Genomic DNA, 57,300 nt, shown 5'->3' with positions numbered 1-57,300 from the left:
TTTTTTTTTTTTTATCTCCTTGAGCACTGGACTTAACTCTGTTACACTTCCTGGTGTTCTTTTTCTCCTCAAATTTTAATATTTTGTATATTTTACATTTTATATTTTCCCTTGCCCCACTTGACCTTTTCCTCGTAGGTCTGCATAAGACTGGTCACTAAAAACCATGAAACAAAGTCAGTACTAGCTTGTCTTGACATCTCTGCCAATCATATTAAACCAAAATCTTCCAACTGAGACTCTAGCAGGTTTTTTTTTTTTTTTTTTTTTTTTTTGGATGAGGCAAAAAGCAGCCACATTTTGACAAAATAATCCCAAGAACAGTTATCTCCAGGCCACGTAACACTACTCTTTCCTCTGAAACCTAGTGTGGCCACCATGTTACTCGTTGCTCTCAGCACCGCTGTCTTCCGCGCTCTTGCTAGGCTGGCCCATTGAACCCCACTGCAAGTCCTAAGTCCCAAAGTCCACACTCTGCAAACAAGAAGAATAGTCGGGCTGTTACAGCAGCGCCCTGTTCCCTGTACCACTGTCCGTCTTAGCGTTCTTCTACTGCTACGAACAACTCTCATAAGGGAACGTCAGCGGCTTTCCTCAGACACAGAGGGAGAGTCGACAACCCTTTTCTTGTATCCTTAACTCCGAAGTCAGAACCACATGGCCACAGCAACTCTTATAAGGGAAAGCATTGACTGGAGCTTGCGGTTTCAGAGGGTTAGTTCGTTACTGTCTCAGTGGGAAGCGTGGCAGCACGCAGGCTGACATGGTGCTGGACAAGTAGCTGAGAGTTCCAGATCTGAAGGAAGCAGGAAGAGAAAGCCATGGGGTCTGGCTGGGGTTTTGGAAAACCTCAAAGCCAACTTCCAGTGACATACTTCCTCCAATAAGGCTACACCTCCTGATCCTTTCAAATGGTAGTACTCCCTAAGCCCTCAAAATCTATGAGCCTATGGGGGCCATTCTTATTCAACCTCCTCCCCCCACACAGGGCTCCTTTTCCAAAAGCTTTCAGCTTTCAGCTCTTCACAGCCTGTGGCTTCTCACCTCCACACCCTGCACAGAATCCCTAGAGACCCCTACCAGGAAGGAACAATCTCTTGTCTCTACTGTGGATACTTTATTCTGTACTAAGATGGGTAAACCTGGGAACTTAACAAAAGGGTAAGGGGTGTAGCTGAAAACCAAGGAAATTGGCTACTGAAGGGACTGTCACTTCTAACTTGAAGCTAGAGATCTTAATTGTGCATGACGTGTCAGAAAGCCAGGGTTGGCCTGGTTAGGATGTGCCTCTTGGTTTTGAAAGGCAGCCAAGCTGCGCTCCGGCCACAATGTCCTTTCCTAACTCACATCCTAGTTAGTCTTGTTTCTATCTTTGATTCCCACTGTTGGATGACAGAGACAGTCCAGTGCCTTGTCACATTAGTAAATTGTGACACCTGGTGGATAGACACCTGATGTACACTCTGGAAGACTTCTGACAAGCCCAGGTATGAATCTTGGAAGACTGGGAATGATAGGACTGCCCTCTTTCTTTTATTATCGAAACCGATCACGTTGTTACTATAATAAAACATAATAAATGAGACTTGAATGCCTATGTAGTAGATTTCCTGGCCAGATGCCAAGGATCTTCCTAAAGGCTGTGGGACCTGAATGGTCATCTTTTCTTACCACTAAGTGAAGCCTTAGTAATTTCAAGCAGAAGCCTACTATTAGAGAGGTAGTCTAGGGAAACAATGATTTTTTTTCTTAATATGCATAGACGTGTGCAATTATTCATGCAGACAATGTGAGGGCTAGTGGTTGATGTCAGGGTGTCCTCTGACTCCCCATTTTATTTTTTTTAAGGCAGGGTCTGTCATTAGATCTGGACTTTGTCATTTTGGTCATACTGGCTGGCAGTGTCTGAGAGCTGCCTGTTTCAATTTTCCAGTGTTGGGGTTACAGGCACACACCACTATGCCTGGCTTTTTCTGTGGGTGCTGGGGACTCAAACCCAGGTCATATTTGTGTAGCAAACACTTTGGTTACTAAGTAAGCCATTTCCCCAGCTCCCTGTTGTTGGCTTTGAATGACAGAGAGTGAGAGACAAAAGGGCTCAGCTGAGATATTTAGAAACCCTTGACACATCAATCAAAAAGACAGCCTTCTCCAAAACCGCTCTTCTGGTGGTAATTCAGGACCAGCAGCAGAGAAACCAAGAGAACAAGTTTAAATTACTCATTAAATAGAGAACAGGTCCCTGTTTGGGGCAGAGACTGGAGAAGACTTCAAAAGATAATCACCAACCACAAGTGTCTTTCATGGTCACTTTCCAGAGCAGTGGGGCTTACAGATTAGGAGGTTTAAGGCTAATGGGAAAAATTCTAGGGCCAGGAGAGGCAGCCTAGAAAGCTGGCTAAGAGCTCATCCTTTGGGCTTCAACAACCTTGGGTTTAAGTTCTGGGACCCCTGGTGTCTATGAAGCCTTGGAGTAGTCCCCTAATTTCCCCGAGTATTTGGTTAGAATAAACCTTTCTCCCAGAGCTAGCTGTAGGGAAGACTGAGGTGAGAACTGTAAATGACCTACTATGGTGAGGGTGTTCTGCTACTGTAGGAAAAGGGAAACTTGGGCAGGAGATGACTTGTTTGAGGTCACCCAGAAGGTCTGGCAGTAACTGGTATCAGGGCTTTTATACACTGATGCTCAGGGTGAAAGGAATCCAGTGGAAGGAAACTATAGTCAGAAAATGATTCATTCGTTTGCTGTCGTCAGACACACCAGAAGAGGGCATCAGATCACACCACAGATGGTTGTGAGCCACCATGTAGTCGCTGGAAACTGAACTCAGGACCTCTGGAAGAGCAGCCAGTGCTCCCAACCACTGAGCCACCCCTGCAGCTCTGAGCCTGCTGGTTTTAAAAACCTCATGCCACCTACTTCTCAGAGGGTGTGTGTGTAGTTACAGGCAAACATTCTGTGTCCCCCAGGAGCTATTCATTTTGGTACTTGGCTAAGCTGGCTGGACAGTCAGCCCCAGAGGTACTTTGAGTCCCTAGACCCTGGAGTCTTAAGCATGCACAGCCACAGCCAGCTATTTATTTACATGGGTGCTGAGAATCGAACTCGGGTCCTCATGCTTGCACAGAAAGCAGTCCACTGGCTGGTTCTCTCCCCAGCTCCCCACGGGGGTTCTGAGAAACAGATGACATCATGTAGCAAAGTGTCCTGTGTTAGCTCCAAGCATCTCTCTGTTTAGTTTCCACAAATATCCAACAGTTAATATTCATGGGGCCTCAAGTCTAGTAAATCCATGACACTAATTATAGGCAGTTCTGGTGATTGGTTTATTCCTATAAACACTTGTTTCTACAGTACAGTTCAGACGATAAATAGAGGCACACAGCTATAATTTCCATCACAGTCTGCTGTTGAGAGTGGTTTGAAGATGGGGCCAGGGACTGGGCTAGGGCTGGGACCTAGGCTAATTGGAGACCTTGTGATGATTTGGCAGGAAGATCTGTCCCAGGCCTGAAGGCCAAGAGCTGCTTCAAGAGTCAAGCGTCAAATAGAGGGGCCAATGCTAGACATTCCACACTAGGATGGATCCAAGTCTTTAAACAGGCAAGGGACAGTGAGTCTGATCCAATGGTACTCTGGGAGGAACTCTCAGTGCAAGCCTTCCCTGGGATTCCAGGCCAGAGAGGTCTGCCCTATGCCCTGGAGTGAGTAATGAAGCAGGTCATAAGTTCCTCTTACACTAGTTTCTTACTTGGCTATTCTATAAAGGGATCCTGTCTGATATCTAAGGGAACAGAGAGGCACAGATAGGGATTGGGCTGTCTTCCGTAACTCAGGTAAGGAAGACTCAGGTCGAGCTGAGGGAGAAGAAAACCACACTCTTTACACTGAGGAGGGATAAGAAGACACAGAGACCAGTCTGGAGCCAGGCCTCCAAGTGCAGGGAGTGAGAGGGTAACACCCAGAAGAGCGCTGGCCTAGACTTCACAGAGCTGCTGTGGTCTCAGTCACCCCCGTCTTTTGCCTGATTTCTCCAATGGTAGCACACAGGACTGGTCCTAAGTCAAAGGCCAGGTTATCTGATGGAGAGAAAGTCACAGCACTGGGTAAGGGTAGGACATAACTGCCACAGGGTCTTGGGGCCAAAATCCTCCACACTTTTCTGTGACTGAACTCCTGATTGGCAGGGGAGCACCTCCCGGGCTGTGGTGTCACGGATATTCTCATCTCATAACCGGTTCATTTGTTCACCTCGCACGCGTACAAGGGAGGCCGCCGCTTTACAGATCCTTTCCAGCTGCGCCCATAGCTCCGTCAGGCAGTGAGGTTCCTGGCTGACTTGGAGGCGCTCTGAGCCCGCTGAACCACAGCGGGACATTTCTCACACCGCAGAAGCCTGTTGTTCTCAAACAGGCCTTCATTGCGGGGTATTCCATGAGAGCCGTCGGGGAAAGTCAGCAAGCCTGTGAGGAGGGCAGAGAGAAGGGGAAGGCATGAATTTCGGGTCAGCTTGATGTGTAGAGGATGAGGAAGAGGAAAAAGCTATGGGTATGGGCACTGCAGACTGCTGGAGAGAGCCACAGAAGAATTAGGATAAAGGAGGAGTATTCCGTCCACGTTACATTTACCTAAATTACCATTCTATTGCTGGGAAACTCACCAAAACCATCTACTCTGCCATTTTTAAATTCTCCCTCAAAGGTCATGTTGTCATAGCGAATGAAGACTCCGACGCCATTGAACTTGCCCTGGGAAAACTCCCCCTCATACCTGCAGAGACACCAAGATGTTGGTTAGCCTTTCGTGGGTAGGTTAGCTGTGTGTGGTAACAGAGGCGAGAAGTTGCCAGTGGGTCTGTTAGTCAAGGCCCAGAGCGAAGCTCACCCAAAACTCTACCAGTGCCATCTGGACCAGCATGTAGCTCAGGTTGGCCTCAAATTCAGGATACTCTTGCCTTTGCCTCCCCAGTGCTGAGATTACAGACATGTGCCATCATGCCTGGCTTTTACATCTATTTTAAAATAATAAAGGCAGGCAAGACAAAATGAAACTGGTCTCCATGCTTGATGGCTGAGTTAAATCCTGGGGGCCCTCGTGGTGGAAGGGGAGAACCGACTCCTCCAACCTTCACAAGCGCTGTGGCGCACCCTTCACAAATAAAGAACACATAGAGATAAATAAAACTTAGTTTAAGAAGCAAAGTAATCAATAAAAGAATTGTTCGTCCCTTTTCGGTTTTCTGGCCAAGCTCGGGGTTGAACAGACAACCACCAGTGGTCATATTTGTATCAGACTCTTGTTCATTTAAAGATGGAGAAAGGAATGCCTTTATACTTACCTTGAGCCATCTGAGAAGGTCAGTACTCCAAAGCCATTAAAAAGCCCATTCTCAAAGTGACCCAGGTAGGTGCCACCATCTGCAAACATCAGTTGACCAAAACCATGTCTCCGGCCTGAGCAAAGAGAAGGGCAGGTACCAGGTTGGAATGGGGAAGCTTCAGGGTCCCTTTCCCACTGGCTTAACAGCCCACTCTTTTCCATAGCCTTGTCCACAAAAACCTGCCCGTCACCCCTGTGGGTGCGGAAAGGCCTGTTTGCTCGGGGCAGCTTCATGGCTTGCTAGGACTGGACACCGAGAGACTTTAAGGTGCCCAGCTTGACTTTCCAAACGGAACCATTAAAGTGCTTACGGTGAGGTAGCATAGCTCACAGCCCTGAAGCATTCTGCTATTCCTAAGAATAGATTACTTCCAGCTGTAAAAAGCTGTTGTAGGGAAGTCAGGGCAAGGAATGTTACTTGTTTTTGAGGGTCTTTACTAATTTCCAGATCATCCTTAACTTCTGAATCCTGAATCCTCTAAACTGCACCCAAAAGAATTTATTTGGCTCTTCTGGGCACATTTCCATTTAGGACAGCAGATGGTGTGAAAGCACTGTACACCCGGAAGTGAAAAGATTGGACTCGTTTCTAGTCGCTAAGCCCTGACATAAAGGAAAGGCTCTTTGTGGAGCTGAGTCCTGCAGTGGGGAATGAATGATGCTCGATGAATGAATGATGCTCAATGAAGCTGGCTGCCCCAGGGCTTCTTCTCACCCTCTTTCCACTCTCCGTGGTATTCCTCCCCACTGGAGTAGGTAAAGGAGCCTTTTGTCAGGGTCATGGCGGCAGCTTACAGAAGAGGATGGCGACTAAAAGAAACAGAGACAGCAGTGTCATTGGGCGCACATTTCCCTCCAGTGCTATCCTACCTTGGGTCACTTAAGATGCCCTCCTCGACACCCACCTCCATCTCCGATAAAGCACTCTCATCCCTACTTCTCTTAAAAGTTTTCAGCCAGTCCCTGTATCCTGTGATGCGCTCAGTGGACATACAAACAGGGTCCCCTCAATGAAGATATAATGTGGTCGGTAGGTTCAGCAGGTGAAACAGTAAGCTAGACCAGAGACAAGGTAATCCTGTGTCAAGTACAGAGGTGAGCAGCCCTCAAGCCCTCAGCACACAACCATGGTGCACGTCTGTAATCTCTCTCGGCAGAGGCAGGTGGATCATGCATTCAAAGTCATCCTCAGCTACATGGAACTGTTGTGAAATAGGTAAATATAAAAGAGGGTTAAAAATAAAAGCAAGCAGCAAAGAGAGTAAAAGAACAACCAAAACACAAGTTATACAGGGGAAAAACAAAGAGCTGGTCCTCCTAGATAAGATGGCTTATGTAGAGGGTGATACTATACACCGAGACCTTGAGTTGTTAAAGAACTGCACAGATGTAATGCAAGCTCCTTCATATTACAGACAAAAAAGCACAAGCTCAGGGTGCTTAAGAAGTTTTTTGGTGGTGCTGGCAAGATGGCTCAGTGGTTAAGCGCACTTGTTGCTCTTGCAGAAGACCCAGGTTTCATTCTTAGCCTCACATCGTGTTCCACAACCATCTAAACTTCAGTTCCTGGGGACCCAAAACCTCCTTCTGATTTTCGTTGGTACTACAGTTCACATACATACCCCCGGGGAAATAGTCATACACATAAAGTTAAAAAAAAAAACAAAACAAAACCCTAGGGCTGGAGAGATGGCTCAGTGGTTAAGAGCACTGACTGCTCTTCCAGAGGTCCTGAGTTCAATTCTCAGCAACCACATGGTGGCTCACAACCATCTGTCATGGGATCTGATGCCCTCTTCTGGTGTGTCTGAAGACAGCTACACTGTACTCATGTACACGAAATAAATAAATAATTTTTAAAAAGAACCCTAAGGATTATTCCTAACAAAAATTTTGTTGGTGGCTGAGCAAGGGACACGCACACAACTCTCTCTGACTATGCTGACCCTCCTTCCTTCAGGCCGAGCCTCTGATTTAGGTCAGACCTGTTCATGGTGCTCTCTGAAAACTATGAAGACTATAGCAGCTAAGTTAGGGGTTGGGGGTGGGGCATGTGAAAGCAGTGATCAAAAATGTCACAGGAAATGACTGTGACAATAGGAGGGGTTGGAGCAGTGGAGTCCCGTCAGAGATGGTTGTGAGGAAGAGATATTCTCCTATTAAGAGGCAGAGTTGCCTTAGTTCAGTGTGGGTTTGAAGAGTCAAAGTTAGAAATGTGAGAGATTGAGTTCAGTTGAAGCTCCAAAGACAGGTAACTGTCAACTGGCAGGTGCTTTCTCAACTCCCGATTGCAAATCCACTTTGCCTGGATGCACCACAATGGGGCAGATGTACAAGGCTCTAGCCCCAAACCCCACCTCCACAGGAGAGAGTGATGTAGACTCTAGCCAAATCGGCCACTCCCTAACTCCCTCCCCTGCTCGCGCTCGAGTACACACACACACACACACACACACACACACACACACACACACACACACACAGCATTAGGAAAACAACTATGGCCAATCTTAAAGGCACACGTATGGGAATCCGGTGGTTGGATCTTGGGCTGTTTAAAAAGAACAGAACAAAGGAGAGAGGCATGCAAAAATAAAGACACACGTTGAAACCTTCTCCTCGGTCCTGGCTCCTTTGTGGTCCTGACTCCTTTGTCCCCCGTGAACGCTTTATTCCAGAGCCTTATCGCAGACTCTGCACTTTTCTAAGAGTCAGGCAGGGGTTTATGGCCCTGGCCAGCAGGACTGAGCACTGGCCTCCCATTGTTCACAGGCCTGGCAGCACCCAGCTGGGATTGTTCCCATGCCTCCCAGCCTGAACTCCTCCTGGTCAGGCAAAGTGCACCAGAAGCAGCCTTCCCTGGGACCTACAGTGTGAGGAGCTACCTTCCCCCAGAGGAGCAGAGTGGGGACTCCCCCCCCCCCAGACGAATAAATAGAATAGTTCAGTTTGGGTGTGTGCATTACTTAGTTGGTGGAGACAGACTCGGCTTAGTCTGCATTGGCTATGTGAGTTACTTAGTCAATGCAGTGTTACCAAAGGTGATGATACAGATATTTAAATGCAGAGATTTGAGAAGCACCAGGCTTGTCTCTATGCTGCATTTGGAATTGTTCTGTTTCCAGCGCAGGAGTCTAGACTAATATTTTAGATGAGAAGAGATCACATGGAGTAATTATTCCAGCTGACCACAGAAACCTGAACTCAGAAAGATGTTGAGGGTGCTGAGCCGGGGCCCCACACTAATGATTCATGGTTTCACCGGGCAAAGAAATAATAGTTGTTTCAGGCCACTATAACTTAGAGGTGTGTGTCATCCCCCAGTAAGAACTCACATCTTCATGTGGGTGGGGGTGGTGGGGTAACGTACAATAAAAACAGAAGGTATGCTAAGTGTGTATAATAGCAAAAGAAGTGTACCGATAGCACTAGGCACTAGTGGGTGGTAAAAGAATTTTGTATTCAAGGATATCCCATAAGAAGAGAGACAGATTTTAGATACCATTAAGTATAAACAGAGGCAAACAGAATCAATAAACAATAGAAGTTATTTTTTCTACTTTCTAGATCTTTTTATTCACCCCTTGTCTTCTCTATATTTAAGTTTTACAATGTTCTCTCAAATGATAAAATGAAGATTCATAGGCCCGACCTCAATCCTACTGTACTGGCTGGTTTTGTGTCAACTTGACACAAGCGGGAGTTATCACAGAGAAAGGACCTCCGTTGAGGAAATGCTTCCATGAGATCCAGCTGTAAGGCATTTTCTCAACTACTGATCAAGGGAGAAAGGCGCGGCCCATTGTGGGTGGTGCTATTCCTGGGCTGGTAGACCTGGGTTCTATAAAAAAGAAGGCTGAGGAAGCCAGGGGAACAAGCCAGTAAGTGACATCCCTCCATGGCCTCTGCATCAGTCCTGCTTCCTGACCTGCTTGAGTTCCAGTCCTGACTTCCTCTGGTGATGAACAGCAATGTGGAAGTGTGAGCTGAATAAACCCTTTCCTCCCCAACTTGCTTCTTGGTCATGATATTTTGTGCAAGAATAGAAACCCTGACTAAGACACCCACTGAGTCCAATTCTGTGTAGCTAGAGCTTAGGAACCTATAGTTTGAAGAAACACATCATTAGATTACCATTTGAAAGCCTGCGGACCAGGATTGAAGCATAGGTAGACACCGCAAGTTTCAACTAAAGATCACCGTGACGAATAATTAACTGGGAGTCTCACTCACTCGCAAGCACCTGCCCGATGCCAACAGAACAAGGCAGCTTTTCTTCAGAGTATGGGGGCTGTACTGTCAGTCCCCGGAACTAGAGGATCCTTAAATACTTGTGGGACTGGTGCCAGTCACAGCTTCCTTTCTTTCAAGCCACAGAGAAACTGAAACTCTTATCATCAGCCCAGCATCAGAGCAGGCTTGGGCCAAGGTCAATGAGGCTTCACAGCAAATACAACATTAATGAGAGGAAGGTAAGAAGTTTTCCATAAGAATTTCAAGAGAGGACTCTTTACAGTGGAGTTAAGTAAGGTATTCTTCGAGCTACAGGCCATCTTTAGCTTTTCAAAGTCACATGATGAGACAAACTGCAAACATGCTGGCCATGGAGTTACATGTCTTTAATCCCAGCACTCTGGAGGCACAGGCAGGCAGATGCCTTTGAATTCCAGGCCAGTCAGGGTTACATATGAGACCTTATTTCAAGAAACATAATAAAAAAATTCCAAATTGCTATAACTCTTCAAAACACACCCACCTGAATCTGAAGAGCTGTGTGTATGTATATGAGCGTGTGCGTGTGTGTGTGTGTATGTGTGTGTATATATATATGTGTGTGTGTGTATGTGTGTGTATATGAGTGTATGCAAATGAGTATGTTTATAAATATATATATATATGAATGTGTGTATATGAGCGTGTGTGTGTGTGTGTGTGTGTGTATGTGTGTGTATGTGTGTGTATATATATATGTGTGTGTATGTGTGTGTATATGAGTGTATGCAAATGAGTATGTTTATAAGTATATATATATATATATATGAATGTGTGTATATGTTTGTGTGTGTTTATATGATTGTATATATGTCTATGAGTGTATGTCTGTGAGTGTATATGTATACGAGTATGTGTGTATGTAATGAGTATGCGTGTGTGTAAGTGTGTGTATGAGCATGTATGTAAGTATATTTGATGTTCTGAGACAGGGTCTCTCTATGAAGTCTTGGCTAGTCTTGAGCTTGCTGTGTAGACCAGGCTGGCTTTGCATTCACAAAGATCCTCCTGCCTCTGCTTCCTGAGTGCTGGGTTATGACATGCACTACCATTCTTGGCTGAAAAACTGTTTATCTTTGACTAAATTTTATAACTGTACTGTCATGAAGAAGACAGTCAGTAGACTTAGAAGATAGTACAAAAAGGGAATTTTCTTTAGATGTTTGCCAGTGGCTAACCAATTTCTCTTTCCTCAAACGTTGGTGGGTCACTGCAGTGAGACCTAAGAGGTGGGCCCACAAGGCTTCAGGGGACGATGCTTTTATACCTGTTTACTCTTCATGGAAGCTACATGGAACCTCCATAGGATTCTGGGAGTATTGTGGGGTAGTCTGAAACTAAGTGTTGGGTTAATTCGTTGTTTTGTGATAATAAAGCTGAATACCATCTGCCAACCTATCCGAGTCCATTCCAGGCCGGTTTTCAAGTTTCCATTCCTTTTTGATCTAGAGAGACACAGTAAATTCAGAAGTGGTTTGTCAAAACCATGTCCAGTTTCAAGACTCAAATCAGAAGTACTAATTAAAAGAAACATATGTCGAACTTATGGGTCCCAGGCTATGGCTGAATACATTTTCTTAGGAACTACAACATGTGTTCAAACAGCTAATATTGTCACTACCTGGGACAGTGTATTAATTTTAACCAATGAATCATGTAACTAATGGTAATAATTAATAGTTCTACAGCTATGAGGCCAACAGGGAATTTCACCAATAACCAAGATTATCCATCGTTACTGAGACAGATATAGTTTAATAAAGTGTATCCAGTCCTAATGAAAATGGAAAAGCTCAATACTTTAATAATAAGCGACACAGATCAATGTTCATAATTCTTGCTTACATAATCCTGTTGATAAAAGTTGATGCCCTAGCCTTTAGATCTATACAAGGAATCCAGTCACAAACCAAGACGATTCACATTCCCAGAGAGGTCCTTTCTCTACTCTTGATAGACAAGCTGCAAACGATCAGTCCAAACCATAACATAAAATCATTACTTTTTCTCTGTAGTCCACTATTCTAGAGCAGTGAAAATATTTTTTTTTTTTTTTTTTTTTTTTTTTTTTTTTGCTATCTTACCCTTTTCTTTTCCTTCAATGGATGGCTCAAACAGAACTCAAAAACAGAAATAAGAAATTGTTTTCATTTTTTAAAGTGCTTTAGATTTATGTGTCTGTGTGTGAAGCTGCATGAATGTATGTGTGCTATGTATGTACAAGAACCCATGGAGGCCAAAGAGGCCTTTAGATCCCCTGGAACTGGAGTTATGCGTGGGTGCTAAGAACTGAATCCTGGCCCTCTGCAAAAGCAGTAAATAAAGACTATTGCTGAGCCATCTCTCAAGTCTCTCATTCTCTCATTGTTTCTCACATTCTCTCTCTCTAATAAAACCAAGCTTACTGAAGAACATTTATGTATTTGCAGCAACTTTTGTCTAAACTAAGAAGCTTTTGTTGTTGTTTGAAAGAGGATCTATGTCGTCCTTAGCTATCCTGGAACTCACTATGTAGACCAGGCTGGCCTTGAACTCAAAAAGATCCACCTGCCTCTGCCTCTTGAGGCTCCACCAAGTCCAGCTTAAATTAAGACGTTTTAGAACAAAATAACAATTCCTCCATCCCCAACCTAAAAACAACCATATCTCAATTAGAGACCCTTTGTTTGGAAGCCACCACCCTAACTACCCACACAATCTCCAAACGGTCCTCAAAGCCACTCTCTTGGGTAGGCAATCTAACAAAAGTTCTTTTAGTTATAAAGGAAGCAACCATAAGTTTTTTGAGCCCTAAGAGGAGAAAAAGAAAGCTCTGATGAACAAAGATTAGGAAACTGGAAATACTGTTTTATAATATGTTTTTAAATGAATAGGAAATAGTTGGGTTTTAATTTTATAATTCTAATCCCTTTCCTACCTGGAAAGTAAACAGTGGCATTGTTATGATAAACAGGTTTTATTTAGGAAGAATATGGGATAGTTAGATTCAAGAAGATGAAAAGAGAACGCCGGTACAGGGAAGAGTTTTTTTAAAAGTAACACAGAGTGATAGGCTCCCCGAAATAATACTGTCAGAACACTATTCTATCTATGCCAAGGGCAAGGAGAATGCCTGGGCTGGGCCCTAATACTGTGAAGTTATTCTGGTTGGTACCCTACGTGGATGCTGAATTACAGAGATGACAACCCATCCCCAAGGCTCAGTATGTGGGACGTCGTCTCCCTACCTGTGGCACAGACGCGCCCAAGATTAAACAAAGCCCCAGACCTTCACCAGGCACCCCAGTCTTCCACTGCATTTTTCATTCCAGCCCCGCTCCGTCCCGTTTTGGGGGGTCGGTTCCCACTCACAGGCTTTTCAAGCTTCCACAGGTCTGGCATTCCCTGCAGACACAACCCGGCACACCCCTCTTGATAACCAATGTCCTGTGTTCTCCGGGGCTACGACCTCTGGTTGAGACCCCAAACCCAATTTTGGGGTCCCACTCGTAGCCACCTTCTGGTCAGTACAGCCAGGACAGAGGCTCGTTCCCCAGCCCAGTCACCTGCTTGCCGCCTCAGTCCCTACCTGATGGACAGCACTCCCAGGTCCTCCTCCTACCCGCGCTGCGCACCAACCTGAGCCCGGCGTCTTGGAGACGACTGTCACGCCCCGACTCGACGCGGGGCTCCAGCTGCTAGGAATTTTGCTGCCCTGGGCTCCCTACTGCTACTTCCCCCTCCGCCACCTCCACCCGCCTCAGCCCCACTGGACGCCGCCATCCCTGACGGCCGCACTGGGCACAATTCCCTCTGTTCATTGGCTGTTACCTAGGCAACTGCGAGCAACGCCACTCCCCATTGGTCCAGACCTTTTTTCGTGCCATCTTTGTGAGGGGCCCAGTGTTTTGGGAGTCCGGTCTGAAGATCTGAAAGGGGGGTGGGGCTGAGCCTGCTGTCCAATTTCATTAACCCCAACAGAAAAGAAGGACCCAGGTTTCACCAGTACAGACACCTCCAGGCAGAAACTTTAATCCTGAATAAGGCCGAAAGTGTGTTCAAAACGGCTAACATCTCAAAAGATTGTGGTTTTTAGATTCATAAACAACCCCGCCGCTAAGCATGAAGAGAACACCTAAACCTAGTTTTAGAAGCTCAGATTTATAAATGATGCGCTCCATATTTGCATTCAGAGGGACTCACTGTGTTCCACATCTTTTGTATATAAAATGTATTGCCATTATTGGAGCAAATCTTCCCATAACTGTTCCCAAAATGTCCGTGTAGCCATAAGTTTGTTTATTGAAGTGCGTGAGGGCAGCAAGTTCTTCAGGGATTGGAAAGCCATGGTTGTTGTTTCTTCTCTCGTGGGGCTCATGACATGCGTGAGGCAACAAAGCAAACTGCTTCAAACTGCTTTTTGGATTGGGATGTCTGCAGCCGCAGGTTAGAACAGGGTAATGATGAAAACAACAGCGGCTTTTCAGGACTTGTACGAGAACACAACGCTAGGAATGGTAGTCGGAAGTTATTTTTAAAAGACTTGATTTCTGTGTTCAAATGCTATCTTTGCTGCTTACAAATTGTGTTTTTTGCATAACTTAGTAAGATCTATTAGCCTGTAAAATGAGATCGGACAATAAAATTCAATATCGTGCTAATGCTCACTTGGTGATACAAGCTAGACTGTGGAATTGACTGTAGATTAAAGCGCAGTCATTGAGAAATGGGATCTTCTTAGAACTTGTCTTAGGAAATACAAAGAAATGAAATTAAATCACAGATTGTGTGAGACCAAATTATGGAAAACCTTATAAATTAGCAAAAAAGTTTGCAAAATGTAGTTTCATTGGTCAACAAGATGGCTTGTTAGGTAAGAGCAAATTATTTCGTCTCATTGGGAATGGCAGTTAATGAAACTAATCCATGTAAGAAAGTTAAAACAATGCCCAGTGCAACTTAGCACTGGCTAAGTGCTCTCCATGTGTGTTAGGATACATGCTTACCTAAAAGGGAAACCTAGATCAAAGTGGTAGAAACAGAAATAAAGTTTGAGGGGAAAACTCAGAATTCCGGGGAGAACTTAGAATCTTGGATCTTTCCTTGCCCATAATTTAAAATCCATTAGCTAAATGAGATGAATGATATCAAACACCATTTCCATGGTTCTGAGAACCCACAAAGTAGACATCACTACATCAGTTATGTAGGGTCTGAAGCGATGGCTCATCGGTTAAGAACACTGACTGCTCTTCCAGAGGTCCTGAGTTCAATTCCCAGCAACCACATGGTGGCTCACAACCATCTGTAATGGGATCTGATGCCCTCTTCTGGTGTGTCTGAAGACAGTTACAGTGTACTTACATACATGAAATAAATACTTCTTTTAAAAAACAAAAACAAAAAACCACTAGTTATGTAAACATCACTATGTAGCTACTTTACTATGACTGAAAGGCCAGCAGAACTCTTTATAGATCTTTAGCCAGGATAGTTTATTTATTTTTTGCTGTATTGGAGGTGAACACAGGGTCTTCTATATGGTAAGCAAACACTCTCACTAAGATAGCCTCTCAGCCCTGAAAGGGTTCACTGGAAAAAAGGAAGTTGAAGACATTCTCATACATACAACCAAACAATAGCTCTTTTGATTAAATACTTCTATGAAGTTGAACAATAATTTGACTCAAGAAAATAGGCTATCGGGGACTAGTGAGATGGGTCACCAGGTTGGCACTTGTCACCAAGCCTGACAACCCTGAGTTTGATCCCTAGAACTCACCTAATAGAAAGTGTGACCTCCACACATGGACACACATGTGACACATGTGTACATGCATACATTCAAAAACTAAATGTAAAACATTAAGGTGATTATGTGATTGGTCATCTCCTGTGAAAACTCTTCTACCTGCTGGTGGTTCTGAGAAGAAAAACAAAAATATCATTAGCCATGATCTCAGTGGTTATGAAAGGGCTGTCGATGTCTGTGGAGGGCTTTTGGTGCCTGAGTTTAGGTAATGGTGATTACGGTCATTTTATAGATGAGGAACTTTCAAAATTTTTAGAAGTCAACCTCTTTTAAAAATGCTAATCATTTATAGACCAGAGCTTAACCTCAAATGTCTCTGATCTTCAAGCCCATGTATTACATTTTACACTTTAATTTTATTAAAATTAATTATTTTTTAAGGTTTAAAAAATATGTCTTATATGCATTGGTGTTTTGCCCGTAAGTATGCCTGTGTGAGGGCGTCAAATTCCCTGGAGCCTGAGCTACCTGCACAACTGTCATGTGAATGCTATACTTTTACCACTGAGCCATCGCTCCAGCTCCTATGATTAATTATTATCTCTCTGTCCTTCTGAATATGTCTGTCTCCCTGTCTCTCTGTGTCTCTGTGTGTGAAGATATCTGAAGAGGCTAAAAGGAGAGTGTCAGATTCCCTAGAACAAGAGTTATAGGTTTTTTTGATCCACCTGATATGAGCGCTGGGAACTGATTCCTCCAAAGCTCCCAGATGTCACATCCCCTCTGCTGGCTCACTAGGCCTTTGGTGTTTAGCTCTGCTTCTTCTCAGCCAAGCATGTTGTCCTAAACAGCCTTCTTCCTCTTTCTCTTTGATAATGTCTAAAGTGCATGGTAGGTATGTCGTTTCTTTCCCTCTTCGTGATTCAGCTACTTCCTTTAGCACCTGGCTCTTAGTACAGACTCTGTAGACAGCCTTTTCTCCCTTTCCTACCCATTCTAAAAGTCTATGAACTAATGTGAACTTTCAGCTAATATTGTTAGCTTTATATCTCTGACTGTCTCCAGGTGGTGTTTATACAGAGCGAGGACAAAGCCATATTTTTCTTCTTTCCATCATTAATGAAAATGAGGACCAACTGTGTCTAAACACTGAGATGAATAAAGTCATGGAGTAATTTATTTTCAAGGGACCAAAGCTTTGCTCAATGATCAGATCAGCATAAAGCATCGAGTCATTTGCTCACACACCATGTAAACTGCACGAAGACTGACATTTTTATTATTTGTTTATTGATTTATTTTTATTTTTGGTTTTTCGAGACAGGGTTTCTCTATGTAGCCTTGGCCGTCCTGAAACTCGCTCTGTAGACCACTCTGTCCTCAAACTCAAAGAGATCCACCTGCCTCTGACTCCCAAGTGCAAGGTTTAAAGACATCCGCCCAGCTGAGTACTGGGATTTTTTTAACTTACTGAGATTGCACAGGTGACGTATCTCATTGTTGTCGTTTCAATTCTGTCCATAGCTGGTGCTTAGTGACACAAAAATGACATTTTGCAGTTTTATGGCCAGCTCAGGGGTAGCCAGACAATTAATAAGTTAGTAAGGAAGCGGCTATTAGGAAAACCAATTGGAAGCTGGAGCGGGTTAATGGTTGAGGGCGTACCTGACCCGGGTTTATCTCATAGAGCATGCGCAGTCTTCACAGAAGGTGACGCGAAAGCCAAGGAGGCCGTGATTGCGTAGGCGCAGGTTCTGATTGGCCACTATCCGAGCGTGATGGGCCGTGCCTACGCGTCGCCAAGTAAACAGGACAGGCTAGGGGCGGAGCCACGGAGGCACCGCGCTCTGGTTGGCCAAGAGGGAGGTGGGGGAGTGCCGCGGATTGGTCACGGCCGCGAGCTCGCTGGTGTGGAGCGCGCCGGGTCCCCAAGCCGGCGGCCTGAGGGATGGACGAGACGAGCCCGCTAGTGTCCCCTGAGCGGGCCCAACCCCCGGAGTACACCTTCCCGTCGGTCTCGGGAGCTCACTTTCCGCAGGTACCGGGGGGCGCGGTCCGCGTGGCGGCGGCCGGCTCCGGCCCGTCCCCGCCGTGCTCGCCCGGCCACGACCGGGAGCGGCAGCCCCTGCTGGACCGGGCCCGGGGCGCGGCGGCGCAGGGCCAGACCCACACGGTGGCGGCGCAGGCCCAGGCCCTGGCCGCCCAGGCAGCTGTGGCGGTGCACGCGGTTCAGACCCAGCGCGAGCGGAACGACTTCCCGGAGGACCCCGAGTTCGAGGTGGTGGTGCGGCAGGCCGAGGTTGCCATCGAGTGCAGCATCTATCCCGAGCGCATCTATCAGGGCTCCAGTGGAAGCTACTTCGTCAAGGACTCTCAGGGGGTGAGCGCGGGGGTGCGGGCGCAGTGGGGGTGGCGCCCCGGTAAAAAAAAAAAAAAAAAAAAAGAAACTTCAGCGCCAGCCCCCCAGGGAGATTGGGGATGCTTCTGGGGACTAGAGATGGAGAAACCTCGCGGGATGAAGAAATCAATCAGAACTCTTTTGCAGGGGGAGGCGTGAGCGGAAAGTGAAAAGAGGAAATTGACCAGATATGGGGCAGAAAAGTCCTGACCCATGCTGCTTTTCTTTTCTTTCTTTTTAACTTTTTTTTTCATGGCATATAATTAATTATTGGGTATTCTCTGCATTTACATTTCAGATGTTACCCCTCCCCCCCGCGCGCTGCTTTTTCATCGGTCCCTTAGCTTCCAACTACTGGCACAAGTATCCAGTCATTGCCTCCAGATTCGGGGCTTTAGGCCTATTCACTTTCACCTTTTATTTATTTATCTTAGTTTGGCCTAAAGCCGTGTGCCGACCCATCATGGGATCTGAGGATTTAATTTCAGCTTCTGTGTTGTGGGGTTCTTTGTAGGGATCCCAGGTTTCTTATTAAGTCATTGGTGACAGCGTGGGTGGACTCGTCAGTGTCATCTGTCCTGATTACTGCTCACTTCTGGGAAAAGGTTCACCTCGTTGCTTATGGTTCCTCAGTTCAGAACGTGGAGCTTTAAAAACATGAAACTGGCTCCTGCCCTTTAATTTTTTTCCCCTCAGTTCTATATTAGCAGTTTACTTAGCTAAGGCAGTTTTGCTGATCTTAATTTTGTCCCCTGCTTTTGAACTGGGGGTATGGAAGCAGGATAATGTGGGGCATGAGGTGACCAGGGCGGCTAAGAAGTGATCTTTATCCTTTTTAGACCTTCATAAAAATGTAAAACTTTGGACACAGATTAAACCAGAGCTAATAGAGGATTAGTAGGTCAAGATATGTGAGCTCTTGTTGATGTTTTCAGATGTGCCAGAATGGTTCATTTAAAAAAATGTACTTTTATTATATGTATTAAAATTACGGGTTTAGTTAAAATTGTATCAAAATTCCCTTGCAAATATATATTAACCCCACCCACCCACCCACCCACCCACCCACATTCACACTTTGTAGCTCTGGTTGTCTCTGGAATTCACTCTGTAGACCAGGCAGGCCTTGATCAGCCTGCCCGTGCCTTCCCAGTGTTGAGATTATAACCATGTGCCACCACTGGGAGCAGGTTTTTCCGATTTGTGTGTGAGTGTGTGTGAATTAAAGAAAAAAAAAAAAACCTTAAAAATTAGCCAAGTGTGGTCCGAGCCTTTAATCCCAGCACTCAGGAGACAAAGAAGCTGGAGGATCTTTGTGAACTGGAGGCCAGCCTAATCTACAGAATGAGACCTAGGACAGCCTGGGCTACCTAGAGGTACCATCTCATTTCACTATGTAGCCCAGGCTGATCTCCAACTTACATTCCTCCTGCCTGAACCTCCAAAGTGCTGTGTGGACTCTTTGCTTATCTTATTTTTTATTTTAAAAATCTTATGTGTCTTGATATTTTGTCTTTATGTGTCTGTGCACAGAGGATGGTTGGATCCTCTGGAATTGGAGTTACAGATGGTTGTGAGCCTGTCATGTAGGTGCTGAGAATTGAGCCCTGGGTCTTCTAGAAAAGCAGCAGCCTCTGAGTCATTTCCCCAGCCCCATGCGTGCTTTTTAGATGGGTTGCATGCAGTTGAGCTTAAGTGGCCAGGATGGATTGTGACTTATAGCTCTTGATAGAGTTCATTGAATTATTCACCCAGAGTTGCCCTTGAGATTACCAGGACCAAACAATCCTGTCAGCTGTGTTTGTATAAACTGGATTGGGGAAAAAACTTAGGGAATATACACAAGATTCCCGATTCAGCTCTGGCACAACAAACCAAATCAGCAAGACTTTTCTTTTTTATTCCAGAACAGAAGGGGATTTAAGTAAGAATGGGGGGGGGGGTGGGAGGTGAGTGGGTAAAGTGTAGCATGTTGGCTGGATCTTTTGATAGCCACAGGAAGAAGAGTTTTGTTTTTGTTTTTTTTGTTTTTTTTTTTTCTCATTTAGAAGTATGTCAGGTCATCTGGGAAATGATGTGGTGCTCTGATAAATGGGGTAATGTGATCTGTCACTTCTGTTACCTCTGTCCATCCTGGAGGACAGACCGTAGGTCCTGGGTTTTGAGACTGTTGCTTTTATTTTGGTGGTGTTTAAGATCTTAGGCTCTAATTTTCTGGCCACTGTTCTCTGTTAGAGGTAAAATCTACACACAAATTTAAAAAAATCGTATTAATATGACTGACTTCCCCTGCTCCCACTGAAAGTGTGGTTTAGGACAGAGCACCACTTCCTGAATGCTGCTTGTGGAGGGCTAGACTGGCCTATAGAAACAGTTTGGTATGTGTCACCTTAGAATCTGCACCAAATGTATTTATATTTAATTAATGTTTAAATTGTGCTTACTTTATGCCAGAACTGTTTGCTTTATGAGTATTAACACGTGTTTCTCATAACCACCTTGGAGGTTGCTACATCTTCACAGGTGACACTGGGTGCAGGGTAACTGATTTGAGCAAGGTCGGTCCCCTAGGAAGGCATCCTGGCTCCAAGGTCCTGTTCCTCACCTCAGTACTTTGTTTCAGAAGCAGTCAGCCTTGTGAACTCAGTTTCTCTTTTCAGCTCTAGTGTCGGTTAGCATTGGACTTGCCTCTGTGTGACAGGTATTTTTAAATCATAATCACCAAAGGTGGAACGGGTTTATTTATCTCAAATGTAAAGAAAGTGTGTAGGCTTCTCAGAACCAGCCTGGCTTTTCACTTTAATTGCAGATGCACCTGTCCTTTTAGTGTGGCTTATTCTTCCTCTGCTAATGGCTACTCAAGCTTACTTGTTTGTCCATCAGAAGGAGGGAGGGAGAGAATGTGTCCCCACCCTTTCTGGCCCTTCCTAGAAGTTGCAACAGATTTTTCTGCCTCCATCTTATTGTTTAGAACATAGTTGTAGTGGTTAGTGTTTGGGAACTGCAGCTTTTATCTTCTCTACAGAATAAATTAGACATCTTGTCAGGCAAGGAGGAACCAGTAATGTGTACAATAACTACTTTTGGAACAGTCTGAACTTTTTCTTAAGATTAATTTTTTTGTATTTTGAAACACGGTCTCTATGTAGCCCTGGCTGGTTTCGAGCTCACTATGTAGACAAGGCTGGCTTTAAACTCACAGTTCGCCTACCTAGTTATGGCTAGGATTAAAGGTATGCAGTACCATCCCCAGCCTATATTAGTTTTAATTTTTTTTATTTATGAGTGTGTCTGCAGGTTCTTATGCCACTTGTATGTGGGTGCCCTTGGAGATCAGAAGTTAGTGTTGGATCCCCTGGCTCCGGGTAGTTGAGAGCCACCTGATGTTAGTGCTGGAAATTGCTTAGGCCCTCTACAAGAGCAGCAAGTGCTCCAGCTCATCCTGGAAGACTCAACTATGACAGCCTTGACTCTGCTCCCCAGTTTATGGTAATTTCTGCCACAGGATGATTAAGTAAGGACTTGGAACAGTAAAATGGAAAATGCTAGATTAGCGGTTGTCATGGTGATGTGTCTCATATTACCTCTCCTCAACTACACGTTTCTGGCTTCAGATCACTTGGTGACTGGACTACAGTCGTATTTTCTTAGCATTTACTCTTTGATGATGTTCCTATTCTCAGGAATTGCAGAACATGGGATATAAGTAGCTTTAAGAAGATAATGCCAGGCAGGGTGGTGCAAGCCTATAACCGCAGCCCTCAAGAGGCAGAGGCAGGTGGGGCTCTGTGAATTTAAGGTCAGCATGATTTACAGAGTGCATTCCAGGTCAGCCAGGGCTACATAGTAAAGTGTGTTGGGGGGGGTAGGTATGTGGTTAAATACCACACTGGAAAGCCCCTGGTAGGTAATTCCTGACTTAGCAAATACCTATTCAATGGTTTTTCATTTTGCCCTTTATTTTTGTTTCCCTTTTAAAACAGGGTCGCTTAGGTCTAGCTGTTTAGCCAAAAAAAAAAAAAAAAAAAAAAAAAAAAGAGTTTGTACTCTTGATCCTCCTGCCTGTATCTCCTGAGTCCTTTATTATAGGCATGCTTCTTTATGACTGCTTATCTTGTTCTTTGGTACAGTTGTGTGCCTACTGACCTCTGCATTAGGCTCTTTTGGGTACATGGTGTTGTGTAAGGCAGTAGTAGTATAATTTCAAGAGGATATTCTTGTAACCACTGAGAATAACAATTCACTAAGGACTTCAACTTGTTCTTTGCATAAAATTACCAAGTACAGTGTCTGCAGAGATATCTGTCTACATATACTAGTAACTTTATATCATATCAATGATTTTCAACCTTAAATAATTGACCATTTTATTGTTTATTTAATTTGGGGGGGGGGGAGCGGTAAATAGAAGTTCTTACCTGCATAGCCTCCAGACTTGGAAATTTGTAGACCAGGCTGGCCTTTACTCAGATCCATCTGCCTCTGCCTTGTGAGTGCTATGAGTGCTGAGATTAAAGGTCTTTGTTTTTTTGTTTTTAAAAGATAGGGATTCACTATGTAGACCTGGCTGGCTTGGAATTCACAGTGGTTGACACCCTCTGCCTTCCAAGTGCTGGAATTAAAGGTGTGCACCACCATGTCCAGCCTATGCTGTTCTTAAAATCTGTTTATTTATTTGTTTCATATGGGCCTCTAAACGTTTAAAAAGGTTTTCTTGTTTGCATGTACAGATAGAAGAAACATATTCACTATTTGAAAAGCAGCAAAGGATGACTTCCTCGACTTCTCACACTCTTCCAGAAGAATTCCCTCATCCTTTCACTTGGTTAAGAACCATCACCAGATCTTAAGGAGCAAGCACTTTAATGATACAATGAATGCTGTATGGATGTAGGTTGTGAGATTTTTAAGCTTTGTCTGCCATCTGGTACAGGGAGCTAACCCACGCCCAAGTTATGAGTAAAGTAGTTTGTAGATCATGGTAGTTCTTAGACTATGGCCCAGGGATCACTGAAAATGTCTTTTGAGGGCTCAGGGATGAGTGGTTTCATATGTGTAAGGGTTTATTTGCCTGCTCTCAGTCATTTCCCTTTGTGTGTAGGACAGAGACTGGAGATCATGATGTGAGATACCGAAACCTTGACTACCCAGGAAGATATGAGGACGCAGTTCTCTTCTGTTAACTCAGATACTATTTTGAAATGGTTATTTTCATAAACTGTTGGTTATGTTAATATGTAGTGTTTATTTTTATTAAATGAATAGTTTTTTTTTTCATTTCAGCTTTAATTTCAAATACAGCAGGTATAGTTTTTACCCACAAATGAAGGCTTTGGGGATTCTTGTTTTTATTGATTTTATGCATATGAATGTTTTGCCTGAATATATGTGTGGTATATTCTGCAGTGGTCTGAGGATGTCAGAGGTGTCAGAGCCTCTGGAACTGCTGTTACAGATGATTATAAATTACCTTGTGGGTGCTGGAAAGTGAACCTGGGTCCTTTGCAAGAATAACAAGTGTTCTTAACTACTGAGCCATCTCTCTAGCCCCAGAATTTAAAAAAAAATTCTTAGAGAATTTCATATATTTGGATCATACCCACACACCCCTATTCCTCCTAGGTTCACCCTCAGTACCTTGACCTCCCTTGGAGTTTTCTTTTAAATTATTTTAGTCTAATCTGGCCTAACGTGGAGTGTGGTTGATCTTCCAGGGATCACACCATTAAAAAGAGTGATTCCCCTCTGGGGGGGGGGGGGGATCTTATTAATTTTTAACAATTTTAAGAGAATGCTAGTTCTGTTCTACCATGCCTATGTTAAGATTTCTTGAGGAAATCTTGGAAGAAGTTTGAGAATCTTCCACATTTGTGTATACCAACCAATTTATTTTGAATTTTTGTACACATATGCACAGAATGAGGTTGGAGGTCAGAAGGCAACTTGTGATGTCAGTTTTCTGCTTCAAACTATATAGGTTCTGAGGATTGAATTCAGGTCATCAGACTTGATGGCAAGTACTTTTTAACCCGCTGAGCACTCTGGCTAGCTCCTAAACTTAAAAACAAAAAACAAAACAAAAAAAGCCAAATTTTAAGCCACAACTCACTCTGGATATATCACTATGTGTGAGTGATTTATTTAAACTCAAGTTTTGAGTTCTTGGGAAAAAATTAATTTATTCTTTTTTTTTTTTTTTTTGAGACCAGAGTCTTGCTGTGTTGCCTAGGCTGGCCTTGTTTGTGAACTTCCTGTTGCATTACAGGCTTTGCATTGTTTTGTTTATTAAGATGGGAGTCTCAGAATTGTTTCCTCCGAGACTGGCCTTGTCCCCGGACTCCAGCAGATCTTCAGTCTTTGCAGTGGGCAGCTGGGCTGCAAACGTATGACACTTGACCATTTCAGGATCTCTTTGTCATACCCTTAGGTTGGTCACTGTTTGTAGTGATAGGAAACTTGGATCCCAGTAATTGATTGTGGGTTCTGACACTAGCTAGTGAGAAGTCTCCTAGTTCCTGGTACAGTTCTGTTTTTATTTATGGACTGCTACTTCTAAGATATCTGTTTATTATTCTACATTAAATAGGGAGCTAGAAAGTGGAGCTTAAGAAAAAATGCTTTTAAAATCACATCCATACAGATTCTCCTGTGTGTAACAAGATCTAGGAAGAGAGAATGAAGTGTTGAAGTCATTTTCTTTCCTAACTGAGTACTGGTAGGTTTTTTTTTTTTTTAATTTGCATGGTGTAGTGGTTTGAATGATTAGGCCCCATAGATTCTTGTGTTTAAATGTTTGGCCTTTGGGAGTGGCACTATTAGGAGGTGTGGCCTTGTTGGAAGAAAGTGTAGGTGGGTTTTGAAGGCTCAGGCTCTGCCCAGTATAGAATTACTCTCCTGGCTGCCTCTTGGTTCCTCCAGCACCATGTCTGCCTGCATTCGGCCAAGCTTCCCACCATGATGATAATGGATTAAACCTGGAAACTGTCAGCCAGCCCCAGTGAAATAGTTGCCTTTATAAGAGTTGCCTTGGTCATGGTGTTCCTTTCCAGCGATGTTTTAGAGTTCGTCTTCTATGGAGGGGAGAGTATTTTGGTTAGTCAGCAACACAGTTCACTGTGTGCAGTCACCATGACTTTGACAATTAGGGCAGAAGCTGCTTGTGTTAAGGAAAGCTACCACATGCTTCCACAGGCTAGGTCCTCATCAAGTTTTAGCAGAGCTGAGTCTTGCTGAGGTTTGTTCTTAGTCCTAAGAGGTGTGTGTGTGTCTCTCCACAGAATGCCCTTCTAGTTCTCCCTCCTCCCTCCCCTTTAATCCCCTCAATTATTTATCTAGACGGTATTCTCCAATGATGCCTCTGTTACTGAGATTAGCCATATTATTTTATTCCTTTGAAGAGCCAATTAGTGCTTTCCTCATGGTGAGAGGAAGTTGAGAAGCCTGGGAGGTCAGTACACAAATGACACTTGTCTGCAGTTGGCCTTCAAGTTCTGAGAATTTAATTTATTCCCCAGTACTTTCCAGCCCTCACTGGAATCTGGAATGTCTTCGTTCCCCTTTCATTGGAGGCCACATGCTGCACTGTTGAACCTGTTTCCGTGGCCTGTGGCAGCTTCTCTGGTTTTCGAGACTGGGTTCCAGATGAACACAGAAGCTGCTTCGTGTCAAGGCTTCTTACTAGCCACTTTGGATAGGAAAACAATTCTGTGGCAGGGTGTGGTGGCATACACCTTTAATCCCAGCACTGGGGAGGCAGAGGCAGGCCAGTTTGTGTGAATTCAGCTAGCTTGGTCTATCTAACAAGTTAAACAGGGCTACATAGTGAGACCATGTATTTAAATAAAAAAGTAATTACAAAGATTTAAATAATATCATTTATATTTTACCTTAACCAATAAATTTGACCTTAAATAAATGTATTCTCTTTTTTTAGAAAGAGAGAGAAAGATTTATGGGGTTTTATTGTTTTTCCAAATCCTTACAAGAAGTTTTTGAAGGCTCTGACCTCAAGATTTAATTCATTATTAGTAATGGGATAAGTCAGTTCACTAGTACTCACTTAATGGAGGCATATGGGTATAAGTTGTCTACTGTGACCTACCCTAACCCAGGAAGTGATACAAAACAAAAAACAAACCCCAAAAACATGCTTTATGACCCAGGCATCCTTGGCTTGGCCGTGCATTAGGTAAGGGAAGAAAGAGTCATGAGATGACTCACCTGGTTAGCAAGTCTGCTTTTCTTCCTTTGAATTAGCAGTTTGGGGAGGGGAGGAAGGAGCTAAATGCAAGTCCGGAGGGCCTAAGGTTCTGCAGAAGAAAACCTTCAGAGTTTAGGTGTTGTGGAACACACCTTTAATCCCAGTACTCAGGAGGTAGAGGAGGTGGGTCTGAGTTTGAGGTCAGAGTATACACTGTTGAGTTCTAAACCAGCCAGGGATAAACAGTAAGATTCGTTTCTGGACAAACAAAACCAGGAAGACAGATTAAGTTGAAGGTTAGAGAAAATGACTTGTGTGTTCCCTTTTGCTGAACTTTGCCTATCAGACTGTTTTAGGAGAGCCCCAGTTGTAACCATGTAACACATTGTTTTTCCTGCTGGGATTTTTGTTTCTTCTTTGGTTGCTTTGTTATTAAATTGTCTTTCTTAGACAATCCCCCACCCTCTTAGTGTCTCTCAACTCTTGGGAGGCAGAGGCAGGTGGATGGATCTTAGTTTGAGGTCAGCCTGGTCTACAGGGCAAGTTCTAGGACTGCTAAAGCTACACAGAAAAAACCTGTTGAGCACTTCTCATCGCCCAAGGTTTCTTCTGGTCTTTCTCCTAGAAACATACATTTGTTTCCTACAACCCATTTACATTGAAGCACATCAGAGAAGAAAGATGGGGAAAGCAAAGGCCTGAAGCAAGGCGGGGGAGTCTTGGTATCATTGGCTGTAGTTGTCAACTTTCTTCATTGAATCAAGAGCCTCATGTGATCTACTACTGAGCAACTCCCAGACTTGTAAATCGTCTTCCCTTCCCTCTCTCTGTTTTGTCTATGTAGAGGATCGTTGCTGTCTTCAAACCCAAGAATGAAGAGCCATACGGGCACCTTAACCCTAAGTGGACCAAGTGGCTGCAGAAGCTGTGCTGCCCCTGCTGCTTTGGCCGAGATTGCCTTGTTCTCAACCAGGGCTATCTCTCAGAGGCAGGGGCTAGCCTGGTGGACCAAAAACTGGAACTCAACATTGTACCCCGTACAAAGGTCAGTGACCCAATTCTGGGGAGCCTTAGTTCTTTGCTATAGGTTTGCCTGGTCCCTGAGTTCTGTTGTTAGTGGAACAGAAGGTCCAGGGAGGACCTGTTTGAATCTGAGATACTCAGCTTTTTGGGGTTGGATGGTAGGAACAGGCTTACAGTTCATCTGATAAAAGCTATTCTCAGGACACAGATGGGTTTTATATACAATCCCAGGAATCTCACAGGTGCCTCGTGTATTCAGACAAGCTGGTTATAAACCTAGGTGCTTTTACTGCTCATTCTCAGTGACTTCTGGACCAAGATTTAGTTACACAGTTTCTTTTCTTCCTTTCCCCTCCCCTTTTCTTCTTTTTGGGAGGGATTTTGAGACAGGGTTTCTCTGTGTAACCCTGGCTGTCCTGGAGCTCACTGTATAGACTAGGCTGGCCTAGAATTCACGGACATCTGACTGCCTCCCGAGTGCTGGGATTAAAGGCATGCACCACCATGCCCAGCATGCTTGTTCTCTGTCTGTCTCTCAATTTAAAAATTGATGTGTGTTTGTGTCTACATGTGTGTATGAGCTCATGTATGCAGGTGCCAATGAAGGATGGATCCTCTGGAGCTGAAGTTATAGATGATCGTGAGTCTTCTCATGCGGGTACTAGGTACTGAATTCCATTTCTACAAGAGCAGCAAGTGCTCTTAACCACTGAGTCATGTCTTTATTCCCTCTTTTCTTTTTAAGTGACCAGGAAGGCCTTGTCATGTTGCCCAAATGAATTCTAAACACAGTATCTTCCAGTGATCCATCTGTTTCAACCTCCCAAGTACCTGAGTCTATAGTGTGCCACCATGTCTGCCTTTAGATACAAATTAGCTCATGTCAGCTAAACCTTATGCAAGGTTTGGTAAAGAGAATTTGGTTGGGCTGAGGGTGAGAGTAAAATGTGTGTTCTAACTCCCTGCAGGACTGGCATGGAATTGCCCTCACCTAGCTTCATGCTGTAGCATCTTGGGACTTGTCTGAGCATATCACAATAGAGGTCCTATCCTGGGGATGTTGCTCACTGTTAGAATACTTACTTAGCAGATGCAAGGCCAGGGATTCAATTCACAACACCACAGGGAAGGAAGGAAAAGAAAAGGACCCATCCTGGGCAAATTTAAATAGAGTCGATTCACACATCCCTTGTTTGTATTATGATTTAGTTGAGACTCTGATGAGTTTGGACCATACACCCTTTCCCCCTTTGAAGCAGCTGTGAGTACATACTTGATTTTATATGACTTCAGGGAACTTAATGATACTGTAGTGTTTAAGAACATCTTCTATGATAATTATTGCTTTACAGTCTATTTCCTAACCTGAAATCCTAGGTCAAACCCCTTCTTGACTCTAGGAGCCTCTTTACATATTCCCTGCTCAGTGCTCTGTAATGTCCTTTCTTTCCTAGTATAAGTAGCACAGAGCCACAGCTGTCTCCTGGCTTCCTCTGCTGGTGTTTCTGGGGTACAGAGCCTAAGGGTCCAAGGCTTGAGTCTGAATTCTATCTACTCAGTGGCTCTTGTTATGGTACAGTTGTGATATGTAGCCCAAGCTGGCCTTAAACTTGTGATCTTCTGGTCTTAGGCTCCTAAGTGCTGGGGTCACAGTACTGGCCTCATGGCTTTTTATTTGTGTGACCCATAGATAAATCAGTGACTCACCTAGTGTATGTTCAATATCCTCTCTGTAAAAGTAGAGATAGAAATAGTTATTATTTAGTAGAGTGATTTTTAAGATAATACAGGATTCATACAAAACACAGCCTAGTGCCTGACATAATGTTATTAACACTCCATACATTTAGTGATTTTTTTTTTTAATATTTAGTTTTTTGAAAATTTTCATTTCTTCCTTTTCTCCCTCCAAACAAACCCTCCCATGTATACCACCCCTCTTTGATCTCTTTGAAATTCACAACCTCTTTGTCTTTAATTATTTGTGTGTGTGTTTCTAAGTACATAAATAAATAATACTCAGTTTGGATGATGTTATTTTTAATATGTTTTCAGAGCTGTCCATTTGGTATTGGATAACTGGTTGGTGTGCTCTTCTCTAGGAAAGGCTATTTCTCCTACTTTCAGCATTCCTAGTTACCTGTAGTTCTTTGTCTAGGATTGAGGTCTCATGTTTCCCCCTCTCACGTCAGTCTAAACAAGTGGTCTTGTTTAGCTCATATTTAGGTAGTCATGTTGGTGAGATTTCATGGGTGTAGCTTCTGACAGTTTTAGAAGACAATCTCACAGCACGTTCCTTGTTCCTCTGGGTCTTTACATCTTTTGCTCTCCCTTCCACAATGATCTCTGAGCCTTGGGTGTAAGCATTTTGTGTAGCAGATTGATCAGTTGGGACTGTGCTTCACTATGCATTTTGATCAGTTACGGTTTTCTGTAATGGTCTCTTGGTAAAGAGACATTTGCTTGGTGAGGGATCTTGTGTTTTATAAGCAGTTTTAATCATTAATGACTCCCTTGATAGAGAATAATGAGTTCTGGGGCTTTCTTACATCAGAATCAACAATCAAAACCACTTAATATGCCCACAGTGGTGGTGGTATGCACTTTAATCCCAGAGGCAGAAGCAGGAGGATCTTTGTGAGTTCAAGACTAGGTGTAGATTGAGTTCCAGGACATAAAGAAACCTTGTTTCAAACAAACAAACCCCTATCTTCTTTGAGGCTGAGTTGAAATAGAACTTTGCAAGTTTAAAGAGGAATCTCTTCCCTTTACTGCCTGTCTTACTCTTGTGACAGGATTCTATCCAGTTGATCAGAGCATCTGTCACTATGGAAATGGGACTCACATTGTGAAGGACTTCAGATAGTAAAGTTCTAGTCACTCACTGGCTGTTTTGTTTCCTTGTTTCCTGTGAGGTGGTAACAGTTTCATCAGTCACACAGAGAAGAGAGGTGTGCTTAGGAAGAAAGGAGCCAGTGGACTGGATAGCAGGGAAAGGGTGCTTTGTGGCTCCTACAGGCTAGGGCTTTCAAGTGGAAACCGGAAAGATGGCCTTAAAACACTTTTCTTCCCACATGTATTTATCATGTATAGTAGGCAGTAGAGATCATGTATGCCAACATTCCCATGTGGGAGTTGATGCTCTCTCTCTCCACAGTTGTGTGTTTGAGGGCCACATTCGGGTGGTCATGCTTGGTGGTAAGTACCCTGGGCCATTCTGCCAGTACTTTTTCTTTCTTTGTTGTTCCTTTCTCCCCTCTTCTGTTTCTCTCTTTCTCCCTCCTTTTTCCTTCTCTTCCCTTTTGTAAAATAATTTTTAATATAAGTGTAATTAATAAATTAATTCAGCAGTTGTATTTCTTTATCTTAGCTAGTTCCAATAAGCACACAGAGAGACCAAGATTTTTATTTTATAGTTTTACCTCAATTATCTAGGGTGTTGGTTGAGTTACATTAATCCCTAAGCTAATCTGGCTACCTCCCAGTCATGCTCCCAACTAAACTTGCAATTAGGGCTTTTGTTGTTCAGTTGAACTCTTTTTTTTTTCTTCTAAAGATTTATTTATTCTTTTATGTTACGAGTACACTTGGTGTCTTCAGACACACCAGAAGAGGGCATCAGATCCCATTACAGATGGTTGTGAGCCACTATGTGGTTGCTGGGAATTGAACTCATGACCTCTGGAAGAGTAGTCAGTGCTCTTAACCACTGAGCCATTGCTCTAGCCCTCAGTTGAACTCTTAAAAACTCTTTTTTCCTTCCTATGGTCAAGCTGCTCTACAGACCCCTTCATCACGGCTCCCACTCAAACTCTCCAAAAACACACCCACACCACACCACCTCTCCCCCCTCTAGCAGAAGTCCCACCCTATTCTCTCCTGCCCAGCTATTGGGGGAATCAGCATTTATTGACAAGGCAGAGAATAAATGGTAAGAATTGTTTATGCAAAATTGAGGCAGGAGCTTCTTGCCTAGCATTACAGTGCCATGTCCAGATTGAAACAAGGGGGGCAGAACAATCAGGTTTTGAATAGCAAGGGTAACCTTTACAAAATGCACAAAAAACATCATGACTAGACCCCTTTCTTTACCTTTCCTTTCCTCCTGTTCTCCATTTGAGACCACTCTATAGCCCATTCTGGCCAGGAACTAACTGCATAGACCAGGCTGGCTTCAACCTTGCAGATTCAGCTGCCTTTGTTAAATGCTGAGATCACAGACATGTCTTCCTATGCCAGAGTCATTCACATCACAAGGGATATGAGACTGTTAGATGGTGTGGCTCTGCCATCTCAGAGCCCTTTCTGTACAATGTCATACATTAGGAAATATGAACTAAGAGTTGTGGGAAATATACATCATTTTATCAACATCCTATTACTCAAATTAGCCATATTGATTACCCTGGACCAGAAGACCAAGAAATGCTCTTTCCTTGGAAGAGAAACAGTTCTGTTCTCTGCCATGCTAGTCTCCTTTCTTAAACTTAATTCCAACCTAAATATATTTTCTCTTTCCTTTGTAGGTAGTATACCTGGCCAGTGAAACCTTCAACTATAGTGCCATTGACCGAGTAAAGTCCAGGGGCAAGCGGCTTGCACTAGAGAAAGTGCCAAAAGTTGGGCAGCGGTTTAACCGCATCGGTCTACCACCAAAGGTATAGATTGCACCTATGTGACTTAGCAAAGTTGATGGTTTATGGAGGTGTAATCACTCAAGATGAGAAGCAGGGTGCTTACAGACTTTGTGCATGTGAAAGGCCTAGCTGAGGTTCTTGTCTTTCTCATTTCTGCCGGGGACCTAACAGTCCTTACTTTATTCCTCTAGAGTCTAGACCATTTGAATAGGACTCTACAGCTTGTGTGGATGACTCTCCCCACACCCGTTCTCCTGACCTTACAAGGAGATAAAGGCATGATACCCTGGAAACGCTCCTTTCTCTGGTGTGAACTCCACAGGGCTTTTGTGGGTCTGTGGCTTACTTCTGAGGTCTTTAACTTGACCTCTACAGAGATGCTTTTATTCCTTTCTCTCGGTTGTAGGTCGGATCTTTCCAGCTCTTTGTTGAAGGCTACAAAGATGCAGACTATTGGCTGCGGCGTTTTGAAGCAGAACCTCTTCCTGAGAACACGAACCGACAGCTACTATTGCAGTTTGAGCGGTTGGTGGTACTGGATTACATCATCCGCAACACTGGTGAGTGGCCGGGGTGCTCCCGTGCTCTGTACCAGACGTCCAAGGATTGAGATGGACTTGGAGCTCTGGGGACTGAAACCACTGCCTGTGAGGATGTTTTCCTGTGCATATTTAGGGGAGGCCTGGTAGACCAATTTTCCAGGTTAAATTTTGTCCAGATACAGTATCTGCAAGTTATCAGAGGTAGTAAAACCTGAGTTGGAATTTACCTGTGAAAAGTACATTCATTCTAGAGTCCTTCATTTCTATGACTTTTTGAAGTAGATTCTGAAATCAGATCATTGATTTTTCTTTGTTGTTTTTTGAAACAGGGTTTCTTTATCTCAGGTTGTCTTGGGACCTTGAACTCACCAAGATCTACCTGTCTTTGTCTCCAAGTGCTGGGATTAAGTGGGTCACTATGCCTGGCATGATTTTTTTTTTCAAATATGTTGGTGAACTTGAATTTTCTGATCTGACCAATTCTACTTGTATTGAGAATAAAAGCTTTAGATTTATGCTTCTTAGCAGGACATTTTGATTACTAATCAGTCTCTGTAGGAGATTTTCTGATTCTTTGTGATCTAATCATGGCAAGATTTGTGTGTCTAGGACTTCTCCATTTCATCTAGGTCATTGAGTTTTTTGGCATCAAATTATTTTTAGTGTTAAGTTCTTTTCGTGTTTATAGAATCGTTGGTAATATTTCTGCTCTCGTTTTTTATCTGTCTCTCCCCTTATTCTGTCTAGCTAAAGCTTTGTCCCTTTCGTTGATTTTGGCTCGTTTGTGTAGTTTTGGCTTTTAAGATAGGGCTTTACGGTTCACCATGTGACCCCTGCTGTCCTGGTGTCTATGTGGTCCAGTCCTGGCCTCAGAGTCACCAAGGTCCTTTGCATCTGCCTTCCAAGTGCCATAACTAAAAGCATGTGCTGCCACGAGTTCCTGCTGTTGCTTTTGGTGTCCTCGTTTGTCTTTTTCTCTGTTCAGGGTGCATCTGCCCTGGTGCCACATCCTCTCTTCCATTAGTGTTCAGTTTGTTGTTCTTTCTCCTTCTGTAAGCTATAAGGTGGAGCTGTTGATTGGTGAGCTTTCTCATTTTACAACATAAGTATTTGTAGCTATAGATCCATCACTAGATGCTATGCTGTTGTATCCTATACATTTTGGTAAGGTGTCTGTTTGCTTCCATTGTTTTGTAAGCTTTTCTTAGTTGCCATTGTGATTTCTTCCTTCATCCGTTGGTTAAAGACTTTGTTGTTTAATTATGGAATTTTGTGAATTTTCTTCTTCCTCCTCCTCCTCCTGCTCCTCTTCTTCCTCTTACTCCTCCCCCCTTCCTCCTGTTCCTCTTCCTTCAAGACAAGGTTACTCCTTGTAGCCAAGACTGTTCTGTGTAGCTCAAGCTAGTCTAGAAATCAGTGCACTATTTCTGCTTCTTGGAAAGTAGGCATGAGCTCCTGTATCCAGCCTTTCAGTTGTTGGTTTGCTGTTGCTTGATGACTGACTTTATACATAGTCCTCCTTTATTTGTAGTTGTATTAACTGTTGTTACCTGTGGTCTAAAAATATTAAATGGGAAGGTTCAGAAATAAATAATGCATACATTTTATATAACTTTTTAAAAAGATTCTATTCTGAGTAGCTTCAAGTTTCTTGCTGTCTTACCCAACACATGAATCATCCCTTTGTCCAGCATCTCTGCATTGCAGAATTGCCTGTCTGTCAGTTTTAGTGATCTTAGCTAGTCCCTAGGCTGTTGCCATAAGAACTTACTATTCTGAACAGTGGGTCCTAGGTACAAGATTATTAATAGTAGCAACTGGGACACATCAAAGACAAGCATGAACTTCTCCTTTAAGTGAAAAGGAAACTTTATCAGAGCATATATGAAAGGGGAGGGAAAACAGCTCATATGTAGCCAGTTGGAGGACAGTGGTAGGTCATAAATAAGACGTCTGGACCATTGTATTGTCTGGTGGTTCTCTCTTATTTCTCCCTCAGTCTGGAACAGTTATAGCATGATGTTAGTTAGCATTTTGGAAGAATGTTGTTTGGAAGACCAGTGACTGTTTTGCTTGTCTGTTTTAGAATGCTCTTCAGCATGGTGTATCTGTTTCCTGACAGCTAGCTTAGATTAAGCATATGCGTTTTAGCAGGAGTGTCACAGAAGTGTTATTAGGTTCTTAGAGCAGCATCAGGAAGCATGTCCTCTCCCATTAGTGATTCTAATTTTGGTAACTTGATGGTCTCTTGGATTCTTGATTATCTCTTGGATTTTCTCTATTGTACAATGTATCCATGCATGGTGTGTGAATGTCTTTTTATGTAAGTGATAAAAGATAGAACTTATTAGACAGAAGTTTAGGTCACTGGTGTCATGCTCTTGAAGTAAGGGGGCTTGGGGCCCTGGTCCCTTCTCTCTCTCTCTCTCTCTCTCTCTCTCTCTCTCTCTCTCTCTCTCTCTCTCTCTCTCTCTAAATTGGATATTCTCTGAATTTACATTTCCTCCAATCCCAATCCCATCCCCCTCCCCCTTTTATTGCTTCCATGAAGGTGCTCCCTCTCCCAATCTCCCTTTCCCACCTCAGTGCCTTGGCATTCCCCTACACTGGGAAGAAGAACCTCTCCTCCCATTGATGCCAGAGAATGCTATCCTCTGCTGCATATGCACTTAAAGCCATGGGTCTGTCTCTCCATTAAGAACTCATTGTGTGGTGTTTAGTCCCTGGGAGCTGTGGTGGGTTTGGTTAGTTAATAATGTTCTTCCCATGGGGTTGCAGACCCTTTCAGCTCCTTCAGTCTTGTGTAGCCCCTTCTCTTTTTTGTTTGACTCCTGACCATCTTTAGGTGAACATCCTCCTTCACTATATCCTCCTTGCTGTGTTCTGCCTCCTACAAACCTGGGTTAACAGGGTCAGGTGACCTTGGGCTGAAACCCAACCAAACTAAATGTTTCCTCCTTATAAGCTGATTTCTTTCCCAGGTACTTTGCCACAGCGAACACATAGACTTGTTTGTTTATCGAGATAGGGTCTCTTTGTGTAGCCCTGGCTGTCCTGTCTGTACACTGGGCTGGCCTTGAACACACAGAGGTCCACCTCTCTGCTGCCTGAGCACTGGGACTAAAGGTGTGCATCACCCCTTTTTATTTAATATATTTACTCACTTTCTGTCCTTATTTATTTTAATGCCCTAATTTGGCCACTGTTCCTATGCTCTTTTGATGTGTATGTGCTATAAGCACTTCCTTAATTTCTGGCACAAGATGTTCTAGGTTTATTTGCTGATTCCAAGCTGGAATTGTCATTTCTCTGAGGTTCTTCTTTTTAAAAAGGATATGTTTACAGCTACAGGAATGTGTAAGATCATCCAGATACCTCTGTTTTCATTCAGACACAGATTCATTTTAGCTACCTTTGATTTATAATTCTTTCTGAATATAGACTGACCTAGCTCCCATTACAACTATTAACGATACAATACAATAAATAAAATAATATGATAAATTTATACATTTGTTTAATCCAATACAGCACAGAAAGTAGTTTCAGAATTGCTAAAAGGAAGAAAAAAATTTGAGACTTTGTAAAACCATTAGCATTTCCCCAAATAACAGAATTATCTACTATTATTTCCTTTCCTGGCACTTTGTTACTTTTTTTTCTACTTCTTCCCCCAATCCTTTATCCCACTCTTCTTTTTCCTTCCTTCTTCTGTTTTTTCCTCCTCCTCTTTTTTTTTTTCTTTCTTCTTTTTTTTTTTTTTTTTTGAGACAGCCCGTGGCCTGTATTGGCCATGAATGTTTGATGTTCCTGCCTCAAGCCTCATTAATTCCAGGATTATAGACAAGTGACTGTACCCAACTACCAGAATACTTTGTTCACCTGCAAGGACATTGTATTCATAATGTGCATTCATCTTTTTAAAAATGGATGGCTTACCAGACTCATTCTCATTTTGACAAATGTTTTGGTTGTTTGTTTTGGGGTGGGGTTGTGGGGTGGCCTTTCCATAACATATAGTCCAGATAGGTTTGGTATAAACTGATGATCTTTCAGTCTCAGTTTCCTGAGTGGCCCTTCTCTACCCTTCTCCTTTTTTGTTACTGTTTTGTATCACCTTGGAGCCTTGACTGGCCTGGAACTTGCTATTTGGCCTACACTAGCCTTGAACTTATAGTGACCCACCTCCCTAGGTTCCAAGTGATGAGATTAAAGGCATGCTCCACCAGCCTGTACGGCTTGAGTTCCAGACTTCATACCAGGGATTTTCAGCTCTAGAATTGCTACTTGGTTCTTTTTTTCTTTTCCCCTTAATTTGCTAATAATTTAGTTTTTTCTTTAATTTTATTTTTTTCTGTTGATGTTTTAAAAGTCTTATTTAACCCAGGGTGACCTTGAACTCCCAATCTTGCTGTCTTCACCTCCTGAGTGCTGGTTATAGGCCTGTATCTCTATTCCTGGCTGTACCTTTTATCTCTGGAAAATACTAAATATTTTACTTGGCCATTTAAAAGTGTATAGAAGATAAGTCCCTTGTTTGGAGGTATTTCAAGGGTTTTTTTTGGGGGGGGGGTCTCATTTTTGTTCTGTTTTTGTTTTTGTGCTTGATTGGTTGGTTGTCATATACTTTATCAGATTTGAGAAGATGCTTGAGAGTCTTGGGTACTGGGTATAACTTATCCAGAGTATAGAGTTTATGAAGGGCTATCACCTAAGTCACCAGTAGCCCCAGGGTCACATTAGCGTCAGATATTGAGGAGGACCTTTGGTTGCCTACAAGATGGCCTCCAAGTTTTTTCTTTCAAGAACCACTGTCCCATTTCCCAGCCTTCTAACCACCTCTTCCCAAATCAGTGGGTGGTGCAGTAGGGGAAGGAAGCCATAGGTATAAAATTCTTTCTGTGTGTACTCTCTCTCTCTTGGTACCAGCTCTTAGATTCCTTTCTTCGCTTTCTCTCTTCCAAGACAGTGTTGTGGTAAGAACTAGGCTGGCCTTGAATTTATGATCCTCCTGCCTCAGCCTCCTAAGTGCTGGGATTTTGACTCAGATTTTTATGATTGTATTAAAATCACCAGTGCCTTTCAGAGATTTTAAAATATTTTATCCTGCCTCATAGTTGATCTCAGTTGGAGGGGTGGTCCACGTATCCCAAATGTTTAATCCATCATTTTTAAAGTCAGACAAGTTATTTCTGCTCTGTTTCTGTTTGCAGACCGAGGCAATGACAACTGGTTGATCAAATATGACTGTCCAATGGATAATTCTGGCTGTCGGGTAAGAGCTTGCTCCATATCAAAGAGGAAGATAGGAGGAATAACCCTTAAACTGTGGAAATACAGAATAGAGATTTAGGTCACAAATGTTCAGAAGAGTCAGAGAAACACAAGGATTTAAAGTTATAATTGGTATAGTTTTTTGTGTGTTTTAAGGAACATCTTGCTGAGCGATATTAATTGGGATAGCATCAAGAAAAGTAGTAAGTTTGGAGCATATAAAAGCATATCTTTTGAGCCTCATGCTGCACCATAGCATAGTAAAGGTCTAAGACATGTTACATTGAATGAATCTGCCTAAGATTGTTTATCCCAGTGGTTTTCAAGCCATGGGGCACTTTTTTTTAAAACAAACAAATTAGGCCCTGCAAGTTTAGAGAAAGTTTCAGTGCCTTTTATCTTCAAGTTTTCTTTTCTTTGAAGGTTGAATTCATGTGCATGAGTTCTTGTTTGTGCACCATATGTGTACCTGGTGTCCGCAGAGGCCAGAAGAGTGCATCTGATCTGTGGCTCAGAGCCACCATGGGATGTTAGGAATCAAATCCATGTGCTCTACAAGAGCAGCCAGTGCTCTTTAACCTCAAGCCATCTTTGCTACAATTCTGTTCCTGTGATGGTGCCACTGTGCCTGAAGAAATCACGGGGCCCCATAGGCATAGTGTTGCAGGTGTAGCCTGCCAGGGCTGCTGACTCTCTACTCTGTTCCTGTCCTGTCCTCCCTTCCTCCCTTCCCTCCTCTTCCCTCCCCTCCCCTTCCCTTCTCTCCACTCCCTTCCTCTCCTTTTCATTTTTCTTTTGTTTTGTGTTTTTTTTTTTTTTTTTTTTTTCCAGTCAGAGTTTCTCCTTGTAGCCCTGGCTGTCCTGGAACGTGTTCTATAGGTCAGGTTGGTTTAGGACTCAGAGATCTGCCTGCCTCTGCCTCCTGAGTGTGCCACCACTGCCAGGCTTGTCTTTTTCATTTGTTGTGTATCAGTGACTCATGATGGTTACTTTGTATAAAAACCAGCCACTTGTCATCTTGATTCTGTTTTCTCAATGGAAATTGGAGACATTGTTACCATTACCAGTGAAGTCATGTCTGAGCTAGGTTCCACTCTAAAAGACCTTGGCCCAGTGACACAAAAAATTTTTTCCTTCTATTCTTACATTTTACCTTAGAATAATTTCCAACTATTTTTGTTTTTGTCATTATCCTACTAAAGACCGGGCAAGTTCTAGGTAAATAAATGTACATGTTTCAGAATAATCAAGGATCTCTAGCAATGTATATGGTACATACTTGTAACACTAGCATTCAGGAGGTAGAGACCAGCCTGAGCAACATAGTAAGACTCCTGTCTCTGGGAGTAAGGGGTGGGGTAAGAGGGAGAAATTCCAGAGAATCTTGAACAGACTCAGATGCTACTAATAAACCAGGTCCAGAAAACAGTATGAAGACCAGTAGCAGTTAGATCTAGGGAAGCTAAAGGACGGGCTGAGATGAGGCGTCTTGCTGCTGCTTATTCATTAGCTTGTTTGTTTGAAGCAGGATCCCTCTATGTAGCCGTGGCTGGTTTGGAACTTATATACACTATGCTAGCCTTGAACTCTTCCTGCCTCCGCCTCCTGAGTGCTGGAATTAGAGTTACATATCAGCCCCATCATCCCTTTTTGCTGCTATTTTAAAAGGTCTGAGCAAGTCTCTTTATTCCACAGGATACAGATTGGGTAATGGTGAGGGAGCCTGTTATCAAGGTGGCTGCCATAGACAATGGGCTAGCATTCCCACTGAAGCATCCCGACTCCTGGAGAGCATGTAAGTTTAGAGCACTGGACTGCTCTATTGATTGCTGTAGTAGGGTCAGCCAAAAAATTAGTGAAATACTGTAGCCTCAGGCATTTTACAAAATAACCAGCAGCATACGGCAACTATTCCATAGTATAAACTACTTTAATTTTTACCATTTATTATTTCCACTAGATTGTATGGGTAATAGAGACCAGATGCCTATGAGCCGGTGTGGAGCATTATGGGTAATGAGAGAGCAAATGTCTATGGGCTAGTGTGGGGCATTATGGGTAACGAGAGAACAGATGCATATGGGCTGGTATGGAACGTGTGTATAGCCCCTGGGTTCCTTTTCTCAGTTTTGCAAAGTAAATGAATCAGTATAAAGATGGTTTTCTCATTTTCACTTTGAATTCAAGCTCATCTCTTCATATTTTATTTCATTTGGGTTTCTGCAGATGAATTGCTGTCAGTGCTCTGTCTTCCTTGTTGTACTCCATATCCCATTGTAACTGAGAATCTGGAAAAGACAGGAGTAGAGTCACTAGTGCCTTTGTAGTGCCAGCCTTCATCTCAGGACCATCTGAGAGTCTAGCAAGAAGTGTATCTGGATAGGCCTGTTGTGGAAGGTCGTATGTCACCTGCAACAGAACTCTGAGATTAGGCAGCTCTGAGTGTGACACCTGAGTCCTGTGTTTACCAGTTGTGCAGTCTTAGGGTCAGCAAGTCTTGAATGTGGATTTTGTTGGTGATATATTTTGTTGGGAAGCGTTGTGTTTTGGGACTTTTCCAGCACCAGCTTTGCTGTGTGCCTTTTCTCTTTTCAGATCCTTTTTACTGGGCCTGGTTGCCTCAGGCAAAAGTTCCATTCTCTCAGGAGATCAAAGATTTGATTCTTCCAAAGATTTCAGACCCTAACTTCATCAAAGACTTGGAGGAGGACCTATATGAACTCTTCAAGGTCAGCCCTTTGGAAAAAGGCCGTTCTTTCTGGTCTTTCTTCTTAGTCCTGACACAAGCCAAGAAGGATATTTATTGTTTTACACCATTCTCACTCCAGTTAGCCAGAAGAGTAAGGTTACCACATACCAGCTGGAGCTGGTTTGGAGGGATTGAAAGAAGTGGCAGCCCTGACAATACAGTGGCATAACTCAGTTTGCAGAATGCTTGCTTAGCATACAGAGTCCTGGTTCCATCTCTAGCACCACACGAAGCCTGTGTGCTCTAGTACTCAACAGGGGAGGTAGGAGGACCAAAAGTTCAGTGTTGTAAGTGGGACAGGAAATAGTGTACTTTCCAGCCTGCTGCTTCCTTTCTGTGTGCTGAGTACTCTTAGAAACTTAACTGGGGAGAGAAAGGTGGTTTCCTGAGAGGCGTTCACATGGTTCCATCATCTCCCTTCTGCCCTTCTCTTGTAGAAAGATCCTGGTTTCGACAGGGGCCAGTTCCATAAGCAGATTGCTGTCATGAGAGGCCAGGTAAGCCTGGGACATCCTTCATTGTCTCTTTATCTCTGGAAGGGTTATATGCTCGTGCTGAGCAGCTGGAGTATTGTGTTTGACTGCCTTTTAACTGTGTGACATATATAATTATGACTCTGCCCTGAACTACAGGAGAGGGAAGGTAGCCTTCTGCAATCTCCTCCCTCTTCCAGAGTGCTGATACCAGGGTTTGCTGAAGTACTTATTATTGAGTGCTTAGCCCTGTACTAGTTGCTGTGTGCATTATTGGTAAATAAACCAGCACACTGTCTGAATCACTCCAGGCTACATGCCTCACTCAGCTTGATAACTGGGCAGATCACACCAGTTACAGGTTCTGTGATGCTGGTAACATCTGCAAGTAACTCTATCTTGCTCTGTTGCGGACAAATGCAGAAGAGAATTCATGGTAAGCAATAAGGAAAAATACTGCGGGGCACAAGGTAAACATGCAGATAATCATAGTTTTGTTGTATAAGTTATATATATATTTTTTTCTTTTTATTTAACTTTCAGAAGGAACTATAGGAACCTGGAATTGTCAAAACTGTGTGCAACCAAGCATGGAGGTGCACATCTATAATTACAGCACTCAGGAGGGAGAGGCAGTTTGGAGCTCTGTGAATTTGAGGCCAGCCTGGTCTACATAGTGAGCTCCAGGACAACCAGAGCTATGTAGTTAGACCCTCTCTCTAAGACTAAGAAAAATTGTAGGGTATTGGTGTCATAAGTATCACTTAAGGAGAGCTCAGCAGTGACGGATACAAACTGATCAGAGTGTGTGGGTCTGGAACCTCGTGCTCCATTGCCTGCCTGTGGGACCTTCTGACTCTCCCCTTCCATCACTTCTCTCATGGACTTGCTTCATGGTGTTAAAATTAGATATTTTTAGAAATAGTTGTAAATAGGAAAGTCAGCTTCTTGAATCTTCTTCTTCTTCTTCTTCTTCTTCTTCTTATTATTATTATTATTATTATTATTATTATTATTATTATTGCAGGGTTTCTGCCATAGCCCTGTCTATCTTGGAACTCAGTTTGTAGACCTGGCTGGTCTTGAACTCACATGGATCCACCTGCCTCTGCCTCCTGAGATTGGGACTAAAGGCATGTGCTATCATGCTCATTTCTTGAATCTTTTTCTTTGAGATAGCTTGTTGTATAGCCCATGCTGGACCTAAAGTTTTTATGTAGTCCAAAACTCTTGACCATCCTGGCTCCATTTCCAGGTGCTAAGAGATGACAGGCTTGTGTCTATAACTCTTTTACTAACTTGAACCTTCAAAGAATGTATTAGTCTTTCCACCACAAGTATATATTTATTCTTCCTACCATTTAGCCAAAGGCTCCCAAAGAGCACCTTTGGGCTTGCTGAGCTCCTTTTCTTTGGAAATGGGATAGTCAGGACATTTTAAGAGCTGTCATTTATTAGTCTATCTAAATACCAATATTCTGCTTTTCCAAGTAAAGCAAGTATACCCAGTATACTCAATGAGGCTGGCATAACTTTGAGAAAGCTACATTGTAGACTCTGGTATTACAGGCCTCGGGATGAAGGAACTGACTTGCTTCCTAAGAGAATCCAGGTGGCACCTCATCTGTATCATACCCTCTTCTCCAGTCATTTCTCATCTCAGTCTCTTGGCAACACCATAGCAGCCTTCCCGTTATACCCAGTTAGAGCTAGCAACCATCTAGTTAGGGCTAAAGCTAGGGGAGAATTAGCTAGTGAAATTTTACCTTTCTCTCTACCTGTGTTCTTAATGTCTTTAGAACAGTTTTTGCAACAGGAGTGTTATATAAGCAAAGGAAACATTGGTTTGAGCATAGGAATTGCAACTTGACTGCATACTCAGGGGCAGACCTACAATGTGTTCTGGCAAAGAACAGTGGAGAGGAAACTTGCAGGGAACCCAGCAGAGTAGTCTGACTTTGTGTCTCTTGTTTTGAAACTTTTTGGATCAGCTGTTGACCTGTGGGTAAATAATCACAGGGTAGGACTCTGTTGTAGCCTCCTGACTCTGATAATCATAGTTAGCTTAGTCACACACACTCAGCCAGTTTACCTACCCTTCAAAATGACAGGGCCAGGCATGTTGACACTCTGAACCTTTGGTAAGAAGGTCTTAGTCGAGGTGCACCTGCCTGGTGCTTATGAAGCTTTGGGTTTGGACCCCAGCACAAACAAATTTTAGAGAGGATTACAAGGTCGAAGGGGATTCTTTTCAGCTTTCCCGTATGATTATTCCACATTCTAGCCCATGCAGTCTGTCTCTCTGAGCTCTCTCCACCTCTCAGGTCATATTTTCTATTTCTTTCTTTCTTTCTTTCTTTCTTTCTTTCTTTCTTTCTTTCTTTCTTTCTTTCTTTCTTTTTAAGGGCAAAGAATATTTCCACTTGTGATTATAATGCCTTTGTTTGCTTGTTTGTTTGAAGGCAGGAATATACCGTAATATCCAGGTTGGTCTCAGATTCCTGGCCCTCAAACTACCTTCCTACCTTATACAGGCAAACACAGGTTTTAAAACTTGTTAATGAGGTTGTATCCACTAATGTGGATTGCCTATTCAGATTCCTTCTTTCTTCCTTTCTTTTAAAGATTTGTCTATCTATTCTTTTGTATGTGAGTACATGGTCAGTGTCCTCAGACACACCAGAAGAGGGCATCAGATCCCACTACAGATGGTCGTGAGCCACCATGCAATTTCTGGGAATTGAACTCAGGACCTCTGGAAGAGCAGTCAGTGCTCTTAATTGCTGAGCCATCTCAACAGACCAGATTCCTACTTTCTTAAAAGAAATTTAGGACCATTTTTATTTTCTTGGGTGTTTTGCTTGTATGCGTATCTGTACCCCACTTGTATGAATGGTGCCCATAAAGACCAGGAACAAGGTCAGATGCCCTGGAACTAGAATTAACAGATGGTTGTGAGCTACCATGTGGGTGCTAGGAATTGAACCCAGATTCTATGGAAGAGCAACCAATGCCTTTTAAGTATGAGCCATCTCCCTAGTCCCCACATTTTCAAATTTTCATTTAAAATTATATGTTTATGTCTGTGTATATTTGTGTGTGCAAGTGTGGTGCCCTAGTCTTACAAAAGAGGGCATCAGATTCCTTGGAGCTGGAGTTACAGGTGGTTGTGAGATACTTGACAGGGATACTAGAAGCTGAATTTAGGTCCCCTGCAAGAGCAGTACATACTCTTAATCACTGAACTACCTCTCCAGCCTTACATTCCTACTTTTGTAAACAGCCTACTTCCATGAAATTTTCATTGGTATTTGTTTTTTGTTTTTTTAAAGATTTATTTATTTTTATTTATATGAGTACACTGTAGCTGTCTTTAGACACTCCAGTAGAGTTCATTGGATCCCATTACAGATGGCTGTGAGCCACCATGTGGTTACTGGGAATTGAACTCAGGACCTCAGGAAGAACAGTCAGTGCTCTTAACCTCTGAGCCACCTCTCCAACCCGGCATTTGCTGAAGGATGATACTGTTTACAAGGCAGGCTTAGAATACTAGGCTTTTCACTTTTTCTTTTCTTTTTTCCAATGCAGATCCTAAATTTGACCCAGGCTCTAAAAGACAATAAGAGTCCCCTGCACCTTGTCCAGATGCCACCTGTGATTGTTGAGACAGCCCGTTCTCATCAGCGGTCTGCAAGTGAATCCTACACACAGAGCTTTCAGAGTCGGAAGCCCTTCTTTTCATGGTGGTAGCCCCAGAGGCAGGCAGAAGAAATCCTGCAGGTGACAGGCTGGGAGGAAGCCTGGAGACCCAGGTTCGAGGAGGCCAGAGAAGCTGGTGCACAGCAGAACCTTTCAGAGCCCTTCCTCTTTGCTTGCCACCTCTCTCAGGGCTTTCCTACCCGCAGGGAGAAGCACAATCAGGGACAAGAATGTTCCTGGACCTTCAGAGTGTTGGGGAGGCTGATGTCCAGGCAAGGAGCCCAGGTGGCTGAGGAGGAGCAACTCCCTCCTAGCATTTGGTGGCTGGTTGGGAAAGTCCCATCTCCCTGACAACCTCTCCATCCAGGTTCCCTACTATATTCTGCATCAGAAACAAAAACAACAGAAACAAGTTTAAATGCTTATAGGAAAACCCATATTAGATCCTCTGATATCAGAAGCCCTTAATCTAAAACCTAAATTTGCTCAGACACAGGCGCTGTGATACCTAGCAGTTGTTACTCCATGAGCTGAGCTGTCAGAGGCCCATCGCTGGCCCATAGACAGAAGCCATTCCTTTCTGGTTTTGCCAAATTGACCCACCTCTTGCCACACTGGTACTGACTCCTTCTGGCAGTGCAGGTTTATGTTTTGCATCTCAGAGGCTCTGCACAGACCTTTTATCTGTCCTGCTGTACTTGCCCGGCACTCAGCTGAAGCCAGAGAGGCTAGCCTTGGCAGCTGTGCTGTGCCAGGAGTGGTTGGGTAGCATGGAGGTGATTGACTTGGCCTACTTGCATGCCGGGTGCTAGGAGGGCTCTGTGGGGAGCCTGGCACAGCCTCACTCCTGGTCCCTAGTCCCATCCTTTCCTACTTTTCTGTTTGTTATTCTATCTTCCTCCACTCTTAAATGACTTCAGTTTGGGTTCTGGAGTGACTCTCAGCAGGGGTTGTGGGTCAGTAGGTCCATGAGCAGCCAGGACAGCGTCTCCGTTCATGTGTTACCACTGCTGCCTGGAAGAAACAGGACCTGTGTTCTGCCTCCTAACTGGTGTGCCCCTTGGCTCCCTGCCTTCTTGTCCTGGGCTGGTTTCTGCTCAGCTCCTTGAAGAGAGGCCTTCAAACAGTCCCCCAGTGCCTGTCCCGCTCAACGTGCATCTTCCTGCTTCCATGTCTTCTCCCTTGCCAGGTGTTTGAACCCTTTCTACACCAAAGCAAAGAATTGGCTTCAGGAGGGAGTGAAAAGGGGGCTGCGTGTGGCTGAGAGGCAGCAGCAGTGTTCACACCCTGTGCTGTGGACCCATGAGTGTTCTCACACTCTACAATTGGTCAGTCAGCCTTGGAAAGAAATGTCCTGAAGGCTTGAAAAAAGAAAAAAAAAAAAAAAACCAAAGAACAGGAGTGAGAAGCACAGCTGTGCCTCATCTGCTTGCCTGGCTCCCATCGCCCAGAGGCAGGGCAGAAACAGCTCCCTGTCCATTCCCAGCCCAGGAGCCAGCTTACTATGGGCTTCCACTCAGCAACATGAATCTTCGAGCACTGGATATGCATGCCCTATGGACGGAGTCACTGTTGTTTGCCCTGTCTTGACAATCCCATCCAGCCCATGTGGACTCTGGCCTCAGAACCATGTTTGAGAGACTCCCTGCCTCATCACAGGAGCCAGCAGGGGTCCAGGTGTATGGTGTTCTTCACAGGTATCCTCACACCAGCCTGTTGGCGAGACTCCCCACTGGAGAGCCAGAGAGCCAGTGGTGCCTAGAGAGAACTCAGTGCTGCACCAGATCAGGTCTGCCATCAGGAGGAAATTGGGTCCAATGGAAGAGGGAGCCAGTGCCAGGCCCAGTGGGCAAGGGTGCAGGCGGCCTTTCCTGCCTCCCTCCCTTGAAGCCTGTACTCAAGTTGCCTTGAATATGGACTTGGGCGTGCCAGGAGCCCAGAGTGTCAGGTACTTCAGAACAGCCGTTCTTCTGCCAGCCTTAGGCCTGTCTAGGAGCGGAAGCTGGTTGGTGAGCGCTGCTGCCCTGTTCTTCTAATGCACTGTAGAAATTGTATGTATTGTATTTAAATCAATGCAAATGTATGAATAACAAATTCAGTTCTGACCTCTTTGTCCAGTTTTCTTTGTGGGAAAACAAGGTAAATGCAGTTTTAAGGACAGAGACACATTTCCATGGAGTTACAAAGACTTGGCGCTTGAAAACCAAATGTTTTAAGACATTTCAAAAACTGAACATGTATTCGCTTTTAGTATGAATACCTACTACAGATTTTTCTCTGATAGGGACTCTAGTATTTGCCCTGGATACTTTCTTAGTCAGAATTCTGGGATTATGTGTAGAGCAGTGGTTCTCAGTCTGAGTTGCAGGACCGTTTTACAGGGATCTTCTAAGACCATCAGTAAACAGATTTTACGTTATTTATAACAGTAGCAAAATTAGTTATGAAGTATGAACAAAGTAATTTGGGGATCACCACAACATGAGAACTGTATTAAAGGGTCACAGCATAGACAGGTTGCATTAGGAATGATTTAGATGAAAATTTAGGAAAGGGTTGGCTTCTATCCTTGGCCATCAGAGGCAATCCTGCCATATAGGTACATCACTGTCTGGAATAATGGGAAGAGCTCTTGACTCCTAGGTTACCAAGCCATAGTGCAATGTGTAAGAGTGATTGATTAGTCCTGTGCCATCCCACCCTTGATGGTACTGTCTGAGAGATGATGCTCCCAACAACTACACACACTACCCAGTGCCCCAGTGCCTGCAGTGTGGAGCTGATGTGGGCTGACCTGTCTTCCCCTGGTCTGCCCCTTTGGATCAGCCCTATCTGCAGAGACCTCATTTTTTCTCGAAACCTACCCACCTCTGGAAGAGAAAGCTGTAGTACCGGAATCTCCTGGGCCTGTAGTTGAGAAACACAAGCATCCAGCCCAGATTTATCTCCTGGAGACTATCTTGTCCTTCCCCATCTGGCTGTGTCTGTTTTGTGATTCTCTCTTTCTGTAACAGACTCAGACAAATCTTGATGCAAATGTTTTTATTTTCCACTTAAACACATTTGCCTTTACACTGGCCTGTGGCACAAGACTGAGACAGCTGGGTGGTGACAGTAACTGTCAGTTAGTGGCAGAAATGGTAGATGCTGCATTTGAGAGCATATTACTTTTATTCCAAGGGAATGCCATGAGCCCAGATACACTGTTAGGTCAGAAAGGCTAATGTGTGAGCAACCTTGATTTTTGCCTCACTTCGTGAGAACAGGTCCCACTAGTGCAAGAGTCCAGCAGGTGCTGGTTCTGAGCTGAACTGAGGGCATTCCTATGACCATTCACTTCACCTAGACAGGGCCTGCTCAGATATCCTTTTTATAATCCCATAAGCCCTTTGGCGAAAGTCCCTGCAATATTTGGGGAGTACCTCCCCACCCTTCACAGGTCAGTGTCTGATCTGGTGGAGGTAACCTGTGGGGCCTGGCTTGTTCCAGTTTCGGTGGACTGTAGTGCTTGTTCTCCGGGAGTTCCCAAACTGCTCCCTGGAGGCCGCGTCAGTGGTGCTGGCCTGTTCATTGGCCGCTGTGGAACCAGGCTCTGGAGCTCTGTGGAAACAAGTGTGTGATAAGCCAGCATCAGCGTGGCGAACAGGACAGAGTTTGTCACCATAAAATGAGGCTGTCTGCCCCAAGAACTGTGTAACATCTTTCCAAAGCTGTTTGGCTGTTCGTTAACAGGGTGGGGCTGGATTGGGGAATGGGATACTCAAGTCTCTCCCCACCTTCTTTGTTTTCTCCTGAAGACAGGGTTTCTTCATGTATCCCTGGCTGTCTGAAACCAGGTCCACCTCCAACTCACAGACATGCCTGCTTCAGACTCCTGAGCATTGAGACTTAAGGCGTGTGTCACCACTGCCTGGCTCCTCCCCACTTTGTTTTGCATTTATGGCACCATAAGTCAGGTATAGATGACATCAGGTAGTCCAAACAGTAAAGACTCACTGGCCATCTCAGACCCGAGGATCTGTCTGCCCAGTCTCTGCTGTTCAGACTATGAGGAGAAGATCCTAGAGGGAAATGTAGTGATGGCTTCAAGGCCCAGTAGTTTACCTGGGTTCCCCGGAGGCTCACTGTTCCTTGGCAGTGACTTGGGCAGAGGTATCAGAAAAATCTCTACTGCTTTGTGACCATAGGATCTCCTCATAATCTTAGACCATATCTCTAATTCCCTCTAAGGCTTTAGCCCCCTTCTACCTGGCCAAGAGTCACTGAAGTAGGTGGTGCCGCTTTGACTGGGCTTTCCTTCTTATGGGGATTACAGGGTCATGTGACTAACAATAACAATAGACTTTGAGGTACCAACACCACTGCACTAGAAACAAGTACAGTGAGGCCAAGTCACTGACTCCAGGTCACACAGCCAGGGCAGAGGAACCTCTACCCTCAGCCCTCCTGTCCCAGGCACTCACTTGAGCCGGCTGCAATGGCTCTGTCTAGGCGGCCTTTTCCTGCGCAGCCTCCTCAGTGCCTCAGCTACACGGTGATCCCCCGCACATTCCCAGATGATCTGGGCCCGCTCTTCAGCCAGCTGGTCCCCACTGCGCTGGAACAGGCCCTGGATTTGCACCAGCTCAGCATTCTGGAAGATGTTGGCAGAGGCCTGCTTGCGGCGCACCCGGGTCTGAGTTGTTGAAGCCTGCCACAGGGGTGGCTCGCTCACCACAGAGGCTGGAGTCCCCATCACAGGTACTCTGAAATGAAAGGTAGAGACAAACATTCCTGTAGGCTTCCTTCAGAGGTGCTGTCAACCAGAAGCCGGTCGTATATTGGACTAGAGAAAGTTAAAATATATTCACAGAAAGCTGTGTACATATTTACTAAAAATTGGCTGAGTGTGGGATGGGGGCTGGGAATATAGCTCATTTATTTCAGAGTGTTTGCATAGCATGCATGAAGCACTCGACTTGAGCCCCAGTACCACATCAACTAAGTATGGTAGTACATATTTGTAATCTGGGAGGTAGAGCTAGGAGGATTAAAGTACAAAGTGAGGACCCTCTGGAGAGGTGGCGAGGTAGTTGAAAGCACTGGCTGCTCTTGCAGAGGATGGACCTCAGTTCCTGGCACCCACATGTCTGCTCGTGACCATCTATAATCCCAATTCCGGGGAACCTGATGTTATTTCTCTGGCTTCTGCAGGCTCCAGGCATGTACAGGTACATGTAGTCAAACACTCAAAACACATGGAAAAAAAGTGTTAAAAAGCTAGGAAGCCACCCTTAGCTATATAGTGAGTCTGGGGCCAGCAGGGACTACATGATGCCATGTTTACAAAAAAAGGTGACACAGATACAAGCATTTCCAGTTTGTCCCCAACCTGCTCGGGGCAGTAGCCCTCACCCTCTCCTGCTGGTCTTCTGTTCTCTGGAAGAGTCTGAGTCATCACCCCGTTCAGAACTATTACCCCCTCCCTTGTCTGGCCTCTGTCCACCTCATTATTCCAGTAGCTGCCACATTTGCACTGTCCTAGTTTCTATCCTAAGAACTTCACTCTTTTCAAGACCTGAGGTAAACCCACAGAAGGCATCTAGGTGAAATCATAAAACTTGGATTTGTACCCGGAAAATGGGACTAAGAAAACCTGTCTGTTGGGCACTATTATAGAGCCCAGTTAAAGCCCCATGAGGTCATTAGCCCCCCAGGAATTCTCTATGCAGAGAACAAAAGTGATCCAGGCACGCTCTGAGGCTGATGAGAAAGAAAAGGCAAGCGTGGGTGGTGACTGCGCTGACTGATGTGCTCGATATCACAGATGCTCAAAATAATCCTAGAAGATAATACGGTTTTCACCATCCTGCTGCAAAAGCAGCAAGGGATGGGGCCGAAGCTGGACTGTGTCCTTTGACTGTGACTTACAGTTTAAACCACTGGGCCAGGTACTTTCCAGGGCAAGCAAGTCAGCCCACTTCCTTACATTTCCATGTGGAGTGAAGGACTTCAGTCGTCCCACAGGGTGAAGTCTGTGCAGTGGTTAGTTCAGTCACCACTGTCAAGGCTGCTGGCTGACTAGATGACATCATCGCCAGCTTTGAACTGGCCCTTTCAGATCTCCAGCTTCAACTAAGAATTCTAGGACTGCCTCGGAGTGTGACTGCTGCCTGTGACTCAAGACGCAGTGTCCTACCCTTGGTTCCGACACTCAGTGGTTGACAGGCCTCAGGAATGCCCATCTTCTCTGGGCCGGTTCCCGGCTGCTGCTCTAGAGCCGGTTGGTGCTGACAGTCTCAAGAGCGTCTGCACTGGTGTTGAGTCATCAGTGCATGACAAGGACAGGCCTATATTGAAGGATAGCCCTGCTTGCCTGCTCCTTGTGGGCTGGGAGCTGCGTGTGTGGACAGGTCTAACTAATTAGCTTCCAAGAAATGCCTCAACTAGTAGTTAGCCTAATCCTCCCCACCCCCAGCCTCCCTGAAGACCAGATACTGTTTTGCTACAGTGGGTGGAGGGCTACTGGAACACTGCTAAGGGTCAAGCCCTAGGTAGCCTCTTAGGCTGGCCTGGGATGGTAGAAGAAAGGGTAATAATGTCCCTTTTTTCAGAATCAGCAATCTCGTGTTCTCTGTAGAAGTTGACAAACCGAGGACCAACTAGCAGATGTTTAGCAGGAGGAAATGGCTGCCCACTTCGTTCCAGCAACCTCTACGGGGCTTTAAGTCTTTAACTGGCCAGCCTCCAGTGAGCTGAGTACACCTAAGCAAGAAACCACCAGGCAGTCTAATGTCCAGCACTTAACAACACCCCAATGAGCCCTGGGAAGCCTTGGACCCTCTAGATTTTGAGGCCCTTCGCCAGTGGGAGCCTCATCCTGGGAGTCAGACAACAGAGTAAAGCTAGGATTCCAGGTAGGGCCAGATGGTAACATTAGGGAAATTGATGACGTGGGGTCAGAACAATTCCTAGAAGGCACTTCCCGTCCCAATGGGTTCAATCATTAATCTCTTCCTAATTTCCTGGACAAGACCTTACTCCAAGAAGCCCAGTGCATACTTGAACAATGGTACATTTGAAAACTGGAAATCGGAAGCATGGGGCCGATAGGATTACAGATGAAGCTTTCGTTCTAGAGCCCACAGACGGTAAGATAAGTAAGGACTCATCGCAAAACTACAAATGGGCACAAGAGCTTAAGAACGAACCCCCTAGAGGAAATACTGAATGTTGAGGATGACGAACTTCAACTTATTTTGGATTGGGCATCAAAGGAAGAACTATAGAGCTCTTAACATCTCTGCCTCAGAAGTGTAGAAAGAAACTGGGCCCTTGGTCCAGACCCATTTTAGGCATGACCTGAAAATTGAACTAGTAGAGCAAGGAATTCGAAACCCCTAAGGTGACAGAGACGCTGACCTTGGACAAGTCACCTTTCCTTTGCTCATCAATCAGAACTGAGGGGAAAACCCTCACTGGGTATAGAGAGGAAGCATGAGTGCCCATCCTAGTACCTGGCATATAATGGATACTCAACATCGCTTGGCTGACCGAGAAATAAAGGCTGTTTAACAGGATGATATAAAATCACCGTCATGGTTGACGTTAACATGTAAACTACTCAGTGGGCTTCAAAGAGACAGGCTCACTGTGCACTTTTAAAACCATGGTTTTATGGCTAAGTTCATAGAAGAAAGCTTGCTGTGTCAAGCAAGAACTGCGCTTTTGAGGACCTTTTGGTCCTCGTGTGAAGTGGTATAATAATAGCGGGCGCTTTTATTAAATTCTTTTTCCATGAAAAAGCTGAGCTCTTGAAGTGGTAACTTGCTCAACTCCACAAGGCTGGTAGATGATCTTAGGCTATTAACCAGGTGGTTTGACCTGGGCTCACTTCACCAGTGTTTTCATTCTTGCCAGGTGTCTGAGAAGGTGTTCAAAATAAGGGGGCAGAAGGTTCTGAAATCTCTACGACTCTGCCATCTTCGTCTGGGGATTTTGGAGGTCGCTACCGATTCACAGCCTCTTCGCTGGAGTTAGAGCCCCATGGGAAGTTAGATCGGTGTTCTGTCAATCTATATAGCCAGTTCCAGCAGATCCCAAATCGGGATCCGGCAGCTAAGACGCGTACTGTAACCTCTCTCGGGCTTTTGGGAAAGGACAAGTGCAGCCCTGAAGGTGATCACAAGGGCCAAGAGGAGGTGACTGGCTGGCTAAGAGCTTGGGAGAGGATATCCTGGCTGAAGTTACAGGGCGACATCCCCAACACAGTGGGCCCCAGGGCTCAGAGGTGGCGGCTGACAGAGAGAAGCCCCTAAGTGGATCTAGGGTATGAGACCCAGCGGATTCCTAGCTGCGACCGTCGGCCCGCGCGCTCCCACGCAGAGCTGAACCGGACCGTGGCCTACCTACCTGGTTACCTTGGCTGCCCGAGGCGGGGGGAACGCAGCCGGGAGCCTGGCCGGGCGACTTGGATCACAGCCACAGTTCCTTAGAGAAAGTGCTCCGAGCCCCTTCAGCAGCCAATCCTCGGTCACAGCCTTCCACCGAGCACCCGAGCCAACTTCGCCTAATCGAACGCGGAGACTCCGCGAGCCAATCAGCTGCTGCAGAGGGGGAGGGACGTGTCTTATCCCTCCCTTTTCCCCGTGACCGCCTCCAAATCAAGAGCAGAGATTCCTTGGGTCCAATCATCCGCGGATTATCAGCGAGGGGCGTGTCCTCCGGGTCCTCCCCACCCACCCAGCCCACCCGCCCTCCCCACGTCCGGAGGAGCCCCCTTGATTGACGTCAGTCCCGGGGCGGGCTCTGCTTGGCCCGCACCCAGCGGGGCGGGGTCGCATTCCTGACACGGGGTGCGGCTGGAGACTGCGGGTCCTGCGGCGTACACGTGACAAACCCCCCCCCCCTTTTCTGGGCAGAGTCCAGAGCTTGCAGCGTCGAGTTCAGCTGTTAAGATCCTCGTTCCTAAAACTCACTTCACCTCCCGGGCCACCTGGGCCTGCATTCAGAATGATTTTCAAATCCTGTAGCAACTGTGCGAGTTTGGGTCAGTTACCTAAAGGAGGAAGTACTTAACAGTTCTTTGGACATCTTTCGCTACGACCCTTTCCAGTTCAGTTTCCTTGACTTGAGGTAGTTATCAGCCTAGCAACAGAGGCTAACATTGAACCACCGCTTGGTATGTGGCTACAATCACGATCACATGAAGCTGGAAGACGGTAAAGAGGAGGCATCATTGAGAGGTCCTGGAAGGAACATAACCAGTGAAAGGAAAGAGCTAAAGTTTTTAGAACGAGGAAGAATAGACCTGGGTAGAGGAAAGCACGGTGGAGTCAGTCCAGAGCTTTTCTACAGAGAGATGGAGTAAGGCTTGGAGATTCGCTGGAAATTGCAAGGTAGCCATGGTGGGAAGGCGTGGGTGGGCAGTGAAGCTTGCTTGCATTTGCCCCTCCGAGGGTCTATAAGCAAGGAAGTAAGAGTAATTTGTACCTATGAATAGGCATTCTGAAGCACTTTACAAGTGTAAACTCACCCCCTGCCGGACCCCCCCTCCCCACCGCTCGCATTAAATTTGCATTTTCGGAAGGTCTCCCCCGTTCCAAGGAAGTTGGGATGGAAAGGACAAATGATTGCTGGGGATCGGTGAGGCTCTTCTTCACTGCTGGACATCTGATCTGAGAGCGTGCTCTCCCTCTGAACTACTATGTGCCAGTTCTTGTCTGTCTGTCCTGCTGCTGTCTTTCTGTTTCATTGAGATACGTTTTACTTTGTAGTTCAGACTAGCCCGGAACTTCCGTCCTGGCTCACCCTCTTGAGTGCTGGGATGATAGACATGTCCCACCGGGCCCAGCCTGGAGAGATGCTGGCTTCCTCCATTGAGGGCTCCTGCTCTTGTCCAGAAATGTCAGGACGAACGGGTGCCTGTCTGCACAGCAGGTGAAGGCAGCAAGTTTCCCTGACTTTCCTCAGGCCAAAGCTGACTTTCTTAGTTTCTGTTCTGTAAACGTTCCAGATAGGTAGGAGATGAAGGGGGCTGGAGAGATGGCTCAGTGGTTAAGAGCCCTTAACCAGCACCCACATGGCAGCTCCCAAACATCTATATTTCCAGTTTCAGAGGATCTGATGCCCCTCTCTGTCTTGGAGGGCACCAAGCACACACCTGGTGCTTATATACTCAAGCAAAAGAAACAGGTAAAAAGTAACTTCAAAATGTTCCACCAGCTGGGACTTGTGGGAGCCTTTATGCAAGGTGAAGGGGACTTTTCTTTTGTTTTTAAAAGATTTATTTATGTATATGAGTACACTGTCGCTGTCTTCAGACACACCAGAAGAGGGCATCAGATCCTATTACAGATGGTTGTGAGCCACCATGTGGTTGCTGGGAATTGAACTCAGGACCTCTGAAAGTGGTCTTAACTGCTGAATCATCTCTCCAGCCCAAAGGGAAATTTTCTAATCTTCCTCACCCCAGTATCTAACTGTTCCTTGTCCCTCTGTACAACACAAAACAACAAAAGAATGTGTCTGTAAGGGTGAGTTGTCTGCTTTTTCTTTTTAAGTCCTGGGGAAACAGAAAGGGAGAGAGATAAAAGTTAGATAAAAGAGAGATTCAAGAACAAGATCACAAAAGAGAAATTAGCAAAGTTCATTCCTCTTAAGTTCTGCTTGGAAGTGCCAGGCTGAGGATCGACTGCAGGCTCTTAAACCAGAAGGATGGGCTTCTCCTCTCAGCATATCCATGGTTAAACGACCTGGGATTCCTGGTGCCACCAGCTCCAATGGGTACACCATGCTGGAAGCGGGACTTGTGACTTCTGGGTCAGATGTGACTAAGGCTGGGTGGGGACAGTTTTGCAGGCATGAGCTGGTGTTCGCCACACAATGGAACTGTTTCCATCGCCACAGTTTTCTGACTCAGTGTTTCTGAAGAACAGGCAGGGCACTCCCCTCAGGCATGTGGGCCATGAGAAACCTCGCCAGAAACAGGGATATTTGAGAATCACGGAACAGTGCCGGAAACGGTAACTACCAACAAAGAGGGCCCTGTTGGTTTGTTTTGAGCCAGTGTCTCTTTCTGTAGCTCAGACAGGCCTCAAAAATCCAGATTCTTTGGTTCAGCCTTCTAGATTCTGGGATTACAAATCTGGGTCATCATTCCATAGCTTTCTGGGGCCCTGTTAAAGGAGGTTGGCACAGAGGAGTGTCCCCTAGTGTCAGTCAAACAAAGACTTGCTTTCATTCAGAGCCCAGATTACAGTGGTATGAAGGGGACAGGTGAGATAGCACAGTGGGTAAAGGCACTGCCACCAGACTGAGCTTGAATACCAGAGTTTGGCTGGCAGGACCAGAATAATAGGAGAGAACTGACTCCAGAAAGTTGTCCTCTGACCTCCACACACCTTGACATTGGCATGGAGATATACACACACACACACACACACACACACACACACACACACACACACACACACACAGTACATAAATAATAAATAAAATACCATGAAAATTAAGATGAGAATAATGAAAAAATCTTCTGGGTTGCAATAGACTTCAGAAAAAAAGAAAAAAGGAAAAAAAAACCTCAGCAGTTAAAATAAGTAACACCTTTTTCAAGGCAACATCAAACCAGATGCCAAACCCATCTTCTGAGATGAACGAAATATGAAAAATACAGACAGGCCTTTGTTTTCATGTCTCTGATTTATTTTGTAATAGACATTTCCCAGCAGCCTTCAGTTCCAGTCAAGCTATCCCAACAGTGGCTGCAGGCCGACTGGAGGTAGCCAGGGAACATACTGGGCAACTCTGCTTTTGATTAGTTTTGGCTGGGGGCTTTAATTCACTTTTTCCGCTCAGCTCAGGACTTGGGAAGATGTTTGCATAAGGGCATATGGGGCACATGTTTGCCCTTCTGATTCATGCTCTAATAGGGTTCAACCTGGAGTTGTTTTTTCCAGAGGAAAAGTCTAGGAAAGGTTTCTGCTTATTTTTCCTTAAGCAAGTGATTGAACCTTTCTGTGACTCAACTTTCTTGTCTTTAAAGACTGAGGCTGGAGTCAAAGCTTGGTTTGTAAAGTGTGACTTAGCATGAAAAATACCAGGGGTTTAATCCTGTGTGCTGCAAAATAATAAGGTGATTAATAAGAAATTTAATATGTGTGTTATCATGACAACAGAAGGAAGTACTGCATCCGGAGTGCTTCCAAGAGCCACAGACTGAAAATATTGTGTTTTCCAATTGTCTTTCTGTCTGTCTATCTATCTATTGTGAATGCCTCGTGTAGCCCAGGCTGGCTTCTTAACATAGAGCCCAGGATATCCCTAAACTTCTGATTCTGTCAGTACTGGTTTCTGTAGTACTGGGGACTGAACCCAGAACTAAATCCCCAGCCCATAGACTGAGAATTCTTGAAAAGCAAATGAGGTACCAATAGTGGGAAAGCACTTACCACCTTGCTGCAAAGTCTTATGTTTAAGTTCTGGGATTTCAATTAAAATAAAAATAATTTTATTTTGAGATAGGAAAAGTATGAAAACAAGAATGCTGTAAAAACACGTAAAGACCTGTGCATATGTGTGTGTGTGTGTGTGTGTGTGTGTTAGTGTTATGCTGGGCTCAAACCTAGGACCTCCTAATGCCCTACTCATGTACTTTACTATGGAGCCATACTCCAGCACAAATTCTTGGCTATTTTATATAAGAGATGTGAACATCTTCAGATTATTGTATTTATGGGGGCTGTTCTCACTGCCCATCCTCCACAGATGCTGGGAGATCCCAGAACCTCCCTACAAGTGCTAGACTAGTATCACACCCCCTCCCTGGTGCTCCCTGTCCTACAACCATTGGGCTGGTTGGGCAGCTCTTGTTCCCCAATGCTGGGACTTGTTCACATGGCTTTCCTGGTGTCTTTTCTTCTGAGAGAGCGAAGAGAAT

The 57,300-nt window shown here is 44.5% G+C and overlaps 3 protein-coding genes across 4 annotated transcripts; 1 reads left to right on the top strand and 2 right to left on the bottom strand.

The window, feature by feature from the left end:
- Positions 1-3,383: 3,383 nt before the first annotated feature.
- On the bottom strand, positions 3,384-13,369 carry MORN4 (MORN repeat containing 4). Of its 2 annotated transcripts, none has more exons than XM_080911875.1 (5): positions 13,271-13,369; positions 6,096-6,190; positions 5,340-5,454; positions 4,662-4,771; positions 3,384-4,464 (listed from the first exon to the last, which is right to left on the bottom strand). In XM_080911875.1, the coding sequence occupies exons 2-5, from the start codon at positions 6,160-6,162 to the stop codon at positions 4,316-4,318; spliced, it is 441 nt and encodes a 146-aa protein (XP_080768001.1). In that variant the 5' UTR covers positions 6,163-6,190; positions 13,271-13,369; the 3' UTR covers positions 3,384-4,315. The 2 variants fall into 2 exon arrangements, with proteins under 2 accessions (XP_080768001.1, XP_080768000.1); XM_080911874.1 differs by having other exon boundaries at positions 13,221-13,362.
- Positions 13,370-17,312: 3,943 nt separating this feature from the next.
- PI4K2A (phosphatidylinositol 4-kinase type 2 alpha) lies at positions 17,313-46,486 on the top strand. Its single transcript, XM_080911299.1, has 9 exons — positions 17,313-17,763; positions 26,826-27,026; positions 31,531-31,662; positions 32,048-32,201; positions 37,397-37,458; positions 39,153-39,252; positions 40,053-40,186; positions 40,644-40,703; positions 44,271-46,486. The coding sequence occupies exons 1-9, from the start codon at positions 17,332-17,334 to the stop codon at positions 44,430-44,432; spliced, it is 1,437 nt and encodes a 478-aa protein (XP_080767425.1). The 5' UTR covers positions 17,313-17,331; the 3' UTR covers positions 44,433-46,486.
- A 950-nt stretch (positions 46,487-47,436) lies between these two features.
- Positions 47,437-52,937, bottom strand: AVPI1 (arginine vasopressin induced 1). Its single transcript, XM_080912546.1, has 3 exons — positions 52,773-52,937; positions 48,845-49,126; positions 47,437-47,981 (listed from the first exon to the last, which is right to left on the bottom strand). Exons 2-3 carry the CDS (start codon positions 49,114-49,116, stop codon positions 47,822-47,824), a joined length of 432 nt encoding a protein of 143 aa, XP_080768672.1. The 5' UTR covers positions 49,117-49,126; positions 52,773-52,937; the 3' UTR covers positions 47,437-47,821.
- Between the last annotated feature and the right edge of the window lie 4,363 nt (positions 52,938-57,300).

Source organism: Micromys minutus (genome assembly GCF_963924665.1).
Source record: "Micromys minutus genome assembly, chromosome: 2".
In the NCBI taxonomy this organism is placed as follows: Eukaryota; Metazoa; Chordata; class Mammalia; order Rodentia; family Muridae; genus Micromys; species Micromys minutus.
Note: the sequence above shows the minus strand (reverse complement) of the source record. Positions and strands in the feature narration are given on the sequence as shown.

Coding starts and splice junctions, on each gene's coding strand:
- PI4K2A (XM_080911299.1), top strand. CDS start 17,332: ATGGACGAGACGAGCCCGCTAGTGTCCCCTGAGCGGGCCCAACCCCCG. Junction 31,663..32,047: donor GCATCGGTCTACCACCAAAG/GTATAGATTGCA, acceptor TCTCGGTTGTAG/GTCGGATCTTTCCAGCTCTT. Junction 37,459..39,152: donor TGGATAATTCTGGCTGTCGG/GTAAGAGCTTGC, acceptor TTTATTCCACAG/GATACAGATTGGGTAATGGT.
- AVPI1 (XM_080912546.1), bottom strand. CDS start 49,116: ATGGGGACTCCAGCCTCTGTGGTGAGCGAGCCACCCCTGTGGCAGGCT. Junction 47,982..48,844: donor AGCCATTGCAGCCGGCTCAA/GTGAGTGCCTGG, acceptor TTGTTTCCACAG/AGCTCCAGAGCCTGGTTCCA.
- MORN4 (XM_080911875.1), bottom strand. CDS start 6,162: ATGACCCTGACAAAAGGCTCCTTTACCTACTCCAGTGGGGAGGAATAC. Junction 5,455..6,095: donor CCACGGAGAGTGGAAAGAGG/GTGAGAAGAAGC, acceptor CTCTTTGCTCAG/GCCGGAGACATGGTTTTGGT. Junction 4,465..4,661: donor TGGCAGAGTAGATGGTTTTG/GTGAGTTTCCCA, acceptor CCCTCCTCACAG/GCTTGCTGACTTTCCCCGAC.